The sequence below is a fragment of the Peromyscus maniculatus genome, chromosome 9 (genome assembly GCF_049852395.1).
Source record: "Peromyscus maniculatus bairdii isolate BWxNUB_F1_BW_parent chromosome 9, HU_Pman_BW_mat_3.1, whole genome shotgun sequence".
Lineage (NCBI taxonomy): Eukaryota > Metazoa > Chordata > Mammalia > Rodentia > Cricetidae > Peromyscus > Peromyscus maniculatus.
The window spans coordinates 76,582,252-76,643,199 of NC_134860.1; the positions used below are offsets into that span (position 1 = coordinate 76,582,252).

The 60,948-nt window shown below is 39.5% G+C and overlaps 1 protein-coding gene across 10 annotated transcripts; it reads right to left on the reverse strand.

The window, feature by feature from the left end:
- Positions 1–4,033: 4,033 nt before the first annotated feature.
- Positions 4,034–58,698, reverse strand: Akap11 (A-kinase anchoring protein 11). Of its 10 annotated transcripts, XM_076545419.1 has the most exons (14): positions 58,554–58,668; positions 56,550–56,836; positions 53,904–53,984; positions 46,168–46,277; positions 42,724–42,840; positions 30,717–30,764; positions 29,146–29,280; positions 27,576–27,843; positions 22,563–27,048; positions 19,810–19,965; positions 15,321–15,407; positions 14,565–14,611; positions 11,165–11,325; positions 4,034–7,728 (listed from the first exon to the last, which is right to left on the reverse strand). In XM_076545419.1, the coding sequence occupies exons 4-14, from the start codon at positions 46,225–46,227 to the stop codon at positions 7,588–7,590; spliced, it is 5,706 nt and encodes a 1,901-aa protein (XP_076401534.1). In that variant the 5' UTR covers positions 46,228–46,277; positions 53,904–53,984; positions 56,550–56,836; positions 58,554–58,668; the 3' UTR covers positions 4,034–7,587. The 10 variants fall into 10 exon arrangements, with proteins under 10 accessions (XP_076401534.1, XP_042141180.1, XP_042141178.1 ...); XM_042285246.2 differs by lacking the exons at positions 27,576–27,843; positions 53,904–53,984; positions 56,550–56,836 and adding an exon at positions 27,900–27,983 and having other exon boundaries at positions 58,554–58,698; XM_042285244.2 differs by lacking the exons at positions 53,904–53,984; positions 56,550–56,836 and having other exon boundaries at positions 15,321–15,404; positions 58,554–58,697.
- Positions 58,699–60,948: the final 2,250 nt, after the last annotated feature.

Below are 60,948 nucleotides of genomic sequence, written 5' to 3' on the forward strand. Positions count from 1 at the left end.
TTCCATTATTTAGGATTTTTTTTCTGTTAGATTCTTCTCCCTTAACACTTTTACACCACCCTCTTTTGTATATCCACCCCATCACTGACTTTGAGAAACAGTCTGCATAGTTTTTTCCAATTCACCAGTTCTCTCAGCTATATCAGTGAGTCTCAGTTATTCTGGCTTACATTTAAAAGACATTCTTGCTTCTAAAAACCATTTTTTCTTGTTCCTTGTAAGATTTGTTGGGCATGGCCTACGTTATAAAATTCATTGTTTTAAAATACACAATTCAGTGGGTTTTTAGTATATTCAAAGAACTGGGTTAACATCATCAGATCTAGTTTTAGAACTATTTCATCATTCTCAATGAAACCCTGTAGGACGAAACAGTCACTCCTCATCACCTTCTTCCCCCAGCAACTAGCAAACACTAACCTACAATCTGCTGAAACTTGCTTATTGTACACAATATATATACATATATGGTGTGCATATGATATATACTATATATATATGTATATGGAATCATACAATAGTTGATTTCTTGTACCTGACTTCTTATAATTAACATACTGTTTTCAAGGCTCAACCACACTGTTGCACAGATCTCTACTTCATTTTTTAAAGGTTAAATAATATTGTACAAATAAACCACAATCTCTTTATGCATTCTTCAACTGGTTACCATTTGGGTTGCTTGTACTCTGGAACTATTAAGAATAATACTGTATTTATTTACAAGTTTTTGTGGAGACATTTTCTCTTCTCATGGGCATATCTATAGGAAAGAGGTTGCTAGGGTACATGGCATACTACATAGAAGCTGAACTGACAAAGAATTTTTGAAGTGGTTGCATTATTTTAAATTCCTGTCAACAGCAGCAGTGTCTATAGATTTCACTTTCTTTATAAACTTGGCAACACTTGGTATTATCTATGTTGTTATTTTAGCCATCTTAGTAGATGTGAAGTAGCTTTCTACTCAATATTTACGCTTTCCTGTCTTTCTTATTGTTGTTTTTAAAATAGGGTTTCTCTGTGTAGCCCTGGCTGTCCTGGAACTCGCTCTGTAGACCAAGCTGGCCTTGAACTCAGAGATCCACCTGCCTCTACCTCTGTGCTGGGATTAAAGGTGTGCACCACCACCACCTGGATCCTGTGTCTTAAAAGTGACAGCCTCTTCATATTCTTACACCAGTCTGTGAGCTGGTTCTAATTCCATCACTTTCACTCATGGTTTAAAATTCTTTTTTTCCTAAAAAACTAAACTTTATTTCTCATTTTCCTGTCTTTTTATGGTTTGGACTTTAGAGCCTTTAGAAGTAACTGAAGTCTGGGGTAAAGATGGCTCCTCAAGATCTTTTTTTCACTTTGACAGGCATGGAGACCTAACAGAAGAATGTTAAAGCAGTTCCTTGCTTTGAAGACTTTAAACCACCCACTAGGGTCAGCTGAGGCCACAAGCTCACATAGGAGCTTAGCTCATGAACTGTGGGGTAGGTTTTCTCCACCTTTATTCACTTCTAAAGATCCAACAGAAACTTGTGGAATTTTTTTTCCTGTTTGCCCCTAACTTTACCCTTCTCCTGTACATATAGTCTTCTAAACTTAACTTATTTGGGCTTCTTAAGATAAGATATTGATTGCTATGTAGCCTAGGCTGGCCTGGAACTCACAAATGACCCTCCCTTCTCTCAGACTCAGAGGCTAAGGCAAGGAAACATCTAGTTAAGAGACCAGCCTGGGTTACCCAAGGGAGTTCCTGTCTCAGAACAAAACACATCATGCACAGGCCCCAAGAAACAGGAGCAAGACAGAGAGTATGACCTTCCAGAAGTAATGAAAACTTGCTCTGGAACAAGGGACAATCGTCACTTATCTCCTACTGGATTATTATTATAATGCTGCTCCTGAGCATTCAAATTAAGCTGATTAATTCAAAGCATATTTAAATGCAACTTCTCCTTTAGTGTTTGTACTTACTTTAAAAAGATCTTCTATCAAGCCAAACATATCAGAACTCTATAATAAAGTCCAGCCTTGGTCTAACAAAGCTGGCTCAGTGGGCACAAGTACTTGCTGCCAAGCCTGATGACCTGAGCTTGATCCCCAGAACCTAAAAGGTAGAACAGAACCAACTCCCACAAATTGTCCTTTGATTTCAACATGAATGCTGTGACGTGTGACTCCACCAAAAATTAAAAAAAAAATTTTTAAAGTCCAATCTCAATCACTTACTATAAAACATGAAATCCATTATGGTATTTATTTAAAGGGGGGTGGTACATAGGGAAGAGCTAAAGACAAACTTGGGGCTTAATGCCCTTTTCAGTTTTATTTTTAATTAAACTTTTTATTAGTGTTAGTTAAGTGTTTGTGTGTGTGTATGTACACATTTGTGTATTTGGACAATTATGTGGATCAGTTCTCTTCTCCACCTTTACAAGGGTCCTGGGGATTGAACTCAGGCTTTGTTCCATAAGCATTTTAACCCTGCTGAGTCATCTCACTGACCCTTGAATTCCCTCTCAAATCTCTGTCACTCCTTTCAATCTGCATACTTCCATCCTTGGCCTACAGAACACAAGTGTGACAACTGCAGACCAAAGGATGAGAGAGAGATATGACGTCTGCTCTCCATTGCGAGTCTGCCCTCCTCCTTTTCACCGTGCAGGACATCCTGTAGTACTCATCTCTGCACACACCAACGAGCTCTCCATCTTTCACGCAGGAAACTGTGTGGATGCTTCACGCCCTGTGCCTCATTCTCCATGCTGTACTCAGAACGAAGCACAAATAATCTCCTGCCTTAACTCACTCAAGAAACCCTGCTACATGTCTTATTCTTTGGGACCTTTCTTGTTGGAATCTTCCTCAGTTTGTGTCAGCATTTAATAGTCTTCTTTATGAGCATAATGTACTTAATACCCAAGGTTTACATATCTGCTATTAGTTCCAAGCATTTTGAAGCATTAATGAGTTTTCTAGTTTCTGGGCATCAAATGCTTACCAGACAATGGATGTACATCCTACAATGGTGTATTATGTGTATGTCCAAACTCAGGATATGTAATACTAAATCTTAACATAAACCATGGGCTTGTAGGTTCACAGATGGTCTCATTCTGAGATATAATATTGACAATGAAGAAAGTTTAAAGTGTGAGGTATGAATAAATTAACAACTGTACTTTTAGTTCATTTCCCCCATACTCAATATTTCTAAAAATAAAAAACATTTAAATTCTACTAGTAAAACCCCACTATAAATTTAACTCATACCTTCACATCTACCAATACTATTTTTTTCTGTTTTCCTATTGCAATTTATGTAAGTGTGGAGTTCCACTACTAATGTTATCACAAATGTTAATACCTAAAACCAGGAGCTAACTTTCCCATGTGTTTTCTCACATACCTGATGTGTCAGGGGTATGATCACTGTACATTACCAAAGAATGCACAAACTAGACCAAAAGAATTTTAGAATCATGCTCATGTTTGAGGCAACATCCTTCAACTTCGCATCAAATCAAAAATGGGCAGCCTGGCTTCTAAATCTCTACAGTACTCTTAAAGGCCTCTCTGAAATAGTTAGAATCTAGTGTTCAAATATTAAATATTATTTGAGTTTGAGGGCAGCTCGGTCTACAGAGCAAGTTCCTAGACAGCCAAGGCTACACAGAAAAACCCTGCCTCAAAATACAAAACAAAACAAAGCCATGACATAAGCATTTAGCTCCTCTTGTGTCTTCTAACATAGCAGTCTTGAATGCCTTTGTTTTAGTCCAACACAGAATGAACAGGATGCTATAGAATGAAAACCACAGCTTGACAGTTCTTAAATTTATTTTTTTTTTTTTTTTTTTTTTTTTTTTTTTTTTTTTTTTTTTTTTTTTTTGGTTTTTCGAGACAGGGTTTCTCTGCGTAGCTTTGCGCCTTTCCTGGAGCTCACTTGGTAGCCCAGGCTGGCCTCGAACTCACAGAGATCCGCCTGGCTCTGCCTCCCGAGTGCTGGGATTAAAGGCGTGCGCCACCACCGCCCGGCGACAGTTCTTAAATTTATTGAATAATTCTTAGCTGGGAGAGGAAAGATCACAGGCTTGAATGAGAGTAAAGAGAAAAGAACAATTAATTGCAAATTATTACAAAAGTAACTTCTGAAATGTTTTTTGAGCCACTGCTAAAACAAAACTTAAGTGCATCTCGAAGTTCCTATTTTAGTAAATGAAGATTAAATTACTCAAGAGCAAAAAGAGGAGTTACTATTACACATTCTAAGACTTAATGCACTAATTGAGCAAACTCAAATAGATGGCCACAATTATTCTAAGTCACTTCTACTAAATATTCAGTAACTGAACAAGAATGCAGATTACTTTGAACACGACACAAGTAACCAAAGGCAGCAAGAATCCAGCAACATATAAACCTGGCATTAAATAGTATTCAAACCGTACAACAAATTGAAATAAGAACTTGTAGAACAACAGCTCTAACTACATGAAAGGAATGTACAGATGGTCAAAATAAATAAATAAAGTGACAGGAGTGACCAGCACCGTGCCTGCTTGTGCAGAGCAGGCACACAGTAAACACAGGATGCCTACAGGGCTTGTGCTGAAAATGAGAAAAGCGCACCTCACTTGAGTACGGCCCTTCCAATTCCCACAGACATTCTCAACTTCGTGTGTGCTGGTGACAGGCAGACAGGGTTTTAAATAGAAAGCATTTTCCCTATCCATGTGCGGACTCAGCATATTTAAACTCTGTGTAAAGATTTCTCTGAAAAATTACAAAATAATACACTGATTAGAAACTGGTGATAGGAGTTGTGGAGAAACAGCAGGCAGTCACGTGGCTCTGGAACCGATGATGGAGAACATGCACCACCATTGTCAAAGCTGCCAGCTGTCAAAGGGGTCAATTATCATTACTTTCTACACAGTGCATTTAATACATAGAGCTTCTTCCTACCAGTAATATAAATCCTTTGCTAAGCAGAATTATAGTAGTATGAATTAAACTAATTCACATTAAATATCTTCAGGGATAAATGAAGCATTTCTCAAAGTACAAAGACACTACATGTGTTCACGAAGGCTGTTATAATGTTAGCTTTACATCGCAAGGAGCCAGCCCATCTCTACTGCAATTTCTTCTGTGGTTTTTGTTTTTTGTTTTTTTGTTTTTTTTGGTGAAACATTCCTCTTGAATGAATGAGGAAATAATTTTCAAAATCAACATTAATAACCCATAAATTACAAATGTCATTTAAATTCAACTTAGGAAAAGATGGACACAAACAAATGCACTATTTTGCTGTGAGATAGGTCCAGAAGCTCCTCTGCAGAGGTCTCTCACTTTCTTTCTGTCTATCACAAAATGCCTTTAAAATTGGCAAATCAGCTCACTTGCATATCACAATTTTAACAGTTTCTAGTAAAATGTATTTCATTAGAAGCAAAAATATACATAATGGCAGTATACAATGTTCCAATATAAATATGTCAAGAGATCTGTAAGATGGAGCTACCTCAGCAGAGGAGCTCCGAAGACTGAACACACAAACAGATGGAGCGACTCTGGGAAAACCACAGAATACTTCAGAACAGCTTGCTTTACACTGCACCTGGCCCATAGCCTCGCTCTACATGCCAACACTTTCTACAGGGAAACGACCCATACTTCTGCTCACCCTGCCAATACCTGTAACTTTCTCTGTGTTCCTGCACACAGAACTGACACAGGTGTGAGTCCTGCTATTAGTGTTACCACTCAGACCAATGCCTCTGACTGCTGTCACCAGGTAGCACTTAAATAAAGAACACTGGGCATAACGCAGCTTCACCAAAATGCCAAAGAAACAGGAGCAGAATGGGAAGCTTGCCTCAAATGACTATACCATTAACATAAATAAGCCTAAGCAGTTTCCATTTTATAAATCCAATATATAGTCATTTCCACTTCAGAGAAATTTAGAACTCAGCTTTCCTGTTAATCTAACCAAGACATACACCCAAATTACAGAAGTGCAGTGTGATAGTTCCTTGTACAAGTATAGTATAAGCCCACAACTTCACGAAAGCACACCTGGGTATAATTCCCTGCATTTCCCCATATTGAAAAATACTTGAATAAACTTTAGAAAAATGTATGTTTAAGGCTGGCCCTGCGTCTCTATGTTAAATTGAGAAAAACTAAAGTTCATAATGTGGTTTCAAAATACTTAAATTGTTTCTGGAGTTAAAGCAAAGGTGAGGCTTTCTCTGTAAAATACATTTCTCTACCATAATTACTAAGCAAATTAATGCAAGTGTCCTGGTAGGTGCTATGCCTTCTATTCACTGCAGCTTCTAGAAAAGTCAGAGCTTGGGGGGAAAGAAAATAATAGAGCAAAATCAACAACCCCACACACACAAAAAATGATTTACCCTTGATTCCAGAATCCATTAGTGGAAGAAATGTATACAACATTTGCATACCTCATAGACATAACTGAGACAGAGCCTGGTTCGTCTCACTCACGTCAACATGCAGTTTCTAAAAGCACAGTAGGGAATGTGGAGCCAAAGAGGATGTGAGGAAACATCACAGTCACATCCATTTTATTGAGGGAGGGGTACCTACTGTGCTAAGAGTATTATTCTTAGGGAAGTGGGTCTTTTATTTTTTTTCTTCAAAAATCCAACCCTGAAAATCATTATTAGGCTCCTCTGAGTGTATTTCCACATTAATTTTTAAAATTTCAATGTGTTTTACAACCTGAATTTTTATTTGTGGAATAAATCAAAGACAAAATTCTTACTGCACAATAAATATCTAGACATTTGATTTAATGTTAACGGTGGGTTTCTAACTAAGAAACTACTAAAGTAAAAGAAAATAAACTAGTGGGAAAGTTCCAGTTTATTCTTGCACACACACTCTCTCACAACACCTCTCCCCACCCCCTTTTCTTTTTCACTCCAGAATGATTGGCAGCATTAACAAATAACATCATTGATGGAAGCCTAGGGAAACTCACTTATGGTGTTCACAGAATCCTCAATCACTAAGGAGTATGCTAACAAATTAAATATCTGGGGAAATCTACAAATACCAATAGCTGAACTGTGGAAGCTGATCTGAAAGAATAGTACATAAAGATTACAAACTTATCAGAAATAAATAAACAACAAAATATCTTTCTTGATGTCAGATGACTTATCATCAGATGCCACTTGTTTTCAAAGGAACAAGATCATCACATGGGCCAGGCCAGCCGCCTCAACCCTGTTTGCAGCAGCAGCACTATGTGGATCCAAACAAACGCTGTCAGATAATGCCCCAGCCTCAGGGTTAGATCCTCCTTCACAGACATTTCTCAGCCTCACGGCACAAACACACGTACAGAAGAGTAAGTAAAGAGAATACTTTGACAAAGATTACAAAAGTATGAACCATATACAGTATGACAGAAAGCACTGAAAAGGCTTCTTACTTTCCTCTCAATTCAATTAAAATGTTAATATTCTGTATTTGAATTTCACCCTAAACCTAAGTCATCAGTTTCTTTACTTCCTAAAACAAACATTCCAATACACTGGTCTGGAGGTTGTTCTAGGCGTTTTCCAAAAGCCAGTCGAAGAGTGACTTGCATCTTTCCTCCCTTGAAGATTTTTCCAGCACTTCGTAGTATTTCAACACAGCCTGCAGGACATCTCCCACTCTCCATCCTTTCTCTTGTAACTGTTTTGAAAGCTAAGAAAGAAGGATTAACAGACATTAACACACATCAACAGAAAACAATGCCGTACCAATGAGTTTTCATTTTTATCTTCAGACAAAACTGGGAACCTGCTGTTGACAATGAAATATTCTTTCCCAGTTATGAGATTTCCCCTCAAACACCACCCCTTTACCCAGATTAAACATTTTCCTTTCTCGCCCTTTATAAACACTTCTCCACAGAATGACACTTCAGGATTGCTAGAAACAGGACACAAACCGTGGCAGTGCACAGTCTGTGCGGGAGTGCAGAGTCAAACCGCCTACAGGAAATTCTTCACCTAACTAAATACATCTGCCACACCCTCAATTAGGAACATAAAATAATAACGACAATGTCAAGCTTAATAAAGGATGTGGATTTTCTTTCCACACCATATAGTGTGGTTTGTATTCTGAAAAACATTCCAGCCCCAACGGAAACATGGCTTTCTAAGTTAAGAAATGTAATGCTTCAACAAAAAAGCAAGCAAAAGAGTAAACAGGGGTTTAAACAAAGTCTACCACATCAAAACAGAATGGCCTCACTCACTTTTCTGTCTACTCAACTCTGTAAGAATTCTTAAGTTTGAAAATATCTGTAAAATAAATTCTGAAAAACTATTTTACTGCAAATGTTCTTTTCTTTAAACAGCTGTGGGATATAATTCATATGCAATGGGTTTTTGGTATACCAATGAACTGAAGACAACTACCACACAATTTATACTGGAATGTTCTCTCCTCGCACCAGAAGGAAGCCCTCTACATCAGAAGCTCCTCTTCATCTTCTCTAACACCTTCAGATAAAGCACTCATCTACTTTGTATCTTATAGATTTGCGTATTTTGGGGCATTTCATAGAAATGTAAATGTAAATTGTGTGTGTGGTCTTCTGCTCAGTAGTTATCTTGAGGGTTTACCATGGTACAGCATAGCTCAATGCCCTACTACTTTGTACTAACCACCAAAGCCCCTTCTCTATTCATTAGCTGATGGACAGGTGGAGAATTCTCTTTTTGTTTCCTCCTGGTTTGTTTCTTTGAGACAGAATCTTACTATGTATCCCTACCTTTGCCAGAACTCTCTATTTAGCCTAGGGAGGCCTCAAATATACACTCATCCTCCTGCCTCTGCCTCCAGTGCTGGGATTATAGGCCTATAATACATTCTTACTTTGTTCCTACCATGAATAATGTTGCCATGGACATTTCTGCACAGGTTTTTATGCAGATATGTTTTCTGCACATATGTTTTCATGTCCCTCAAGTGCACACCACTGATCAGTGGAATGCTGGGTAACATGGTAATATTGTACTTTGCATTTTGGAGATCTGTCAGATGTTTTCCACAGCAGCTTCACCATTTTAGATTCTCACCAAGAACTGTATTAAGGATGCAGTATCTCCACATCCTCCCACACTTGGTATTACCCACCTTGATAGTTACCCTACAGGGTGTGAAGAGTGCAGTGCTTTTGATTTGCATTTTCCTAATGACTAGTAAAACACCCTTTCATGTTTTTCTTTTCCAAAGACATGCAGTGTACTGGCTGGCTCTGTTTCAATTTGACACAAACTAGAGCCATCACTGAAGAAGGAGCCTTACTTGAGAAAATGCCTCCATGAGATCCAGCTGTAAGGCATTTTCTCAATTAGTTATCAATGGGGGAAGGCCCGGCTGATGGTGGATGGGTTCTAGGGGAGACCTTGCCTTGGAGGAGGTGGGAATGGGGGGTGGATTGGGGTGGGGAAGGCTGGGGGATGGGAGAAGGGAGGACAGGGGAATCCATGGCTGATATGTAAATTTAAAATTATAAAATTAAAATATTTATTAAATAAATAAATAAGAAAGCAGGCTGAGCAAGCCAGGAGAAGCAAGCCAGGAAGCCCCATGCCTCCATGGCCTCTGCATCAGCTCCTGCCTCCAGGTTCCTGCCCTGTTTAGAGTTCCTGTCCTGGATTTCTTCAATAGTGAACAACAGCAATATGGAAGGGTAAGCCAAATAAACCCTTTCCTCCCCAACTTGCTTTGGGTCATGGTGTTTCACCACAGCAATAAAAACCCTAAGACATGTAGTAATAACTCTTAGTCCATTTTTAAGTTAGACTGTGTGCCTTTTTATTTTTAAGATGGAGTTCTTTGTATGTGCTAGGTCTAAGAACTTTACCAGATAGACAATTTCAAGTATTTCCTTCCATATGTACATTGTCTTCTCACGTTGTTGACAGTGTCTTTCAGGGTAAGTCTTTAATCTAGCTTCTCTTTTGCCACTTATATAAGTTTGTTTGTTTGTTTATCGAGACAGGGTTTTTCTGTGTAGTTTTGGTGCCTGTCCTGGAACTCACTCTGAAGACCAGGCTGGCTTCGAACTCACAGAGATCCACCTGCCTCTGCCTCCCAAGGGCTGGGATTAAAGGCGTGCGCCACCACTGCCTGGTGACATATAAGTATGTTTATATCTTCCTGACATACAATTGTATGTCATCTCCCATTTATCCTTAAGGCAATAAAGTCTAAGTAAAAGCCAGTGTCAGAGTGTCCATATCTTTCAGACATCTTCCAACAATACTGTCATCAATTCTGAACCAGAAACTAAGAGTAACTTGGGTTTTCCTTTTCCGTCTTTATTGATAGATCTATATTGGTTATTCACTGGACTGTTTTATATCCTATGATAAGATTATACAAATTTTCATAAGGAAAACCAGGGGAGAAACCCTTTTAAAACTATAAACTAAAAATCTCTATTAATACAATGCTTGGTACATACTAAAAAGTACTCAAGAAATTATCTAATCTTTTATTGGTTTTTCACTATACTAGTTTCTCATTTGCATGAAGATGAGAAAGACTTAATTAGTTAGGTACAATTAGGAATCAGTAAAATAGAATAGCTAGATCTTTTCTTAAGAATACATTAGCTGCTTATTACTGACATCTAAATTTTAGGGTTAGAGCATTAGATCAAGCATTTGCTTTTTATAGTATTTTAATTAATCCTCACAAACCAGAAGGTAAATTCTATATCCTCTAATCCCACAATGTATTGATGGACATTTTTCTGTTAAAGTATACAAGGAACCCTAAACCACTACAAATCATTTTTAGAATTTGTGTTGGCCCTTTATTTTTAATGTAAAAATCTGATCCATGGTATTCTCAGGAATTTATCTTTTCTCTCCCTTTGTGCCAGTTAGTCTCATTCAAAAGTAGGTCTAAGAAAACTGAGGCATTCACTGACTCATCTGTCCCAGGTTACACCTACTAGAAAGTGGAAGGGTTGACATCTGAACCCCAACTGTGAGACTCCATGGCCTATGTATTAATATTGTACAATCAGCAAGCATTCTGCTAAACCAACAATGTGGTAACATCATTACACAGTGTTACTATTTCCTCACAACCGCTCTAGAAGGGAGGTACTTACTAATACAAACTCCTTCTTTGAAGAGTCATGGAAATAAAGTTCTGCAACGTCAGCCTCAGAGGCAACGAGCCACTGAAGAATAATCCTTAGTTGAGGGTCTACTGCTCCCAGCTCCATGTCAATGTTTGTAATTAGTAGAGTCCTTCCATTTTGCTGTAAATCTAACAGTAAATTTAAACAATATGAAGTGAAAGTCATCAACTCAACTTTCAAAACTCTGGTTTCAATTTAAAGATTCCAGTGAATGTTTTCCTTAACTTTTATATTATTAATATCATAATACCAAATAAAGCATTTCTTAACGACAAAATAATGCTAAAACAAAGGAGTAACTTTGATTATTTACTGATGGGACAAATGTAAAATACTGTTTGAAGTGAATTTAAATATAATATAGAAAGTCACTGCTCTCCAGTTTATTTTCTTGTTAAGGAGAATGATGCTTTGAATACAAAGGTGATATCCTAGCTGGCTGATGGAACCAATATCATGTTGAATACTCCTGATGACTGAGTACAAGAAGTACCTAAGGCATGCTAACAGTCGCAAGCCAGTATGTACTAATAATGGAAATGCTGATGGATTTCTTTGTTGTTGATCAACATCTTTCAGTCCATAAGCCAATATGTACTAATGGAAATGTTGATGGATTTCTTTGTTGTTGATGGACATTTTTCTGTTAAAGTATATAAGGAACCCTAAACCACTACAAATCATTTTTAGAATTTGTGTTGGCCCTTTATTTTTAATGTAAAAATTCTGATCCATGATATTCTCAGGAATTTATCTTTTCTCTCCCTTTGTGCCAGTTAGTCTCATTCAAAGGTAGGTCTAGTGTATGTTTTCTTTCATATGCAGAATCAACATTTAAAATTACACATGTACATACATACATACATACATACATGTATGTATGTTTGTGTGGGTCATGAAAGTAGAAGGAAGACCCCTGAGAAGAAAGGAAAACATCCCAAGGGGGAGGGCAGCAAGGGTAGTGGGAGTCATGTGACATGAGCAGAAGAAAGGTTCTGTGGTACGGAGAAGGACCAACAAGAGAGAAGCACAGGACATGAAGGACAATGAGAGACAGGGATGAATAAGAGGAAACTACAAAGACACACATTCAGAGAACAACATGGACCCCATCCATTGCTTTGTATGCTAAACATAAAATTCATTTAAAATTAATTTAGGAAATGGTTTGTATGTCTGTCTGTCTTAAAGATCTGATATACTATGGAACAAAATAGTGTCTAAGGCCCCTGTAAGCCCTGCAGTGTTTCTAGATTTGGAAACTAAGTCACTTAGTGCTTCTCCACATTGCTTGGGTTTCCTTGGTTAGGGCCTGCTGGTTGCCTGGCCTGATGGGAAATTCAACAGAAGTTAGGGCTGAAGCCTTCTAACCAAAATGAATAAAAAGGAAGGAAGGAAGGAAGGTTTAAAAAGCAGGTTTTCTCTAATTCCCTAATTTTGAGGCTTTCTGTAAATCTAAAGCAATCAATCTTCTAATGGAACAAAGAGCTGAGGAAGACACAACCGCATACAGTTAACTCCTGGTTTCCATATAACAGAAAAGGTTCTCAGGCCCACTGATTAATTCTTTTAACGAATTATTTTATTCATATTAACTTGTACCACGTCTCTTAATTATTCCTCAGCGAAATTAATTGAGTAATAACTAAGAATAATAGTAACTAAGTAATAACATGACATGCATAACCATGCTCATGAAATAATTATGTTCATGACGAGTTATTAGGGAAAGGTATATGACTTTTAAAGACCAACACATTAATGAGCAAAAGTAAAGCAAACATTACGTAGACTATCTCTGACTCTAAAAATTATAACAAGAGCTGGAGAGACTTAGTAGTTAAGAGCACTGGCTGCTCTTGCAGAGGAGACCTATTTGACACCCAGCACCTACATGGTAGCTCTTAACTGTCTGTAACTCCAGTTCCGGGGAAATCTGATTCTCTCCTCTGGCCTTCTTGGGTACTACACAGACAGATGTAGGCAAAACATCCATTTGCATAAAATAAAGACAAATCTTTATATATATAAATAATCTGGGTTAGTGGGATGACTCGGCTGGTAAAGGCACTTGCTGCCAAGCCAGATGACCTGAGTTCGACCTGTAGGTCCCACATGGTAGAAAGAGAGAACTGACTCCATGTGAGATGCATCAATAGAGGCATTCATGTGTTCACAGCTATGCACACACATACATGTGCACTTATACAAAACAAATAAATGTAATTTAAAAATTCTTAAATAGCAGTAATCTTAAATCTGACAATGTCAGCTGAAAAAGAACACTGTGGATAAACTGGCTGCAAACTCAGGGGTTGTACTCTATATCTCAAGAAATTCTCTTTAACATTTTGTCAGTGTCTGAGTGTGCCTACATTTTGGCACAAGGGTACAGGGCTGCATTCTCAACACAGAACACACTAAGCCATCCCTAGCCCTCAGTTTTCCTACTTCTAATGAAACAACAAAATTTCACTAGTTCAATTCAAATGTGCTATTTTATAGAGAGTATTATCATTTTCATACTTTAAAAAAGGAAGATATGAGGAAGACACAGTTCAAAAACTATCTGAATACACTGAAAACTGGTTTGCCGTGAGTGAAGTCTCGAGGCTCACTTGGGTATTTTAGTATATGAGTTAAGATCACAAACCATTTTCAAAGCTCTGCAGCCAATGATATCGTGTTGGCATAAGAAGAACTCTGTTCACTAAAGGAAGGCCTGTTTCCTTCAAATATGTGCGTGTGTGAGCACAGAAGTACAAGTAGAAGAGGGAGAGGGTAGGGACATTTAAAGTGCCTTTCCATGCTTACTTTTCAGCTCATGTAAGTTTGACAAAAATACCAATTCTGTAAGTTACCAATCTGAAGAAAACATAGGAGTTATAGTTTGACTGAACTCCTGGTCCCAGCTAAGTAGCACTGTTTTTGAGACATTGTGAAATCATTATTACTTGGAGCCTGACAGAGACAGGTCACTAGGTAGGTCTCTGAGGATTGCAGACCCTCTGCTCCTGCTGGGTTCTTGTCTGCCCCTCCTCCAGATACCAGTTCCCACTGCCATGCCTGCCGGAAACTCCTTCCCTTTCTGCAAGCACTTTGCCACAGCCAGAGTAACTAACACACAGAGTAATACATATGCTGCACTTACAATAAATTAATTCTGTAACGTCAGTAAGGATTTTAGACTTAAATTTTGAAAAGAAAAAAAAATGTATCCTAAGCTTCTTCCTCAAACTTTCTGTCTCTGAGACAGGGTGATTTGTTGTGTTTCATACTAACAATCCCAATCTATCTATAAGGAGCATAAATACAAACCGTAAGGACTTACACAAACAAAGGCTTAGAGAAACAAACTGTGACTAACCTTCCACATCATCCTCCTGATCTTCATCTCTATCATCTGGTCCATCACTTTTCAAAGAAAACAACAGAAGTAGTTTAAAAAAAAAAAAGAAGAAGCAGCTTAATTAGTAATAGATTAAAACCACTTCTCAGAAAAGTAGTAAGGAATGAAATGTTACAGTATGACATATGACATTTAGAAAGGAGGAAATGACAATCAAAAGGAAGCTTTGCTTCTCACATTATTTCATGTTAAAATCTGGATTGCACACAGTGCCTACAGAAGCCCTTCCTTATGACATTTAAAACCAAGCAACTTCAAATGAAGGTGAAATATTCTAATTTGGTTTTAAGTAATATACTATTTGAAGATCATAGATGCCATGAATAGTGAAATATTACTGCTTCTACTAATGCCATTTAACATGTTTTAAAACAATTTTTCTACTCTTATTATATATGAAATTAAACTTATTAAAATTATAGAAAACAAAACAACAGAAATCCTGTAGGAAGCAAGCTCTTTTTTAATGAAATCATTGGTAGAATGAAAAACAGCAAGCAGAGCAACCCATGCAAACAGTCACACATTTTGCAATTAGATGTCAGTCATAATTTCAGCTAGTTGAAATTTTCATTAGATGTAAATGTGTCGAGCAGAATCATGTCAAAATTCAGGAGAAAAGCAGGTTGATACATATTGGCTCTCTTAAGAACATGACATCATGCATTAGTGGTGAAAGACTCATCAGTTTTTAAATGTCTAAACTGGACCAACCTGTCTGATGTTGGAAAGGATAAATTGTCCTCATACAAATCTCCTTCTAAACCAAGACTGCTCCAGCTACTGCTGTTACCATTACTGCTGGAGGGAGAAAAGAACAGAGCTGAACTAGAAAATGAAGAGTGAGACCACCTGCGTTTCTTTGGGACAGCTTCTGTCCTAAAGTTGCCACAATGGAGTGGAGCATCATTAGAGGGGACAAGAGACTGTCACTGCTATTTCATAAAGGGTAATTGGCAGGGAGGCAGACTAGGGTTTTGTTTTTTCCCAAGATAGCATTTCTCTGTGTAGCCTGTCCTGGAATTTGCTCTGTAGACCAGGCCAGCCTTGAACTCACAGAGATCCACCAGCCTCCACTTCTCAAGCGCTGGGATTGAAGGCGTATGCCACCACTGCCGCTTAGAGATTCTTTTCATTGTCCTCAAAACATCATGGAATTATTCTAAATTTACATTTGTTTTGCAGATTAGGACAACAGAATTTTTAGAATCACAAATGACTGCATGATAAAATTAATATCTCATGGCAAATCTTAACATGTAATTTATAAAAAAAAGAACAAAAAAAAACCAATACACTTTCCTACTCCTCAGTTTGGACAAAATTTAAAAAGGAAAAGAGACAAGTTGAGGTCCTCTGGGATTCTGAATAGTACAAAACAATGATAAGGTGTGGGGGAGACTGTCTCACACATTCCTTGCCTTCTGATGTTAAAGAGCCCATTACAGTAACATGTCAATTGTCTTTATTTCTTACATTACACACAGTAAGCAGGTGGCAAACAGCACAACATACTTTCTTCAGAAGAAAGCTAGAATAAGCAGGGCTTATTTAAGCCATATGCTTGGCTAGTTCGCTGTCACCAAAGCCACGCACAGCTCGAACTTCTTATATTACCTAGCCAAAAGAAGGAGGACACCACTGTATCTACAACTGCAGCAAAGCATTGTTTGTAGAGGGGGAAAAGCAACCATATTCAAAAACAAAATTATAGTCTATTTCTCCGATTAAAATTTTCAAGATGCAACTTAAAAATTCTAATCATTCCTAATTATTAAAATAATTAGTAAGCACATTAGTTTGCAGTGATAAGCAGCTTTACTTCCTCCTCTCAGCTAGTCAATCCTAAGTTATCATCTATACAACCTAAATTTTGGTTAACATGAACTCATTTTTTCTGCATCAGTAAGTGTTGTCAAAGTAACCAAAGTCATGATTACCTAAAATTCTAAGTAGTTTCTAAGTATTCTCAAGTAATTTACTTACCCATTTTCACTTTAACAATATCAAACTTTGACAAATAACACAATGCATTTAAGAATAAAAGTAAAACTATGCCATCTTTTCAACATATATTCAAACGAATACAATTCCATTATAAAACCATAAAAATAACCAAAGTGTTACCATCAGTCTGTCATTAGGCAAACTAAAACACAGAAAATACAGTAGCACAGAACAGACAACATTAAACAAAAAAAAAAGAGAGAATTAATGATTTCAAACCTTATCTACTTTAAGAAAATGGTTTTCTAAACAAAGAAAAACATAAAATTCTTACCCATATTCTATTAACAATGATTTTTCAATCTATACAGTAATAAAAATCCATCATTTAAGTATTAGGTAAATATAAGAAGTAACATCTAAGTAACAGAAAGAATAGAATGCAAAATCTCTCTAGCCTCATCTTGCTCCTATTTTTCAAAGTGGTTCAGATATGAAGTCAGTTATCTATAGAATACATAGCTTTAGCTAATAGAGTTCCCTCTAAGACTGTGATATTTCATCTAAGTAGAATACTTCCAATGGAAGGGGTTACTGTTGAAGGAGTATACCACACACAAGCAAACCAGAAAGTATGAGCGATCACCCTACTTTGAGCCAACATAAAAGTAAAGCAAAGCCTGTTGTTCTCTTCTTAGTGGACTTCCTATGCTATTCCTGATTCACTTTTTTCTTTTTGTCTTTTCATAGCCTATTTCTAGAGCAGGTGTACGCTCAAGGCAGTGATAGTTAAATACTGAGATCCTTCATTGTGGCTTTGACTCCTATATGACTACTATATATTCTGATATAAAAATTATCTCAAGAGCTGTCCAATTCTGGCCTCCTCTCTTATCTAAATATAAATTGTGCATGTGTGATGTGCTGGGAACTGAACCTAAACCTTGCAAATGTAGTAAAGTGCTCTACCACTGAGCTCTTAACTTCACAACTCTAAATTCGGTTTCGTTTGTTGAGATGGGGTCTTGCTAAATTGCCCAGGCTAGCCTTGAACTTATAATCCTCCTGCCTCAGCCTTCAGAGGGTTACAGACATAAAACAACATATTTGCCTCTACTATAACTTTTTAAAAAGGTCACAAGCTATTAAAAAAAATCACAAGAAAATCACATACAGGGGCCAGCTTCTCTTTGTGACTGGTTAGTTAATTACACATACTTTCAAAACGTTTGTTAAAAATCAAATTTTTAAAATTGTTGCTCTTTACTGAACTTCCTATTTGGAGTGAAAGTTCACCTTGATATATGTACTTGAATGAACAGGAGCCACAACAAAGATCGCTAAAAGATGTAACCTGTAAAGCTACCTCTTTTAAATGTGGTCTCCAAACACTGAAATCACTGAGGTGCTTATCAAGGACAAATTTTCAGAACCCTGCCTGGCCAGATGAGTCAATCTCTGGCAGAGAGGCTCTGGAAACCTGTGTTCAACAAGCACACTATCAACCCAGGATGAGGCCTAGGAGCTGCTTCATGCCCAAATCTTAAAACTATGTAGCATCATTAGTTGATGCTGACAGTGGACAAGTGAAGCACAGATCTTTTTCTGACCAAATTCTCTCAAGCCAGATGTGCTCCCTACCTGAGTTCACATAATTAATTTCTGAACCTAAATGCTTCTGCTCATATTAGGTATAAATTATTTCAGCTTCAACCCGATTTGGTATTGGTTCTATTATGAGACTGTCATTTCAGCCTTTTTTCTGAGTCATCCATACTATACATAAACTACAGGCAGAGTGAAGGCTAGAGCCCAGTAAATGCTTCCCCTCACATCACAACAGTGAAGCCTCTCTGAGTTACTCGGCTTTCTACAAATCCTCCTAAGGCCACTGGCTTCTCCCCAGTTTAACTAAAGACCAAGATTTCCCAGGCACAATGTCATGCTCTGCTGAGGTCTCAGAAGTTTGTTTTTCTTAAAGAAGAGAGGGAATTTAAATGTTAATATAGTATTCCAGATAGGGCAAATCATGATTTGTGACCCTGTACCCACTTTAAAAACTACTTTTTGCATCTAAATTGTAAGAAATATCAATGATTCCCATAGCATAGGAAACATAGCAACTAAGAAAAAGAAAAAAAACAATGTGTATCCAAGTTCCAAACCCAGCCTCTAAGTCTTAGGCTAAGGTGGTGTGCTCTAACAGGCTGGAGGGTATCTCTTTTCCTTCGGCCAGCCACCTTAACCTCTCCTCCAACTTCAAGCCATCTTCCTGCCTCTCCAGCAAGCACATTTCAAGGGTTTGTCAACAGGAACCTCACACGGTCCTTTCTACTCATACCTCCTGGTAGAAGTATGCTGAGAATCTCTCCCTCCCTAGGGTTCAACATGGATGTAACTTACTATTTCAATTATCAGTTAGTGTGAATAAATACTTTATAGGAATTCATAAGCTAACCAAGAATGCCTTTAGGCAGAGGTGGGAATATAAGGAACAATTATATCATAATAAAATATTTCAAAGATTACTGTTACAAAGTTAACTAAGAAAATTTACGTATGAAGTAAATGTCTTCAGGTATACAAAACTTACTTTATCAGATTCAATTTTTGTATTTTCAATCTAAGATGTTACATAAATGATCAGCATTTTGTTCCTAGCAGAACAAGTCTAAGGACCCTTTCTTCCTGCCCCTAAAGATAATATTTATTTTAGTTTGCATCAAGAAAACTATAGGGCTATCTTGATGCCTTTTACAGCTACCTAACTGTCCTTTTCTTCACTCACTAATGAAAAAAAAGTATGCTCTTTAAAGTGATAAATTATACTCCTAAAACATCCATGAAAGCTTAAAATGTAAATAAAATCCAGTATCCACAATAATTTTTCAAGTCAGCATTTAGCACACCCAAAGAACATCAGCTCTGCTCCCTATTGTACTTAATATGTGACAAAACCACTCAGAAGCCAGGCACAGCAATATAGTCCTCCTTAAGCCTATAATCCAGCTCCTGAGAGGCTGAGGGAGAAACTTAACTTCAAGACCAGCCTAAGCACATTAAGAGAGCCATCCCCTCAAAAAGAATTAAAATAAAATCAAATTAAAAAGGCAAACTGGTAGTAATAAAATAATGTTAGAAGTATGAACAGATTGTCAAATTGAGAATTTTCAAATATTAATAATGTAAACCCATTGTTCACTTTGCTGAAGTCTGCAGACCTTTACCCCATAATTAACTATAAAATCAGAGTTACCTTTCACTGAGATGATGAAAACTGCTGCTTTCATCTGGATGGTCATCCTCGAAACTTAAGTTGGACCAGCTACCAGTACTGTCCTCACCAACACTGAGATTCAGCTGCTGGCTGCCAAATGACTCAGTGGACTGAAAATCTTCTACTTCTTTTGAACTAAGAACAGAACATATGGTAATAATTTTAAAAATAATTGAAGCAACGCAGATTCTGATGAGGAAGTAAAATGATAAAGATGACTCTAAGAAATTATATTTCAAGTCATACCAACATCCTCTGAACACTTCACTGCATCTGAAAATAATGAGACTAAGTCTGCTACCTGAGAGACATCCTTATGTATCTAATCTACATTCTGGGTTCACATTTTCAACAGGACACATATCAGAAGCACACCTTACTACAAGGTCTAAGTGCATCATCTGCCCTGTAAAAACAGCACTTTCATTTGCATTTGAAGGAGCCTCCTTCTGGCTTTTAGAACAAGAAAAGTAGCTTGAAATTCTAGTTGTCTCAACCAAGCCTATATTCAAACTAGACAAATCTCTTCAGGAAATGAATCATAACATCCTTCTTAGCACGAAGGGATGGCACAGGCCTTTAATCCCAGCACTTGGAAGGTAAAGACAACAGATCTCTGTGAGTTCAAGGCCAGTCTGGTCTACATAGTTCTAGGCCAGCCAAGGCTATATTGTAAGAGCCTATCTTTAAAAAAGTCTTTCACTTTTTTAAATGAAGGGCCATTCATATTTTTATGACACAGTCACAAAAGGCTTCTTTAGAGCAACTCTACTAACTGCCCCATCTGTGTACGTATATATTCTTCACAGTTCTAAACAGTGATGCTTTCAGCAGGAAGAGAAAAACTACCAGAAAATTTCTCATCAGACCCTTCCTGTGGCTTCAAAGCAATCAAGATGTATGATCCCCTCATAATGTCCACTTGCTCACCTATAATCCCAAATCACTTATAGCAACACAAGCTCTCTGTTGCATCCCACACATGCACTCTCACCTCTTTGCCTAGATCCCAGCACCCCTAGATTCCCAATCATTTATTCTATCTTCACTTTTGGTTCTTGGCTTAAGTGTTACTCCATTAGTTTTGCTTCTCTGCTACCTAATTCAAAAATGCAAGCCAGCCCCAACAGTTCTTGCTCATCTCTGCTAACAACACTCCCTTTCTTGAGTAAGGAACTTACAACATGTATTTTTAAAATTATAATACAATTACATAATTCCCCCTTCCCCTTTCCTCCCTCCAACCCCTCCCATATACCCCTCCTTGTTCTCTTTCAAATGCATGACCTTCTTTTGTTACATACATATATGGAGATGGATAGACATACATATTCCTAATACAGAAATTCAGCCTGCTTGGTCTATATATGGTCCTTGTATGTTTCAGAGCTAACCATTTGGGACTGGATAACCAGTTGGTGAGCTCTTACCTGGGGAAGACTATGTCCCACTCTCAGCATTCCCGTAGCTTTTTGGGTAGGGTTGAGGCCTCGTGGGCTTTTGCCTGTCCACATTAGCATGTCCATTGTCCTTATTCAGCTCATTTATCTGCTGTTTGTCTTACTCTACTATAATATAAGCTCTCGGGGAACACAATTTCTTTTATATCCCTAAAACCTAAAATAAGCCCTGAACTGTCCCTGCCTTCCCCACTTTTTAGGCAATTCTCACTTTGTATTTAGGATATAACAATTCAGTTAAGTTCAGTATTCCAAACATAGCCAGCCTATACCACAACTTTATTTTATTTAACACATTTTCCTCTTATCTACCACTTTTTTTTTTTTTTTAAGAAAATGATCCACAGGAGGAAGTTAAATGGAGGGTGCGTAATGACTGCTAGGTAACTGGGCTCATAGTAACTGAAAATGAAGTCTAGATATATTATTGTTCTAAAACTCCTCTCTAGTATGCTTTCCTATTTGATACTCATATGGCACCCTGGTGAGCATTATGGGTTTGTGGCATTCAACTATATATTCTACTATTATGATTGCTTTCATTAATTAAATATTTATGAGGAAAGGGACATTAGTGAAACCATTCAGTTAATATCTTAGCAAATAATCTATTTGAATCAATCATTCTTCAACCTTAAATCATTTTAACTTTACAAAATGTGAAGCAGAACTCTAAACAACTGCATGGACTTTGAACAGTCCTTAGAAAAGCCTGGCACAAATGACAAAAGAGACACTGGAACTGAAGTCAAAAGAAGAATCTGTACAAATATGAGCCTTGATAAAAACAAACTTACAGGAAGAACTCAAGGTATAGTAGTAGCCAGGTCTAAAGAAGAAAATGAATCTTCTGAAGAAGGAATGGCAAAGTTATTTGCTAGGTCCCGGAGTGAGGGCTTAGGAACTTCACCTAGCTTCCCCTTATGAAGCTGCTATGATAGGGGAGAACGAATAACAGCAGTCCAAGGCCATGTGTACAAAGCTGCTTCAAGCACAGAACAGACTTTAATCTCAAGAGTAGTGAATATACTAGTCTAAATTCATGAATAAAATTCACCCATTCATTTAATTTGACCTGCTTCTTAGTTCTGTGTCCTCTAACTCTCTCATCTTTCAGCCCTGTAAATGGATGATCATGTCCCTCAAAAGAGACTGGGAAACAAATACTTCCTGTGAAAACCATGCCCAGGATATGAAGCCATACACAAATGAACAGAGGAAAGGTTAACTTTTCATTTTATCACAAGACCTCGAAGACAATTTGAAACCTACCTGCTAACAACATGCTCAGCATTTGTCATAGCTGATGTCATGATTTCCGTGGTAAGGCTCTCAGCAAAGCTAATGCCATCTTGTCCGATTCCACTATCAGCTGCCAGACTGGTATTGCTCAGCTCTCTCTCTGCTTTTTCAATAGCTTCAGCAACTATCTTCTCTGCAAGCACTGCCCTTTTATCAAGATTAACATGAATCTGAGGCACATCAAGATGAAAAATTCTCGATTTCTGATGAATGCTACTAAGTTTTGAATGTGAGCCTGGCTTAGCACTTACACACACACTCTGCTTTAAAAGGGGCTGAGAGGGACTTCTGCCACAACCATGGAGTTCCTTAAGGTCACAGTATCTACAAGCTCCATTCATGAGTGGTGACAATTTTTCTGCATAAGTGAGTCTATCTGCTGATGTTGTGGTCTCTGGAATGTGGGAAACTGTAGGTCCTAAACTTAGCTCTAAAGTGTCATCCACTACTTTTCTAGCATACTGTTCTACAGCTTGAGCATTCTCTCCATGACCATGTCCACTTAAGATGCCTGTATTCTGGCAGAATGCATGGTTTTGCAAAGGTTGATGAGACTTCAAAAATTCTGGTTCAGTAATATCCTCACCCCTGTCAATACATGTAGCTTTTTCAAAAAGATAAGAATCTGTTGAGGATTGTGGCAAGTCAACTGTAGGTGCTGTCAGCTGTTTCTTAACATCTCTTGTTATGATGCTAGCAAGAGAGGCTGAAAAACTGTACAGTCCAGAAAGTTCGTTTCTACATGGATCCTGTGTCCTTTCACATGGTTGGTATTTGCAAATATGGCCGCCACTTCTTTTTCTTTGTCTTTTTTTATCTACTTCCTGGTGATGCTCTTTATTTGAGGACATCAACAGTTCTTTGTTTATTTTCACAGAAGACTTGTGCAAAGGGAACATTTTTGAACTGCACTTCAGTTTTACAGTCTTAGCTGCTTCTTGCACTCCGGACTTCACAGATCGATAGGCCAGTCTACTGGCATACTGATCCATGATTAGCTCACCATTGCCCCCTTCCTGTTTCAGCACTTGGATAACATGACCTGCATATTCATCTGTCACACTTTCACAACTGGGATACCTGCATGTCAGACCTGGCGTACAACTTGGTAATGAAAGAACAAACTGATCTACTTCTCTTGGATGTGCGACATTCTCCACACCCAGCTTCTCTTCTGCTTTATCTCGGCCAGCATCAACATGACAACTGTTCCTCTCCTGCCTGAAAAGCATACAACATGTAGCTTTTGCAATGTTCTCAGCTTCTGCAATGACATCAGCTGCCATGTCACTTGCAAAGCTGCATGTCTGCATGTTTTCCTCTGAGTGGTTTAAAGAAGCAGGCAGCACACTTCTTTGACTCCGCACATTTAAGTGAGGGGTTTGAACCTTGGCTTCTCGAGTCACTTCATGATCTAAATGGGAGGCCGCCATTTCAGTTGCAAGAGAAATGATGTGTGTAGCTAATGCTTCTGCAAACTGAACCTTCTTCCCCGAGTACTCTGACTTCACATCCATTTCGGGGTGCTCTTCACCTTCACTGCTTTCAACTTCTTCTGACAGAGATCGCATGAGTTTCAACATGAACTCTTCCTTTTCTATAGTATTTTGTTCGTTCTCTGACAAACTACCAACAGAGGAGTTGTGAGGTGTAGAAGGGGGTGTTGCAGGTGCAAATTCTTTGGCTAACTCCCCCTTGAGCTTTTTAGTTAACTTTTTGATGTCCCATTCAGAACTAGTCTGGGAGGGTACTAAAGGAGTTGATGGAGGAGTATCAGGTATTACATTTTTGTCTCTGATTTTCTGTTTATCTTCCACATGTAAACCATCTGCACAGGTAAGCACTGCAGATGATAACGCATGTGAGTGACGGAAAGAGCTTTCCTGCCCAAAAGACAAGGGCTCAAGTGCAGTATTAGTCAAAGTATGTCTTTTCACTGGTTTATCCTTCACAAGTTCTTTCAAGTCAGATTTCTGACTTGTCATCACTGGACAAGGTGGCAGTGTCTCTGAAGAAAATCCCAAACCCACAGAAGCTTTACATTCTGGAACACAATGCTTTCCGACCAAGAGTGAACAGTGAGGTAAGTGATCTGCAAAGTCAAGGAATTTGGGAGATTCCTCCAAGATCAATTGTGATTCTTCCCCAAGAACAGGCACACATTCCTTACTACCTGTTTTGTTATCTATATTTGGAAGCATTGATTTGCTTTTATCCAAGGAATGTTTAATAATAGACTTTGATAACTGCTCAGCAAACATGTCCTTACTGCTAGCTTTGCTCTGCTGGGGTGCTGCGTGGTCACAAAGGGAAAGAGGACAGGCTTTTCCCTTTGTTTTAATTAAATAATCTCCCTGTGCATCAACAGTTTTTGTCGCTTTGAAGGTTGTCATGGACTCTAAGGTTTCATTGACTATTGTATGTACCATTGCTGCAGAGAAGTTGCTAATAATCACAGGGCCACTAGTTAATTCTGAAGGACTCTGTATGTCAGTTTCACCGTTGGTTGGTTTGAAGTCATACTGGTTACATGGACTGAGTACTGAAGGTAGAAGGCTATTGCTGAGACAATCCACTTCCTCTTCCCTGCTCTCCGTGGTGATGTGCTCTGGGGTAGAACCACCATTTGCTTTACAATGCTCAGATGACGGATGAGACTTGGACTGATACAAAGTCGATGAAATATGATAGGGGAGAAGGGCGCTGCCTGCCAAAGGTACTGGTATGGAAGTGACAATTCCCGAAGTACAAAACAAGGCCTGTTGCACTGTGTACTCCTTCTTATGCTCCTGCACTGGTTTTGTCATCATAATTGCTTGGCTGCTAAGGGATGAGGAAAATGTGCAGGTCTGTGTAGGTGGCACTACACTTTCTGCACTCACATACTTGACATTACCCATAGAAATATTAGCTGCTGCCTCCGTTGTGAAGGTCACATCACTCTGTGACAGCTCTATGAATGCTTCTTGTATTACAGATTCAGACAAATCTTTGGCATAGGACTTTACGACCTTGTCTTCAAAGTCAAAGGACGGACAGTGCTGGGATGCAGGTGTTGGAGGACATGAAAACTGACACACTTCCATGATGCCTTCAAAAACAAGCTCTTCTGCAAGGTCCGCAGCAAATCTAGCGACTGTGTTTGTAAACATCTGCTTTTTCACATACTGTAAATCTTTCAAGGCATTTGATAAGGCTTCACTCACCAAAAGACTAGCCAGGCTACCGATGGCTCGTTCTTTCAGTGAAAATGCACACTGCCTTCTAAGTTCATTAAATGCCATCTGAAAAACAGACGATGTCAATTTGACAGCTAAGTGGCACAATGCATTGGTACACGAAGAAACTCCTTTCTGTAAGTCTTTAAACGCACTGCCAAAACTTTTTCCTACAAGATCTGCTGCAAACTTCTGAACGCTGTCTGTAATCATTGAAGATTTATTTTTACATTTATTTTTTTGATCAGAATTTCCATGTTTAAAAGCTACAGTATAATTTTCTCCCCTTTTAATACTATTAATATCTGACATTGCATTTGCACACTGAGTATGAAGAACTGAGCCTAGTACTTCACATGAAAGATTATTTGCATAATCTTCATAAGTGCAATAAATAGGATCCTGATTTTCATTAATCCTATTTCTACCAATATCTGTTTGGCAAAAACATTCAGCAGGAGTACAGCTTCCAGGGGGACTAAAAGCAGAGGCTCGAATAGGGCTGAACAAGCCACTGTCTTCTGACGCCATCACTGGACGAGGGGAATCTGGAGCATCACACAGGTGACCATATGGAGATTCAGGTTTTAGTGGAGTTGGCTTTCGAACATTAGCTGGAAGAGCTGGACGCTCAAACTTGAATTTTTGAGGATTCATGCAAGATTTTTCATGTTTGTGCCCTATCTTCTGAGATGACTTCCCTATGCCAGGATCTTTCACAAATGAACAAGAAGTCTCTAAAGTTTGTTCTAGTTCATCAAACTGTTCATCAAACTGATCAAAGCTATCAAAAAACTCACTCACTTCCGAGTCTGAATCCTCTACATCATCTTTTGTCACAGGGATTTCAGGCAGCTCAAGTTTTGCTTTTAAACTTTTTTGGTATCCCTCTTCATCCAAAAAAATTACAGGACTTGGGCTTGAGCACTCAGACTCTGAGGAGTGGGCAGGAGAAGAAGGAAAGAGTATCTCCTGTGTGTCCCTGCCTTTATCTGAAGCACTGGGTGACCTGTAGAGACTCCTTTGGGTCCAGGGCTCTGAAACTGATGTTGTAACCGATGTTTTCACGGAAGATGTTTCTTTGCATCCCAGAACATGTACTGAAGATGAAGGCTTAGCCAATGATTTCTGTGGTCCATAACTGACCAGCACTTTAAAATCATGGGTTTCTAAATGGTGACCAGAAGTAGTCTGAGAGGCAGCATCACACCGGCTCCTTAATGTAGCAATATTTATTTCTAAGGGAAAACAATAAAATTCTTACATTATTCTAGAAAACTTGTTTTAAAAAACTGACATTAAATACAAAATATTTATATCATGTTTCCTATACTATGGTATTTAACAGAAATTTCATTCCCAGTAACACCCAGAAGCAAATGCACCTTTTACTAAAACAATCCCATTTTGCCCTGTATCTTCAAGAATATGACCTTTGGAATGCTCAGTGAGTTGCCATTTATGTTAGAAAAATTACTAGTGACTACCAGCTAACTGTTTTGACATTTGAACACAAGAAAGTTCCAGATACTAGGTTAAGAGCTAAACAAGGCTTAAACAATAATAAGAAGAGAAACAGTAAATTAAAATATAGCTAATAATGAACCTAAATATCACAGGAAAATTATTCCTCTGTAATAAGAAAAATTATTAAAATGTTTAAACTGGATCAAATTTCAAAATAAATTTCAACTGTTAAGTCTCCTTTAAATCTTCAAAACTGAACTTTCATCTTTTAGGACAAAGTCTAGTAAAGGGCACACACCATCATTATACAGCTTTGTACTCTCCTCCTCCTCTAACTGCTCGAAAGCAGTGACAAAGTCATCCTCTATGGAAGACACAGACTGGTTCGTATCATCATCATCATCTTCATCAGTGGTCTCAAGGCGATGCTTCTGATGCAAGTGGGTGTCCAGGGTGTGTCTTATACCAGCAGCATATTTACTTAGGAGACTAAAGATAAAATCAATTCTGAGTCCTGGTAATGTAGGTGACACTCTCATGACACAAAGCATTCCAGAATGATGACTCTTGGGAGAGATGAAAGAAAATAAAATCAGTTTTAAGTGTAAATATAAAACATTACCTGGAAGTGAAGCCAAGAAATAAGCCGGTGGGCAGGAGGTGGGGGGAAGCAAGAAACGCATGCATCCTGAAAGGTTCCTTCATTCTGTAATGTTTAATGATTTTAAGTTTTTAATTTTCCTGAAGTTATCAAAAGAATATTTATTTTTATTTAAATATCACTTTAACCTTTTTTCCTTACCAATCTTTTTTTCTCCCTCAAATTCTTCCCAATTTATCTCCTTAAATCTATCAATCTAGTCTCTTGGGCAATTATTGTTTTCTATATTACTGTATATGTTTGTAATGTGTCATTCTCAATCATTTACCAAACTCACCCACTACATTGTGAATGCCTGAGAGCAGGAGCCAGATCTATTTTACTTGTTATTCCATTGTCCTATAGGTCCCAGCCATATCACCTTCCCTCCTACCAAAAAGGAACTATCCTTATCTTTTAACATTATTTCTCTGGTATCAAAACTTCCAATCATGCTTCTAGCTTGGATTAAGAACACAAGTCATTAGTTTTCCCTATGCACACTGTATTTTTAAATGCAAACATTGAGAAGTGATTTGTTTTCAAAAAGGGGAAACCAAATGTAACAGTTAATCACCCTTTATGTTCCAGCAAATAAAGCAAGTTATATCTGAGTGAACCACATGATCCAGGAAACAAGGTGTAATTCTAATCACTAGACCTCAAGATGAACAAAGAGCATTTTATAGCTGGAGTAAGTTCTCCAAATTATAAACCTATTCATACAATTTTAAATGTCATACTTCCTAAGATGCAAAGCATTTTTCTTTCTCACTATATCAAAAATACTTCTAATGAACTAAAGACTGTCTTAGGAAAACAACATCATTGTCCATTTTGCATGGAAAATCTTTAACTAGAAAGTTAATTTTAAGTCCATTTGCTAGAACATGCAACATGAAACCCATGTAAATATGGGATAGCCATGAAGCAGGAGCAGTCACTCCAGCTATACAAAGAAATCTGAACAGTAACATTTCACTAAAAAATTAGTGTGTGCTTGCATAACACTGATAGAACTTAACAGGTGGGAAGTCAGTTTATAAGCCATGATCAAAATGATTCTATGCTTCAAGGCTGACAAAGCGCTGTTACACTTCTGATCAATATCATTTTCTTGAGACTGAATTAAAATAACAAGAAAAGCGTCAACACTTACAAGTTTACTATTACTGAGCAAATATAGTAAAAACCTGAAAAAACTGATTAGAAATGATCCATCAGTTACCTGATTTAGAGGACTATTGCTTACATCTGGCGATTTACTGATATCCTTCATACAAATGATTTCATTTTCACTTAGACTGCAGAAATGGAGCGAATTCAGAAGGTCTGGAAGTTCCAGTGAAACTGAAGCTAGATCCTAATTTTAAATAGTAACAGTGACAGCAATGAGTAGTATTATAGAGTAACACTGTCGAGGTGTTCACAATGTTGTCCATATCAAAAAAAAAACAAAAAAACAAAAAAACATAAAACTGGTCAATAAACCGATTCCCAATAGCTCACATATACAGTTTATCCACAGATAGTCTCCTCAGGCTGGTCTGGATTCTAACTCACCGTGACACTCGTGCACCAGCCTTGCACAATCTGTTATACACTGTATGTTGTTCTGAAGAGTGTGCCCTGTCTGTTCCTTTTGTCCAAGCTATTGCCTTCCAGCTAAGAAAATCCAGACAGACTAGAGTTTGCAGGCATACTCGCCAGAAGCACTAATGGAGAGTTACCAGTTTTCTTACAGCAGCACAAGGAAAAACTGTATTTACAGTGACCTGCGCAATTGTCAAGCTCCCCTTCGTTGACCCCAACCTCAAATACCAACCTCTCTATAAACGCCTAAATGAAACAGGCTATCAGCATGTACACAAGTTTATAAATGTGCAAAAACTGAGACTTTAGAAATTCGATCTTTTATTTTTATTTTTTTTTTTTTTTTTTTGGTTTTTCGAGACAGGGTTTCTCTTGTGTAGCTTTGCGCCTTTCCTGGAACTCACTTGGTAGCCCAGGCTGGCCTCGAACTCACAGAGATCCGCCTGCCTCTGCCTCCCGAGTGCTGGGATTAAAGGCGTGCGCCACCACCGCCCGGCCGAAATTCGATCTTTTAAATTTAATTCTATTTCAATAAAAATACAAGAACTTTTACTGCTAAAGTCAAATTATGAAAATTATCAAAATATACAAATGGTACATGTAAGATAATGGACAGAATCAAGAAAACAGCCTGTGGTTTAAAGCTTTCAGACAAATGATTTTTATAGTCGAACCTAAAGCACCTTTTCATAGCAAGAATTATTATCAAAAGCCAGGCACGACAGCACACAGTTGTTATCCCAGCTTGTGGGAAGTTGAAGTAGAAGGATTTCTACAAGTTCAAGGCCAGATCAAGGATATATGACAAGACCTTATCTCAAAAATAACAAAAGAATCCTTAATAAAAATGTTGAAAGTGAAAATGTACAGATCACACTGAAAACATTGATCTCAAATGTCATTTTTGTTTTGGGGGAGATGGAGTGTGGGATAAAAGGGAGGCATTCACTATGTAGCCCTGGCTGGCCTGGAACACACTATACAGACCAGCCTGGTCCTAGGCTAGCCCTGAACTCAAAGATCAGCCTGCCTTTGCCTTCTGAGTTCTGGAAATAAAGGCATGCACCACCACGCCTAGCTTCAAATGTCATCTTTTAACTTTAAAAGACACCTTAAAATTATTGTAAATTGTAAGCATTAAATTTTTCAGTCTCCAAAATTTTTTAGTCTCCCACAGTCTTTGTGAATTCAATAAATTGACCACACCTGTATATGAGCAGCATCTGTTTCTTCATTAAAGCCCAGAAATGTGACCTGAATCAAAAAAAGAAAGAATGAAAGAAAGAAAAAGAAATCTCCGGTAATTTACTTTTTAAAGTCTTATCTCAGAATGCTGAGGAAGCATGCTGAGTACATTAGGCAGGCAGTGTTTCCAGTGAGCAAGGTTTCCACCACACTACAGCTCTTGAACTTCATCTAGCCCTCATGCACCTTTCCCTCTAGCAAACTAAAGCAACTGTACCCTCAAAGCATCGCTCAGTATCCCCACTGCCATGCCTTCTTCCCTCCACCACCACAGTGCTTGTCCACTGTCAGGCCGCGTGTCCACGCTTCCCAGGGTTAGGAGATGTCTGCAGCCTGCCCTCATTTTCATTCAAACCCAGGGCCCCGTTCTAGGTCTAGCACATGCCCTGTCCATGACTGCTTCAGGCTCCCGCAGCTGTATCCCCTTGAAGGGACTCTTCCTCGGACTTCTAGGCCTGGCTCCTCTTTACTCCTGCTGCAGCAGCCTTCTCAGGGACCTTCCTTGTGTAGATCCCCCAGGCTCCTTCCTCATTGGGTGTGAGTCTACCAACATTCTCAACACCCTCCTTCTACTCCCTACCCAAGTTCACAGATTTCAAATGTCTATGGCCTCTGTAATGGCAGGAGGAAATACATTATTGAGTAAAAAGTACAAATTACAAAAAAAAAAAAAATGTAATATGCCCATAACTTCTTCCTTATTCTTAAATTATTGAATACTGAATTGAAAGGCACTGCACCAAACTAGTCATCAGTGATTAACTGGAAGTTTCTTTCATATGACCTTATTTTCCTTACTTCTGTCCTCTGTACTCTTCTTCCTAAATCACAGGATAAACAACAGTCACTTTCTTTTTAAAATTTCCAGTACTCGAATTTTTCTACAAAGAATATAAACTGAAAAGTTCTTTTTTAAAGTTATATTTATTCCCTTGTCATCATACTAGCACCTTTCCTTTTGGAAAAAAAAAATAGTGAATTATCTAGAAACACAAAATATTTAGATAATAGCAATTAACAAACTGGGGGAAAGTGGGATGGTTACAATATAAGACTAAACTGAAGACCCTGATTCCTTTCTGATAACTCAGAAGCTAATCAGAATCTAAAATTATCCTGGCACTTTAATTAATTATGGCTACTAATTCAATGGAGTGTTAGGCACCCTCTAGGGATCTGGCAAACTGTTAACCTGTAGAAGCCTATCTTTCATAACATTTCCAGGCAATATAGCTTCCCTCACTAAAACATGGGCATTTATTTCTTTCCTTTTTTCAAACAGATATTTATGTTCCTATATTTTATACAATCACATAAAAGCATGTATTTCTCTATTAAATGGAAGAAGTAAAGTTGTCTAGAGGAATGGGATTAACAGAAAAAAAGGGATGTAAAGAGAGAAGGTGTGAGTATTAGGGTATAGGGGAACAGATGTGATATATAATATATACCTGTAAGAAAACAACAACAAAATTATAAGTCAGCCACTGCCAAGCTGCAGCAGTACTTGGGACTCAGAAATACTTGGTTTAAAATAAACCAGTACACTGGGAAAAGCAAAAAAAAAAAAAAAAAAAGGATATTTGAGATATCCATACCCTAAAGTGGGACAGAAATCTTTTCTTTCAAGTTTCCTTGCTGAACAAAAAGAGAAAAACAGCTGTCACTGAGTTCTGGAGATACCAAGGGAGTCAGTCTGCTTCTTCTGGGTGACAAGAAAGACCTCATGAAGGAACAGGCTGGGAACGTGGGCATGGGAACAACCAGGGAATATGGGCTTCAAAACTGAGGGTGGGAGGGCACTGGAAATTTCTCACACATGGTAACAACTGAGTGGATAAGAGGGCTCTGACCTACTTAGATAAAGTGAAAGAGCGAGGCAAGGAAGATAAATAAAGTGCCACAATTAGTCAGTCCATAAGTGGGGAGAGTCAGGTGACAGAACACTCCTCACCTAACAGGTTCATTCCTCTTTCTAGGGAATGACATCAGGTAAAGAATCCCTCAGGAATAGGAACCTCCCACTACCAAGTAAGAAAACAAAACTTATTTCAGCCAGGCGGTAGTGGTGCACACCTTTAATCCCAGCACTCCAGATCTCTGTGAGCTCAAGGCCAGCCTGGTCTACAAAGTAAGTTCCAGGACTCTTACACAAAGAAACCCTATCTTGAAAACAAAAACAAAAAACAAACATAAAAACAAACAAAAAAAACTCATTTCAAAAGTCTGAGCACCAATTTTAGGCTGTGAATTAGATTGCAAATGGATCCATATCTGTCGCTATACACAAAACTCATGTCCAAGTGGATCAAAGACCTCAACATAAATCCAGTTACACTGAACTTGATAGAAGAGAAAGTAGGAACTAGTCTGGAACAAATTGGCACAGGAGACTTCCTAAATATAACATCAGTAGCACAGACACTGAGAGCGACAATTAATAAATGGGACCTCCTGAAACTGAAAAGCTTTTGTAGAGCAAAGGACACAGTCAATAAGACCAAAGAACAGCCTACAGAATGGGAAAAGATCTTTACCAACCCCACATCCGACAGAGGACTGATCTCCAAAATATATAAAGAACTCAAAAAGCTAGCCATCAAAATACTGAACAATCCAATTAAAAAATGGGCTACAGAGCTTAAAAGACAATTCTCAACAGAAGAATCTCAAATGGCTGAAAGGCATTTAAGGAATTGCTCAACATCCTTAGTCATCAGGGAAATGCAAATCAAAACAACTCTGAGATACCATCTTACACCTGTCAGAATAGCTAAGATCAAAAACACTGAAGACAGCTTATGTTGGAGAGGATGTGGAACAAGGGGAACACTCCTCCACTGTTGGTGAAAATGCAAACTTGTACAGCCACTCTGGAAATCAGTATGGCAGTTTCTCAGAAAATTGGGAATAAGTCGTCCTCAAGACCCAGTTATACCACTCTTGGGCATATACCCAAGGAATTCTCAATCTTACCACTAGGACACATGCTCAACTATGTTCATATCAGCATTATCCGTAATAGCAAGAACCTGGAGACAACCTAGATGCCCCTCAACTAAAGAATGGATAAAGAAAATATGGCACATATACACAATGGAGTACAACTCAACACTAAAAAACAATGATATCATGAAATTTGCAGGCAAATGGATAGAACTAGAAAATATCATCTTGAGTGAGGTAACCCAGACTCAGAAGGACAAACAGTATGTACTCACTTGCTGTGGGATGGTCTGTATGTTAAATTGCTCTGATTGGTCAATAAATAAAACACTGATTGGACAGTGTCCAGGCAGGAAGTATAGGTGGGACTAACAGAGAGGAGAATTGGAACAGGAAAGCAGGGAGAGACACTGCCAGCCGCCACCATGACAAGCAGCATGTGAAGACGCCGGTAAGCCACGAGCCACGTGGCAAGGTATAGATTTATGGAAATGGATTAATTTAAGCTATAAGAACAGTTAGCAAGAAGCCTGCCACGGCCATACAGTTTGTAAGCAATATAAGTCTCTGTGTTTACTTGGTTGCGTCTGAGCGGCTGTGGGACTGGCAGGTGAGAGAGATTTGTCCAGACTGTGGGCAAGGCAGGAAAACTCTAGCTACACTCACTCATAAATGGATACTGAATGTGAGGGAAGGGATGGCCAGACTGCAACCCACAACTCCAGAGAGGCTAGCTAACAGGGAAAGACCCTAGGAGGGAAACATGGATGGCCCTGTGAAGGAGAAGTAGATGAGAGCTATATGAGTAGACTGGATGTGGGGGCATGCTAAGAGGGTGAGGAGTGGGGGATGAGAACATAGGGAAATGGGAGGGTCAAGCTGGAACAGGGACAGAGTGGGAGGGCAGTGTGGGAGCCCGTTCCGGGGTTCCTCGTGGCTTTACCCAGCAGGTCCGAATAGAGGATGATCAGGACCACGGGCCTGAGTGCAGGTGTCTGAGATGGTCTGCACTTGGCTGTGCTGGGGGAGGAGGTCTTTTGCTCCACCCCTTGGCGTCTCTATAAAAACCCTGGACCAGAGACAGTCGGGGCCCGTTGGAATAGGTTCCAGGCCCTCTCGAGGCTATCCTTTATTTTCTATCTGTTTATCTCCGCATATTCTCCGCTATAAATCCTTCTATCTAATATTTCCTGCTGCTCGCACTCAAGAAAACTCTGGGAAGCTGTGGGGGTGGTGGGTAAACGCCCCACAGAATGGCGCCGTGAACAGGGACTAAAGAAAAAAAGGGACTAAAGAAAAAAAGGGACTAAAGAAAAAAAAGGGACAAAAAAAGGGGGGACTAAAGACAAATGAACAGGGACTTAAGACAAAGTAATAGGGACTAAAGATAAAGGAAAATAATAGTTTTATTACAGAGTTTTTGGTGAAAGTGCTGAGTTAGCCCTGCCAGTGGAAAGGCATGCCGGTGTTATGGAATATATATATATTTTTATATATATTTTTTGGGAAGGCAGGCGTTTTATCCTCGAGAGAAAAGGAAAGCGGACTGGAAGGATGTCCGATGCTGCAGCGAAATTCTCTTCTGTCAATTTTCTATCTTCTATCCCTTTCTCAATTTCTATCTGTGAAAAATAAGTATAAGGTATAGGGTAGTAATATAGTTTAGGAAAAACTTAAAGTATAACATTGTGTAGGAAAAAATAAGTAAGGCAACTAGACAGAAAAACTCAATTTTCTAACTTTGGGGGCTTTGAAAGCAAACTGGGGAAAAAATCTTTCTTTGGGCTTTTCGGGTAGTAAAAAAGCTCTTCTTGGAGCTTATGGGGAAGGAAAAGTTTCCTATGGAAGCTTTTTGACCTGGGGACAGCTGAAATGCTAAATCCAAGCGGCAGGAGAAAGTAATTTCTCCCTGAGGCAAAAATGGGGGTGTAAGAAGTCAAAGTTTAAAGTTGGGAAGTTTTGGGAAAAGTTGGTCTTTCTCCTGGGAGGAAAGAAATCTTTCTCTTAAGCTATTAAGCTTTTCTTGGAAAATTTGGGGGGGAAAAAACTCTCTAAAAAGCCTTAATCTTTCTCAAAAGCTCTTAAAAAACTTAAAAACTAAAGCCTTTCAGAACTTTCAGAAGGACAAAAATTAGAATCACCTGAAGATAATAGTATGGGGACCACCTGTGATTAGCTCTAAGGGAAAACAACAAACTTAAGACAGCAAAACCTAAGTTCTTTCAAGCTTTAACAATCCTCCCTGCAATGCAGGAGGCAAGGACAAGTTTCTAAAAACCCCTTCTAAGCTCTCTTCAAGCTAGTAAAAGACAGTGGGTCAGAGTACCCTGAGGGAAACGCTTGGGAGAGTGTGGGTGAAGAGCTACAGAGAGCCCAAAAAGGGCAGGAAACTTTACCTGAGAAAAGCAAAATAGTCAAGCTTTCCAGTTACAGCCGAGCTGAGGCAGCAAAGGTTTTGAGTGAGCATTTCAGAACCGTCTTAATGCAAAGATCCCCTGTAGCAACGCAAACTGTTAGCATTGTATCCTCGCTTCTGACCAAAAACCCAGAGGCGACTGGCCAGCATCTCTGAGTTGGAGTGCATTTCGGGGATACTAGGGTTCCTGCAGTTGTAAACTTCCTGGAGCACAGAGCTCAGGCAGGAAGGTGCAGCACCCAGGGGAAGATTGCTAATGAACAAACAAAGCTAAAGCCGGTGGGAACAGCACAGTTGTCCACTTTCCTACAAGTCCCGGGTTGATAGGTCCACAACTGCAAAAAGAAATCTGAGAAAAAAGCTTTCCTATCAGAGAAAGGACCTTTCTGGGAAAACAGTAAAGCAGAACTGTGTCTGAAGCAGTCGTGCTGCCGAGTCAGAACGCTGTCTGGGGAAAGAGCCCAGCCAGGGCAGAACAGAACTATCCAGGAGTAAAGCTTTCTTTTCTGTCAGAGAAAGCATCTCTTTGAGAAAGCTTTGTTTCAACTGACTCCCGATGAGATGAGGGAGTGTAGCCCTAAGGGGTGATTGCCTCTGGCATAAGCTCTGTCCTTGAGCACCCAGACAAGCAAACACAACCCACTGGGGGACTGGGCCAGGTGAAGGCCTGATGAGGCAAAGCACCTGTCCTAATGGGAGTTTAGAAATGGCAAAAACCTCCCTTGTTAAATTTTTCAGTCTGTACGCAAACCACACAGACCCCGAAAACAAACGGACAAAAAGCCCCTACCTTCAGTAGCAGGGAAAGCCGCCGCTCTAGTGTCGGAAACCGTTTCTGGGGTAGAGGGGATAAATTGAGACCAAACTGGGAACTGTCTGGGAGAAAGACTCTGAAGAAACAGAGAAGGGACATAATCCTCCCCAGAAAATATGTGACCTGAAAAAGCTGCTAGAATTTGAGGCAGATTCGGGGGGAGAAAAAAAGCCCCTTCTTCCAAAGGCAGCTAGCGGAGGAACAGAGCTGCAGACAGATAGCTGAAGCTCTACATCTGGGGGGGAAGGAACAAGCAAAATGAGAATAAGATCAGTGGAAGAAAATCTCTCTGAAAGAGCTATGAAAAAGCTGTTGTAAATGATCTTGTTTTTCACTGACTGGCTAAAACAAACACAAGCCCCGAGGAAAGTTGCTATCAGAAATGCCAGCCCCAATGCGTGCTAACGAGGCAGGTGCGGTTCTGATTCGGGGGCCAGTGTCTGATGAAGTTGAAACACCTGTTAAAGCCAGCTGAGGAGAATAGAAACCTCCCAATGTGCCATAGCTGAAAATGTAAAATGCTTGTTCAAATCTCCCATTGCAAAAGCCAAAAAACTTTGTTCAAACCTCCCGGGCAAGAATTTGTAAGCAAGTCTGGTAAAAGAGAACCAGTTGACTCTCAAACCCGATAAGAACTATGGGAAATGATATATGGGACTGATATTATTATGGACTGATATAAGGGAAATGCATTCTGGGAAAGGTAGTTTTTCTGCTAAAGATGGAGACATTGCCCTGAAACACTTTTGTCAGCTCGAAAATACGTTCATGGTAAACTTAAAATACAACTTTTAAAAGAATAAGGAGGAAAATCGTCTAAGGGTTTAAGTGTCAGTTCCAATGAAAAATTGAAAGGATACGGAACTAGGTGCTTCGCGGTTTGGGGCTCCGTTGGTAAAAATGCCTTATTTACCCTAATAGCTGTGCAAAGTTTTTACGGTAGTTGGATGACAAAAAGCTACCTTTAAGAGCAAACAAGTCACTTTAAAATCCTTAAAACAAGGGAAAGCAGTTTATAAACTGAATGTTGTCTTAGATATGAAGAAACTTATGTTGAAATTGAAAAGTTATTTGCCTTTTGAACAAACTGCCTGCAATGAGTAATTCCTTTGCAAATCTAATAAGGAGACAAGGAAACAGGCATTCAAAAAAGAAATGACTGCTTTCTAGATGGGAAACAAACTTCAGAAAATCTAGCTGTCTTACAAAAGAGTTGCTTTACCTGAAAGTTCCTTATAAGAAATCAATGCTAAATATCACCGCTGCTAATAACATCAGGAGTTAAAGCTAATGAAATGAAAATACTAAATCCTGAAACTCAAATGAAATGGAAAGATCCCTGCTCGGGATTATGGAAGGGTCCCGATCCTGTGTTAATATGGGGTCAAGGACATGTTTGTTTTTTCACAAGAGGAGAATGAAGCTCGGTGGTTACCGGAGCGTTTGGTAAGGAGCGTGGAACCTAAGGAAAGTCAGCTCCAATGACGTTCCTATAAGGAACCAGAATGAAAATGGCTCGATTAGTATTTCTGAGGTTTTGTCACTGGTTAATGCAAACAGTGAGGAAATAAGAATTCGGAGCTGTGCCGCTTTTGGCTTTACTAGCTTCTTTGGAAAAATACTTTATATCACCTAATAGCTATGCAGTATTTGGCGAAGAGCTTTACAGAAGCTAAATACAGTGATTTCACCCTCAGCGTAAAGTTTTTCAGTAGAACGAACCAAAAATACTGCTGTAATAGAAACGTTTGTCTGAATTGAGGCATTTAGGGGAGCTATTATGAATTTGGGTGAAGGGACAGCCTCTAGTTAAAAAACCGTTTACCGCTGACAGTGCATCTCTGCCTGTCCGGAACTGCTGAGAGATCTAGCAACTTTGGAGTGTGGTTTCGTCCCGAGAATGTTACAATCCCCTAGCAACAAGTATCACAACTCGATAATGACAACACTCACTAAATCCTAGTGCTTTATAACAAAGCTGACTATGAACTCTAAACTTTAGAAATGATGTACGTACTTCCTGTCTAGTTAAGAGAATCTTTCTAATAGAGATGGTGATAATAATTAAGAGTAAGAAATAGAAAAATGAATATAAGATATGTGAGTTTGTAAAATTCTGTCTTGTTAGATCTGTGTTAAGAAATCTTTAGGTGTTTGCTAAGTTAGATATATGCTAATGGTAGCCTATATAAGTTTGTAAAATAGATCTATAGAGTTCCTTTAAGAATATAAGCTTGTAAGAAGTATCTAAGGTAGTCTTAAGACATGTAGTAATAAACTTGTAAGATGCTAGTTGTAAATGTAAGTTTAAATAAGAAATAAGATGGAATGAATTTAAGTATATAAGAATTAAGAAATATATTTGCTAAAGTAGTTCTATAGTTTCCTTAAAGTATAAATAAGTAGATGTTAATATGTTGTATGTGAGTTTGTAAAAACGTGTAAATGTTGAATATGAGTGTAAATGCTTTGCAAGGCAAAAAATGTTATATGTGAGTTTGTGAAAAAGTGTAAATGTTAAGTGTGAGTCTATTAATGTATATGGTGAAAACACCTGAGACACAGGAGATAGTGTCCCAGTAGACTGCAAAGTAGGCAGTCTGAATGGTTTCAAAAGCTCCAGAAGCCGCTAAGAAGCTAAGAATGGCGGACGCCAGAACCAGCACATGGCATCTGCGGCTGAGATCCATGGAATATCAGCGCAGCACAGAAAAACCTGAGCTAACAGCAAAAACAGTGCGGTTTAGAATACTACTGTACCTAAAAAGGTCTGTCTGTGAGAACAAAAGTTGCAGAGACGCTTGTTTGAACAAAAATTAACTGCAAAAAGTTTTGGTTGAAAAAACGTCTCTTCATATTTGGAAGTGAAAGCCTGATACCAGAATTTTTCTTGTTTGAACTTTTTGAACTTAAAATGAGATAAAATTACAAAAACATTTTGGTTATGGATTTCTTCATACTTGGAAGGCTAGTACCAATATTTATCATTTGAATTTTGGTACTTTAATGAAATGAACAATAGAGATTTCATTGCAATGGGACAATTTTGAGCTTACTTATAGTAATGACCTAGGAACAGTTTTCTGGAATTGGGTTAAAAATGGAACTGTTTACATGAAGAAATGTATTTCTACTTAGAATCAAGATGCAATTTTGTGTATGCATATATGCTTTATTAATTGGAGATTTATGAATTGTTTTGTGGAACTGTTTATGTAAAAATGGAATTACTTATGGAACTGGTTTTGTGTTACAAATGGAACTGTTTAAACAGAAAAGTTTGGGTTTTCTAACTAGGCTTGAGATTTTGCTTAAAAATTATAAAGAAAAGGAGGAGCTATGAGATTGAATTATGTTCGCAGAAACCTATTGATATTAATGCACCCTGGCTTTGTGGAATTGAGGAAATGTTTAAGTTTGATGTGAATACATCGAAGTTTTTCCTATGTTCTGTTAACAAGAAAATTCAAATGACTAAGTTAAAGTTGTAAGACGGAGAAAATTGTTAACTATATATAGCACCATATATGCTAATTCTAATGGTTCTGTTAAGAGTTTGCTTTGAGTTGTAAGATTGAGAGAATTGTGATTATGTATAGCAATATTTGTTAACCTGTTAATGGTAATGATGAAGCTAAGGGATTCTTTAAGTTTGTAGTCGCCTTAAGAGTTTTGGTTTAGAAAGGGCTTGAGGCAGCTAAGACTGCTGTGGTCACCTTGGACCTAATTCAAAAGAGAAATGCCATCTATATCATCCTCTACTCCCATACTGGGAGGTGTAACAGCTATGGAGATTGCTGTAAGCCATTAATAGTTATTTTTTTATATATTAAGAAGGGGGGACCTGTGGGAGCCCGTTCCGGGGTTCCTCGTGGCTTTACCCAGCAGGTCCGAATAGAGGATGATCAGGACCACGGGCCTGAGTGCAGGTGTCTGAGATGGTCTGCACTTGGCTGTGCTGGGGGAGGAGGTCTTTTGCTCCACCCCTTGGCGTCTCTATAAAAACCCTGGACCAGAGACAGTCGGGGCCCGTTGGAATAGGTTCCAGGCCCTCTCGAGGCTATCCTTTATTTTCTATCTGTTTATCTCCGCATATTCTCCGCTATAAATCCTTCTATCTAATATTTCCTGCTGCTCGCACTCAAGAAAACTCTGGGAAGCTGTGGGGGTGGTGGGTAAACGCCCCACAGGGCAGGAAGGAAGATACCATGATAGATGAGGACATCATGGGAATAGGGAGAGGCAGGGTGCTGAGGAGGTTCTCAGGAATCCACAAGGTTGACCCTATCTTGGTCTGCTGGCAGTGGTCCAGAGGGTGTGACCAGCCTAGCAAATAACCTAACTGTCATCATAGAGCCTTTGTCCAGTGACAGATGGAGACAGATACAGAGATCCACGGCCAGGCACCAGGCTGAGCTCCAGGAATCCAATTGATGAGAGAGAGGAGAGATACTGCAGGCGAGGGTCGTCAAGATCATGATGGGAGGACGTGCAGAGATGACCAGTCATACTAGTAGAAGCCCATTAACTGTGGAATGGTGGCTGTGGAGCCCCTATGGGACTGGACTAAGCCCTCTGGATATGGAAGATGGTTGTGTGTCTCAAACTGTTTGGGGGGCACCCAGGCAGGGGGATTGGGATCTGTCCCTGGTCTACGGGCAGGCTTCTGGAACCCGGTGCCTGTGGTGTGACACCTTGCATAGCCTTGGTGCAGTGGGAAGGGGCTTAGATCTGTCTAGGCTCAGTGTGCTGAGCTCTGCTGACTCCCCATGGGAGACCTCGATTTGGAGGCTGTAGGGCGGCTTGGGAAAGAGGGATAGGGGGTGGGAGGAGGGGCGATCTGTGGATAATATGTGGAGTGAGTAGAAAATTTCTTAATTAAAAAAAAAACATTTCAAAAGTCTGAGTACCAATTTTAGGTTGTGAAGACCTAATATCACTTTTTTTTTCTGATCTGGGGTACTAAATCTAAGCTTTGCACAAGCTAGGCAAATGATCTATCTACCCCTAAGCTATACTCTTAGCCTCAATACCACATTTCTTAATTTGTAATATGCATGTGATGATGGTACACAGATGCTTTAAAGAATATCACTCCTTTAAATAAAGTAAATTCAACAGAGATGAAAACATTGGCTATTGCAGATATATATGTGAGATCTCACACACACACACACACACACACACACTACATTCCCAAGGAGTAAGTATCTTAATCCCAAAGACAAACTTACCACCACTTTAAACTTTAAATCAAACAGTCAAGAAAAGAACTTAAAAAGGGACCACATGAAATAAGTATCTTTTTTCATGTTTCAGGATAAACAAAACTTAGTATTAAAGTAGCAGCCATTGAATTAGCTCTACCTGGCCAATGAGAGGCCAGTAACACTTGAGCACTTACAAATAGGCTGATAATAGTCAGCCAATGATGTTAGCTACAATTTAAAACATGCATTTCTTTTTAAATAACATTTTTACTAATTATTTAAGAATTTCACACAATGTATTTTGATCTTATTCACTCTCCCCAACTTATCCCAGATTCACCACAACTCCCCTACCCACCCAACCTTGTGTTCTCTTTAAAAAAAAAAAAAAAATCATACTCTCCGGTATGAGGCTTGTACCAGAGCATGGTCAACCTATCAGGTCACACCCCCAGAGAAACCAAGTGTCTCCTAATACCTATATTAGTACTATGTACAGATGTTTTAAATCTGTAGTCCAACGAAGGTGCATGAGAACACAGTGTTCTTGACTAGGAAAGGGTCAAAAGTCACATGTCAAACCTCAGTTAAATGGGAGTGTTCATCCTGGTTTAAACACTCTCCTCCTGATACACTGCATAGCTCCTTCTCACTCTGTAATAAAGACTTGACAGACTGGAACACATCTTCACTGAAGCTCTGGGGAATAAACAAACAAGACACATGAATTCTAAGATATGTAAGAGAGTTTACAGATACTGAGTTTTACATAGCTACTCATTCTCCAATTAATTCACTTGGCACTTTTTTATATTATTTGCTGGACTTCGTTCAGCTAAGAAAAAAGTCAAATTACTCAAAGACCATACAGGCCTTATGCTCCAGATTTACTTACACTTACCTTACACTAAAATTAACAAATTGCCTATCTTATTTCCAAGTCACTAGCAGAACAAAACAATTCATATAATGAGTGAGATGATATAGGAGATAGAAAATAGCACATTAGCATCCATGATTCTTCCCTTGAGAGACAAAGGAAAAAGACAGTAGCTAAAAATAAGATTTTTCCAGAGGTCTTAAGGCAGCTGTATGATGAAAATAAGGGAAGAGATTCCAGGTCTTGGAAAGGCAGTTGTCACAAATGCAGAGGACCTGAGGAAGGAAGAGGACGTGGAGGAAATAATGAACACTACAGTCAGACCGAAAGGCAACACTCACTTCCCTCTGGCACCGTTATTCCTCTGCTGGTATGTAACCTGCTCCTCTAATCTGTGGGAACGCCTTACTCAGCAGTCCTGTCCACAGAAATCCTATCCATGCCAAGACTGAAGATTTTCCCATCCCTTAGTCTAATCTTCTCCTGTACTGTTTGCAGATTAAGGTCATTTGACCTATGTCATAGCATATTATGATTACAATATTCATATGTTTATCTTTTCTACCCACTGAACCAAATCATGGAAACTACATTCCATTCACTTTCCTCACATTTTACATGAAGTCAACAAACAGTTGTTAACTATAAAAAATTCATTGAATACAAATCTATAATCTAAAGGATAATACTATTCAAGAATTCAAGAAAAAAGTACATAATGTTAAATTTCAATCTCACCTATCAAGAAGAGCCCATATTTCTTTAAATATATATACATATACTACCTTTTCCACTGAAGGGGCTTGGAAGCAATGACCCCCAAGTAGCAATGAGCAAATCCCATACCCAGATTTTGGTTTCTAAATACCAATCATCAATTAAAATACCCAGAGCTCCTCAAAAAAAAAAAAAATGTCTGATTCCAGATCCTAGACAGAAAACATACAAAAGAGGCTATACCATTTAACTGTGCCAGACTACAGGGAGTACTCACAGACTAATTGGGCAATTTCAAAGGAACACAGAGTTCAGTGTATTGACCAGGAATCCCCACTGGCTAAATCTGGAATAATCAGGGCATCAAAAAGAACAGAAATGGTAATGTACTGTAACTCCTTCATTCAATAATACAGCATTCTTCTTTACCTATGATTACTATTTGACAAATATGGACAAACTGATTCCATTAGAAAATCCTCTTTGTAACTCTCAACATAATTACTGATTTGGAAAGAATTATTAATGTATCCTAAATCTACTAGGTTAAAAGCTTTTGGGAGACAGACTACTCACATTTCTCAAACTATCACCACATAGCTTCCTTGCTAAGCATATAATCAAATTTATTCTGCATTTACATTGGCAACAACAGATGGTTACAATTCTGACCACTTCCTCAAAAACATCAACAATATGCTTCTCCTGACCTGAGAGAGAGCAATGAAAAAACAAAGCCTTTGAGGTATTTCTGATGAAGAAAACTACACTAAAAACCGACTTGGGATGTTCTACTGGACAACTATCTCAGATCTTTCCAAAAATGTGGTATATCTAAACCAACGAAATGGTCTAGAACGGTGGTAATCAAAATACTCAAATGCATTATGTGAAAAACCTTGAGTAGACTCTAGGTAAGAAACAAGAAGAAGTTACAAGGGTATTTGAGACACCTGGGGGGAATTTAGCAGACTAAATATCAGATGAAGTTACAGACAAATGGTTTTCTTAGGAGTGGTAATCACATTAACATATAAAACAAGCTCCAAAAGGCATTTCCACACAATTATAAAGAGCAATGTGAGGTGTACACAGAGAAGAGAATGGGTATGGCAAGATGCTAACAGAAGGTGAATCCAAGTAGAAAATATATGAGTTGCTTATTGTTCTGACGTTTTTTCAGTAGGCCTTAAAACAACCAATATTTAGTTTTGTTTTCATTAATAAATAGAGGTTTTCACACTGATTTGTGAACACACACACAAAAAAAAGAATACAAATATGAGCTTGAACTATCAATATAAACTCAAGAGTTTATAAGAAAAAAACCCTGTGAATCCAGAGGAATATAAATAATAAATGAGTGAGGGTAAATAATGTACTTGCAACCATAGGAAACGAGTATTATACAAGTCATAAAGATCATAAAGCTGACAATTGGTAATTAAAAGGCTTTTACCCATCCTCATCTACCTTAAATGAGTTATCTTCTCGCTTTATAAAAATTATCAAGAGAGAGAAGAGTTATCAAAATAAAAAAGGAAAACACCTTCCTGAACTCAAAGATGGTCTTCACAGGCAAGGTCAACAGTGTCATGAAAAGAGGCTAAAGTCCAGGCACACTGTTAACAGACAACATCCTCTAGTCCCCTTTCTTCTTCCTCTAGTGATGGATGACCCAAAGTTATAGCAAAGACAAAAAAAATCAAAGTCAAGATACAGACTAACCAAACTGCTTTAGGAGGAGTATGTCGTTCTCCCTCAGATGAGAAATAATGGCCAAGTCTGCTGTAATGCAGGGTTGTATCCTAGCTACTTAGGAGGACAAGGCAGGACCAGCAACAAGCTCAAGTCCTGTCTGGCATATAAAGCTACTTCAAAGCAAGCCTAACTAATGTACTGAGACCTTCTAGCAAAATAAAAAGCCAAAAGGTAGGAAGAGAATGTGAAGCCGGGCTAGGAACACAGCTCAGTGATAGAGCAATTTATTTAGCATGTACAAGGTCTTGGGTTCAATCCCCAGCACCATACACACAGAAAAGTAATTTTTCATTTGCTCACTAATTATTCAACATCTAGCAGAGCCCTGACATACAATAAGCACTCAAATTCATTATGCTGAATAAATGAGTGATTAATATTTCTTATATACCTTTAAGGTATATAAGAAATGTATGTAAGATAGTTAACTAAAAAAAAGACCAGATGGAAAATGTCTGTGAAGAAATGGGAAGGAGGCATTGTGCTCTGAGAAATAAGATTTCAGAGATTGACATTATAATCATGACTTCACATCACTACTTTCATATACATTCATCTTCACAGTATATTAATGCTATAAGTTAAATACTAAGATTCACTTAAAAACTATGAAAGAACCCACTATTTTTTTAATTACCACTGAAAGGAACCTAATACTATGGACTTACTTTTCGGACAGATGCTTTATTCTTTATGTAACTGTTCCTGAAAGGCTGGAAAGCCGCCATAATGGTATTACTGTAGTATGTAATCGCTGAAGAGTAAATCCACAAAACACCTAAAGGAGACATATTAAAAGAAAACAACTTATTTACTAATCAGTGATTCAAGCAAGCATTTTATTCTAAATAATTTCTTTAAATGTATGCATTTAAAGAAAAATATGAACAAAAATACTGAGACTATTATAGCAAATATATATATATATATATATATATAATGTGGGGGGAGGAGTATAAAAAGAGGTGAAAATGGATACCTTAGTGAGATATAAAAGTATTACAAAATCCTTTTAGGCTCACAATTATAGTTTGCTATTACGTTCAATCTCACTGCCCCTCTTAACTGCAAAATCTCAACAAAGATTGCTGGGAATCTTTAGAAACCTGGACCCTGTCACAAAGAATCCATTCTCATAGCCCAAGCCACTCATCTATCCCTGCAGCAACACTAAACGCTGTAGGCATTATTATCCCTTCAACAGGAGGTTTGAAAACTACACAAATGCAAACGTGAAATTTGTACTTATACTACAGATGGACAAAACAAAAATCCTTATCTGGAAGTTTAAGAGTATACCAATGACTGGAGCTCAGAAAAGGATTAGAAGGATTACACACCTCACACACAAATCTCTAAACCTAATACTGAACTTTTTAATGATGCTTTCATAAAAACTTTTGGGGACTTCAGCCAACTAAGAACATCAAGCAGCCAGTCAATGCTGCATCTGAGTGTAGAATACTGTCCAGTCATTTAAGGTCTACTTGTGTCACACACTAAGGACAGTGAGAAAACAATGGTCCTATAGGATTCAAAGACTCATGGGGAAATGCTGGATTACAGTAAAGGGTAGAAGCTAAGAACTGAATTGTAAATAACAAAAAACAAAAAATTAAAGCAATAAACGTTTAAGAAAAGCTTACTTAAGTTTCAGTATCTTCATTTAATCAAGCCCATCTCTTCAAGGCATGCCTATTTGAGGTTTCTAAGTCATTCACTTCAGCATAACTTCATTCTAGTTCCCTCCCCAGATTCTAAAAAGACTAAATTTTAATAAAGTTGTAACTTCATCTTCTATTTCTATACTTTTACTACAGAGATAAAACTGAGGTGTGAGTGTATGTCACACATCATCTCTCTTAGACACTGTCTTATTGCTGTGAAGAGACACCATGACCACTGTTATAAAAGAAAGCATTCCATTGAGGGCTTGCTTACAGTTTCAGAGATTTAGTCCATTACCATCATGACAGGGAGCACAGAAACATGTCACTTTGTATTTAACTTAATTTACATACCTACCAAAAGACTACCTGTGCAATGTAAAAGAGAATCAGTATGGAATTACATGGCACTGTTCTGAGGAAAACAAACAAACAAACAAACAAAAGACCTTTGGAAATGCAAAGACAGGTGGAAGACAAAGAAAAACAGCAAGGGAGGGTTACTCTAGTTTACTAGCTGCACAAGACCAAACATAAAAACTGTCATAACAATCTTCACACCTGCTATGCCCTCTTCTGGATGAAGAGAGAAGAATTCTAAGCAAGGAATCAGAGGATAGTAAAAAAATCAGAGGGAACTTAGTTGATATGATAGAGACGTGATGAGAGACAAGCCAAGCAGAAAGCAAATAGCTGGAAGTGGAGTGGCTAGAGCTCAGCAGAGAAACAGGAAAAAAAAAAAAAAGCACTGCTAATAAAGTAAATCTCGTGAAGAACAGCACAAAAGGAGTGTGCATCAGGAAAAACAGATTTAATAAACAACTGTACATACATATTTAGAAGAAAAAAATCACAAAATTCATAAAGAGACATAAAAACAATCAGAGAAACAACTATAAAACACGGAACAGAGATAGATGCAGGGTGCTGAATAAATATATACACCTCTGACTCTGTGACTTCACCTCTCAAAACCTCCCTGCAATACCTGCTTCCGCAAAATTCACAAAATAGTGCAAGACTAGTCAGTGAACCAAAGATAAAAACTAAAAGTAATCTACAAGTTCCTTCATTTAAAGAAAAGTCACTTATTACCCAGATGTGGGAAATGGTGGGGTTGAATAATACACATGAGTGAAGAAGCAGATTTCAGAATGCTGCAAATGACTTGAAATTAAAAGGCAGTTGCACAAGCCTAGGAAAGGTCTTGAAAAGAGGATTTTTTTTAATGTTACAAAATGCCATCTATCTGATTTTATGGAGAGATAATAAATTATCAAGAAAAATAAGGCCAGTTCCAACATATATGCATTATCTCATTCAATATAAAATCTGTAACTGTGTATGCATAAATGTAAATATACACACAGTAGATACATTACAGATAGTGGTTTTATCATAGATAATAATCTTATATTTTTCTAGATGCACATAAATTCTTAATGATTAAAAAAAAACACAACTTCCCAAGCCTTCTTACCTCACCTCTAGCTTAAGAACTGTTCAACTCGACACCATCTATAACTTGACCTTTTTTATAATCAGAGGACTCAGGCATAAAACACCTTCCCAACAGTAATTGCAACCATGACTCACCCTCCGCACTAGCTCTCAAATCACAACCTATAAATCAGATTATTTCTAAAGCCACATACTTAGAAGATCCAGTTTCATCAATACTATTTTTTCCTTAATCCTTGTTTGTCCTCACGTTTTCTTCCTATTTAGTTTTCCGAAGGTACATTACCTGTGGTTTGAACCACACAATGAAGTTCCTAATGTAGAGTTTCACTTCAGTCCTATGCTTTAGTTTCAATTCCTCTTATCTAAATGCTCTATTAGACATTTACAATTAAGCATCTCTGCTAGGGTTTGGATATGGCCTGCCCCTGAGGCTTACATCCTAGAGAGTTGGTCATCAGTATGGCAGAGACAGTGGCACACTGAAGAGGTGTGACTCTGGGGATCTCTAGGCCCTGGAGGCACAGCCTTCACAAATAAATTACTGTTGCTCCATGGCAGTTCTAGCTCCCATGCGACTAGATTAAGCACTCCATGAGCTGGTCTAAAGCAGCTCCTTCCAGCTCTCTGGCTTCCAGTCCCACAATTCAATCTCTTCTTCTACACACACTCGGGCCACGGTGTTATCTACTATGTTGTGATTTATCTAGAAAGCCCAGACTAGAGGCTGAAAAGTTGGAGCTGCTCAATCTGGGACTTTGAGTCTGTAAATCTTCAAGCTAAATAAATCTATTCTCTCTAGAAAATAGCTCACCTCAAGTATTTTGTTACAGCAACACAAAACAGACTAAGCCAAGTATAGTTACTATAAAAATAAGTATGTTTAAGCCAGGTGTGGAGGTGCACACCTTTGATCCCAGCACTCCAATACAGAGAAGCAGGCGCACCTGAGTTTGAAGCCACCCTGGTCTATAGAAGGAGCTCTGGGACAGACAGGACTACACAGAGAAATCCTGTTTCTAAGGACAAAAAGTATGCTTAAAACTTGAATAAAACTTCTCTAAACACTCTCCATTCTATTTCATTAAAAGCCAATAAATCAACACCACATAGTGAACCACAAATTCCCTCAAAACATACTGGTGATCACAGCTCCTAAATTACCAATTCCTGGTGTTATGCTCTAAAACTACTCATTTAGCTAACCTACACTCACTCTTCATGCATCTTCAAGGATCACTGAGGAAAACTTGACTCCTCTCTCATCTTTCCCTGTCCCCTTTCCCAACATTTAACATCTCCTTTATGCTTTCCAAGTGGTTTGTCCCTTAATTTTCAGATGCTACTGTTTGCACACATCTCTTTTGTGAGCTTGAGGAGCTCAAATTTGTATTTGAGCATGGCAGGATTCAAACACTTGCTAAATAAAAAGTAAGCTTATGATTGCACACACATGTAATCTTAGGTTCAGGGCTGAGACAGGACTAAGAGGTCAACGCTGGTCTAGGCAAGATTCTCAAAATATATTTTAACACATACCAAATGGCCAAGTGTTAAAAATTAACTTTCCATTGGACTACAACAAAACAGTACAACATACATAGGAAACACTGGTTTTCAAACATCAGGCAACAGCAATGCAGGGTGTGACTGATACCTCAGAAAGGAAACATTGCCTGCCAGCTACTTCCAGGTCACAACACAGGACAGCAAAGCCAGGCAGTCTGGCAGTCACAGTGAGTTTTGGAGACAAAGCTCATTCATACAATAGGTCAGAGTATTAAAGGAGAATGCAATGACAGGGTTTGGAACAGTTCACACTCTAACTACGCAGAGGAGGGAAAAGAAGTCCTTATTGTGACCCATTAGGAACAGATAGTTCCCACCTAGGGAATCCAATTATCACCACTAACAAAACAACCCCACGGAGTCCAAATAATCTAACTGTACTCCAACCACAGCCAGCTCTCTGGAAAAGTGCACACCAAGCAGGCAATAACAAAAAACTCAACTATGGGCAGCAATAAAAGATGAGCATGCAAAGGAGGAAAATCTGTCCCTAACTGGGAGGGGAAAAAAGGCAACAAGTCAAGTGCAGACCTAGAAGTGATACACTGAAAAAGCTAACAGAGCTGAGTATTCAAGCAGAAAGACATTGTGAAACCACAGTGTAATGGTGTGTGATGGCTGATCTTAGTTGTCATCTGGAATCAATGCAAACCCAAGCAGCTGGCCACATCTGTGAGGGGTTCTCTTGTTTGGATCATTTGAGGCGAGAAGACTCACCTTAAATCCAGATCATGTGAGGTCAGAAGACCCACCCTAAATCTGGGCCACACCTTCTAATCGCAGCCTACATAAAAGGACACGGAAGAAGAAACTTTCTGTCTGCTTGACTGCACTCTCACTCCCAAGTTCGTCCATCCTGCTGCTGAGGCATTTCCTCACTGGTGTTAAGAACATAACTCTTGAGGATTCCAGCATAGACAGAAGACTAGCCAAGACACTGGGCATCATGGACTGAACAACTACCAGATTTTGAGCCTTTCTGTTAGGACAGCCACTGTTGGACTAGCTAGTCCACAGCATGTAAGTTACTCTAATAAAGTCCCTTTAATATACATAAATACATCCAATCAGTTCTGCTCCTCTACTGACCAATACACTGTTCCATACATCTAAGGGTGACTAATACACTCTGCTCCATACACCTACTGTTGAAGAAAACAGGATGGTGATAAAGGAAGAAACACAAGCTCCGAAGACTAAAACAGAACTTCTAAGAATGCAAGAAGGGGAATCCTGCAGGTGGGTAGATTAAGCAGGTAGGAGGGGGAGGTGGAGAGAGTAAGAGGTGAAGGATCAACAAAAACCAAGAATTATGAAAAGCCATACACATGCCTAATCACCACTTGGTGAGCTAACTTACAAAACAACAAACAACTAAGTATGAAGAGGCAGCCTGCACAGGTTATTAAAAGTCCAGTGCCAGGGGTGGGATCCCTCCTTATGGGCTGTTAGTCAGGGAGGTCCCTAAGGCCCCCAAAACAATACAGGCAATTGCCACCTCCAGTGGCTGTCCACCAGAACTAGACAGAAGACCCTATTACTGAAGACACCACATGGTCTGATCACAGGAACTGACATAGACGCTTCCTGTTGGGGAATATTATTTTAAGGTGTGTTACTTTTGTTTATGTTGCATTTGTTTAACTTTGTGAAGCTGTGTTACTGTGCCTGTCTAAAACACCTGATGGGCTAATAAAGAGCTGAACAGCCAATAGTAAGAAAGAATGTATAGAAGGAGAAATCTAAGAGGAGAAAAAAAAGAGATGGAGGAGTGAAAAAAAAATTGAGGAGCCAGAGGAGGAGGATATCAGGGACCAGCCACCCAGCTCCACAGCAAGCCACAGAGTAATAGTAAAATTTACAGAAGTTAGAGAACCAGAAAAGCCCAGAGGCAAAAGGTAGATGGGATAATTTAAGTTAAGAAAAGCTGGCTAGAAACTAAGCCAAGCTAAGGCTACACGTTCATAATTAAGAATAAGGCTCCATGTGTGATTTATTTGGGAGCTGGGTGCAGGCCCCCCAAAAAGAGCAAAAACAAACAACCACAGCTTCCTCCCTGCTGGGTAGCCCTCATAGTGCTGGAAAGTGCTATGCAGGTTGCTGGGGGTAGACTGTCATCAACAGGCTTATTCATCTGTACATTACTAACTTGCCAGGTAAGATGTGCCCACTGATGGAAATAGGGGCAAACTATGGGAGTAACCAATGGCTTTCTAATTAGAACAAGAGGGCGTTCACATCTAGTACTGCAAACTGGTAAGAGGCCCCCATGGCTGGGAGGTCACAGGCCCTAGTGAGGTAACTACAGCTGTAGCTTTACTGAATGACGAATGCCCACCAAATTATCTTCTAAATTACTGTTTAGCTCCATAGATCAATGCTGCTGACAACTTTGATTAGACCAGTTCTTTTTGCAATGGGCAGTGGTAAATACAGACTAAAACACAGCCAGTGATGAGAATAACTGACCAGTGAAGGCTCAGGAGACCTGCATTATCCATCTAATTCAGGGAACATCACAGAATGAGGATAGGGCGGAATGCTGTGTTCCCTGCATGACTTGGCATGGCACACCTGAACTCAAAATAGCTGTAATCACCTAAATACAAGACCCATACAAGACTGGGCCTATTAACATCTGTCTGGATTTAAAGGTAGTTGAAAGTAAGTGTGGAGTACAGCCCCATGAAATGTCCCACCACCACTACCAACCATCTACAAACAGTTAATGGGTACTAAGGGAAAGAGATTTCCTTTAGTGGTATAGCCACTAGTGAGGTGCTATGCTCCTGAAAATAACCCCTCACCTACATTATTTAAGCAATCCTACTGAGACTCACTGGGTCACCAAAAAAAAAAAAAAAAAATCAAAGTAGAAAGAGACTAGTTAGAAAGAGGAAAGGAGCTGCCAACAGGAGGAAGACACAATAAGGTAATGGGGGTGAATATGATTAACACATTATATTCATGAACAAAACTGTTCTGATACTATGTATAAGTCCTGTATTAATAAAAACAAAGGAAGTATTTTTAAAATGAAAAACATGCTAGATGTGGTAACAGCAGATTGAACACTGAAGTGAAATTGTAGATAATATAATACAAATTATCAAGGCAAAACACAGGAATTTAAAAATAGGCAATCCCACAACATCAGAACTTATTAAATATATATATATATATATATATATATATATATATATATATATATATGTACTTGGCAACTCAAAAGTCAGTTAGGGGACAGAACCAAAAAAAAAGGAAGGCAAAATGATCCAGAACTGGTCCAGAATGTACCAAATTTGATGAAATCAGTGATAGGTCAAAAAAAAAATCCAATAAATATTAAGAAAAACATTTAAAAAAAAAAAAAAAAAACACTAAAGTGAAACACGACCAAATTGCTAGAAACAAAAAAAAATCTTGCCTGCCATCAGGAAGGGTGAGCCCCAGTGCAGAGTGAGGACAGCAGACCTGACACAGAGGCAGCCTGAAGCCGGGCCGTGATCATCAGCACTGACAACTCAGAGGGAGAAGTGTTAACAGCCACACATGATAAAAAATATCTTTCGAAAATTAAGACAAAATCAAGTTCTTGTCACTAATCAGAGCTGTGGGGATCCATCCCAAGCTGATCATATGAGAATAACTATGAAAAGAAATTCTTCAGGCAAACAAAAACAGTAACAGACGGAACCTGGACCTACCGAAGTAACAATGAATGCGTGAAACGGTAACACACTGCTGATAGAAGAATATTTCCTCAGTTCGTAGCCGCTTTTAAAAAACTTTAAAAACAGCAATTGATTAGACACAGAAGTGAAATGCACGACAAAGAGAACAAAAGATTTGGTGGGTAAGCAGTGAAAAATCAGTCATTAGATGTCTACATCACGTATGAAATGGTATTGTGAGAAGGCTGTGCTGAGCAGCAAAAGCTAAAAGCCCCACAGTGACCACTAGGACACAAACAGAATTAACACTAATAATGAGCAGTGGGATACCGGTTGATGCCATCCTCTCATGGTGGAGACAGAGGCTAAGGCTCACCCTCACAGTGAACTGTGACAATAGTATGTACGGCAAGGCAGGATGAAAATGTTGGCTTTTCCCTCGGGTACAGACCTGCAGCTTGACTTACTAAATCTAAAAATACCACAGCTATCCTAACTGCCTTCCAAAACAATAGCCAGTTATATTAAGAAGAATGAGCATTCCTCACAATGACTAAGACACTTGCTTTCTGACAGTTTCTGGCTTTTTACATTGTATTCCTAAGTCAACCCATTCTTCCATTGTACAAGATACATTTCGTTCTTGCCTCCAAAAGGTTCTCATTCCCAGCACTTTGGTCAGGCCAGTCTTTGTTTAAGGGTGCATCTATTGTCCCTTGGATGCTAGCAGTATCTACCTCACTGTGAAAATCAACTCTCCAAAAGTCATCACTCGGACCTGGTAGAGCAAAGCTAACTATAGCACTAACTTGGTACTCGGTATTACAATTAAATGCACACAAGTCTAGGCCCTGGGTTAACTCTAAGTACCAGCAACATTCAACTGCCATTCCTGAAGTGGCTAAGTAACAGTGGCTAAGATACAACAGCAGAAAACCTTGCGCTCAAGAGTTCACTTACAATCCAAGGCCCGGCCTTGGTTATCTCTCCACATCCCTCAAAGGCCTTATCAAAAACAAAACCTTTCTGTACTGAACTGAACAAACTGTAAGGTGAAGGGAAATTTCAAGCACATGAGATTGAGGGACATGTGCTAACAAGTGACATCATCCAGTAAAGAGCAGAGTCACCTAGGCAAGAACTGTCAGAAGTTCACTCCTATTTGTTTTCTTAAACAGCCATAGAAAAATGTCACTGGTCTTTCAACCACATTCCAGGTTTGGCCTCTCTTCTAAAGTATGTCTGAGCCCAGCCAGTCATTGGTATTTCAAGTATCAACATGGGCCTCATTGACAGATCCTAAGTATGAACTGTTTGATAATGATTTCAAACTCCCTCTACAGCAACTGTAAATACAACTTCAAAAAGAAATATACAAACTAAAACCTTAAATGTTGCTGTCAATGTGACCATATTGTCAGGACCATAAAGTCACGTTCTTAATATTATATATAACCTTCTCAAGATTATTTCTACACAAAAGCATGTTAGATTTTTAACCTGGAGAACATACTGTCATGACCATAAAGTCATGTTCTTAGTGTTATGCATAACACTCTACAAGATTATTTCTAAACAAAAGCATGTTAGAATTTTAACCTGGAGAACAAATTTCTCTTTATCGGGGTACCTGCAACTCCTGGACTCTTAACAGTATGTTACTGAAAAGCACTGATAAAGTAAGACTCTGCCCCAGGCTGCCAGGAGCAAAAATATGTGAATAGATGTGTTCTGCAAAAGGTGTGGTGTTGGCTCATAGAAACCCCATAAGCCTGCACAGAGGCTATTCACTGATAGGATGTATAAGGAATAACTAAGAATAGAGAGTGTGAAACACAAAGTTAAGGTTTCCAGCTTAGAAAAGCAGAACATGGTGCTTTCCAACAGTATGGCACTATCCAAAAAGCAACTAATAACACAGGTTTAGTTAAAATCAAACCTGGAAACATTACGCTAAGAGTCATCCATATATCCGGAGTTTAAAGCTCATCAAGAGATTAGGAGAGAATATAAGATTAACCAAGAATGTAAAGGAATAATCACCATCAATGGTTCTGGGCAGGTAAAAAGGAGGGGGGGGAGGGGGGAACCACAACTGTGTGGAATCTAAAACACAGACTATTTCTTAAAAACCATTTTAAAAAATAGTTCTAAATGTGTTCTAAGACTGAGGAGGAAAATGATGACTCTCATATCTGAATACTCCAGAAGCCCAATCCAGTCAGCAACAGACACTAGCCTTCATACTTCTGCAACATACCTACCATTTGCCATCTAGAAAGAAATTAATAGGTTTATACACATGAATCCACGATTCTCATATTATCATTACGCCCATCATGCAAAGTGTTAACCTGTCAAACCTTACAAACTAGCACAATCTGTCCTGAAAAAAGGACCACTGAATCTCTACCTAGCTGAGACCAAGCGCCATGCAGTGCTTGGGGAAGAACTCAAGATGCTACAGTACACCAAGGGACCTACCATTTCCTCCTGGTCTATAGGCCTTCCCTGTCTTAAAGACCTTGCTGTAGCAGTCTGAAAAGTTGGAAGTGGGTGTGCTATGGACACTCTGGCAAAGCAAGAGGCTTCAAGAGAAGGACCGTAGGTATTTAAACGGAATAGAACACGCAACTAGCAGTAAGCAGAGAACTAAGAGAAAACTCGGTGAGTTTCAACCTGAAGACTTTCTGGTCCCCGGGCCACTGAACTGGAATCACAAGCTGGGCCCTAGAGGCAATGCTCCAACAGTATGACAAGTGCCTTTTACAAGTAAGCTAATTCAAATGGCTTTTTGATTCTTGCAGCCAAACAGTCCTCAAGCCATTAAGGAAGGTCAAAGGAAAAATGCCGAGTAAGCAGTGGCTAGTACAAAATTGCTCAGTTTCCTCCTTCTGTCAAGTCCGTCAATAATCCAGATATTCCAAATGCTTAATTCCAGGAAGTTCTTTTCAATTAATTTCTTTCTGTAAAGATGAGCAGAAAAAAGAAATATATGGATCTGCCCCATTTGCTTTTAAAATTGTAAAGCACGTTTCCCCCTGTGCCAACAGTGCCAGTCTGGATGCCCTCAACTAACACTCACGCTAGTGTCTTAACCTGTCTCAACGCTGTCTCTCAGAGTGCTTGCATTTTCTTTACTACTGGGGCCACTTCATAAAAAGAAAACAACAACAACAAAAAAACAGTCTACATAAGTAATTACTCCATCCAAAGTTACTCCAACTGCTTTCAAACACAAGACAAAGCAACCACTGCCCTAAAAGTTTGAAACCCTGGCCACAAAGTTAGAAAGACTAGCAACAAATAATTTTTCTCTTTGCCAAGATGAGTGGGAGAGAACTTTTGTTATCACCTTTGCCCATTCACCTAAGTTTTTCAAATCTTTGTGTATGGCTAAAATTTCCCTAGTTGTAACTGGAAATTTCCCTTTAAACAACTGGCTACATTATGATTTGAATTGGTGGAGTTCCTTTCCCAGACACTCAATCTTTGGAATTAAAATAAAATTAAAAAAGTACCATCATCTCTCCCAGAGGACTTCTTCTGCTTCTAGACTTAGCCCTGGAATGCAGAGGCTAGAAAAGGCTAGAAAATCTCTCACTGTAGTTCTGAGGCTTTGACTACAGTATATGCATATACAACAACTCAGAAAAACCACTGGCCATGGAGTATACTGCCAATTCCTTTTCAGATCAACTGAGCAGATCAGTTGAGCAGTACTGTAGCTATCTACATCAGTCACAGCTCAGCTTGCGAACCCACTTCTTCCCCAAGTCCCCAACATCTCTTTCTCTCTCCTAAGTCAGTTACTGACAGCAGAACTAACTGTTCAAGTCACTGTCAGCCCATGGTTCACAGTTCTTCCTGAAGAACACATTAAGTATGAATAACCAGAATATTCCTTGGAAAGTGTTCATGTATTTTGAAAGATTAGGTGGCACTATTTGAAATGACATCAGTCATAGCAGGCACTGGGCTGCCATTTACAAAAAAAAAAAAAGCGTAGACATTTAAACAAAATCATCTTTGCATAAATAAATACTCCATCTTTCCAGAATACTCTATGTTCTAAGTATTTTCATACGGAGCAAATGTGAGTATCAACATCAATAACACTGCTAACAAGGTGGGAAGACGGAAAGGAAACAAGCGTTTTAGAAGCAACTGAATAATCACAGAGCTAAAGAGAACTGCGAATATTAATTCCAGTATGCGCCAAGGCCATCAACGATGTGTCTCAGCAGTATTGCTCACCACGAAATGCCTTAATTGCCTAAAGCCTAAGCCACCTCCAACGAATAGGTTTTTTTTTTTTTTCAAGAGGGTAGGCAGAGTGAAGGGACTGTCACCAAGCCAGACCAGGGGGTTAGACTGTCACTGTGGCTTCTTCTTAGCCACAGACCATTTTCTATCCTGATAACGCAGGTCGGTGGCTCGGCCAGCCTGGGGGGGCGACGTTGACAGCGATGCAAACAGCGGCGCCTGAGGTCTGGGGCAGCGCCGGGGAGCCAGGCTCAGGCGCTGGACAGGGAAGGATGCTGCGGCTGCGGACAAAGTGCACCGTCCTCCTCCCGCCCGCGCCCCCCAACGCAGCAGCGAGGCCACAGCGCCCGGCCATTCGGCCGGCCCCCCGCCGTCGGGACCCGGCCCGCGGACTCCCCAGCTCCCCGCCCCGCTCACCCGGAGGCGCAGCCGCTCAGCTCCGGGGCATGTCACCCGCCCGTCACGGCCCGCAACGCCCGGTGGCGCGAGCCGCAGCGCAGCGCAGCCCAGCGGCGCCTCCCTCGCCCGCCCCGGCCGGAGACGCCACCGCCGCCGCCTCCTCCCCACGCCGCCCACTCACTCTCGCGAGAGCGGTCGCACCTCTCGCGAGAACGGCCCCGCGGACGAGCCCGCGCAAAAGGAACCAGGCGGAGCGCAGGGGGCGGGGGAGAGTGGTGGTAAAAAGCCTCCCCACGTGCTCTGGAGGGCAAAGCGGCCGGGCGCCTCTCACGTGACCCCGAGGCGCCCTTGCCATTGGCCAGCTGCCCCCCCCACCCCCGGCCCGTGGGAGCTTTCAACGCGACGCTGACCTACGAACTCTCCGCTGACGTCCTGCGCGCTTCCTGGTCCGTTGCCTAGGGAACGGCTTAACCCTTTCCTCCTCCTGCAAAGCACCCCAGCCTGTCTCCCTGGCCGCAGACTGTCCGCCTTGGGCCGCCCCGCCTCCCCGGGGTGGGTTCCCCACATCCGCAGCCCACTAGATCGAGGGTCCTCGCACGGTCCATCCTCCAGAATGGCCCCGCTCGGTGCCCAGCGTCTTCAGGGAAAAACCCACGTCATGCACCAGGCTCCGGCCCTAGCTGAACCTCCAGTCGGTCCGAGGGGGAGCGCTCACCCCCATGTGGCATCGAAATTGGGAAATCAGGCTTGGCTCACCAAGAAGCCCGGCCTCAGGTGACAAGCTATATGGGGGACTCCGGTCGAACTCGGAAGGACCAGTGCAGTCAAGTTGCGTGGTCTCCTCAAGGACATCCGTTCCTCAAAATGGCTGAGATGAGAAAGACATTTTGAAGTGTGTCCTCCTCCTTTGTTATTTGTTTTGTCTTCTTCAGGGCAGAGGGATGAGAAAGAATGCATTCCTGTGTTCTTCTCTTCAACAGCTTTTGGCCGTTCCCAACCACACACACACACACACACACACACACGTTGTAGGCACTATTCCAGGTTGTCTACTGAACTATGATGAAAACAAAATAGTCTCGGTTGTGGAGATCTGTGGGGAGAGGGGGAACGTCTGTAGGTGTGAAGCAACCCAAATGATCGCAATCTGATGGTGGTTACCATTGAGCCACTAGCTGGGCGAGGAAAGATTCAAGCAGTGCTTTGGATAACGGCCCTGCAAAAAATGGGAGAGAAGAGCAGCTCTGGAGAAATACGGCTGCTTCGCAGGATGGAATCTAGCGTATTTGAATGACAGGCAGGAAACCCGGGAAGATAATAGAGACGAGATTCCCTATAGCTTTATTAACCAAGCAAGGAACTGGGAATCTAGTCTACAGTGAAAAGCGTTGAACACTTACAAAAGGGGGAAATACCAACAATTAAAAAAAAAAAAAAAAAACAGTAAGTGCTTCCCTGTAGCTAGTGAATTTTAAGGAAGTCAAAGCAGAAGCAGGAGGTTTTGTCCCGGTGAGAGACAATTGTGTTAAGACCCAATTTCCAGTGACCTTGACATTCTCCAAAGCCTATTAAGTCAGAGGCCTAAAGATGTCTCCTCCCTTCTGTTAAAATATGTCGATATCTCCTACCCGAAAGGAATAAATGGAGGGGTTTGCTGTCTTGTTTTTTGTTTTGTTTGTTTGCTTTGTTTTTTGTCTTTCATCTTTTTCTGTTTGGTTTTGTTTTAACTACTTGAGAAAAACGAATGGCCAGGAAGGGCTCCCACCTTTGGTTTCCTTCCCTCCATTTCCACCACACAGGTTCCTGCATCTTTAAGTTCTAAGCAAAATGGAATATAAAATAATGTTTGTCGTACATATTTATTAGAGTAAGATTTGAAAAGATAGAGGTAGAGGCTGAAAAAAAAGGTAGAGTTTAATTAAAAGAAATCAGAAAGTCTTCCAGTGTGAAACCCCCAACCAACTGTAGACCTAATCAAATCACAGCTCTTTATGATCCCGAGTTTCAACTTCCTGGTACATAAAACAAGGCAATTTGCTCTGCACACAGGGTGGTTAAGGCAGAATTCCATCTTGGCATGCGTGGACTGGCAGAGGAAGCTGCAAAGGGAAATGAACTCTTAGGAAAGATGTAAGAGTCAACAAGCAGCGCAAGCCAAATGGAATTGGACCCTCACACCCCAACTGAGAAACTGTAACGGACTGAGACAGATACCAGGAATGCTTTCCTAAGAAACGCTGGCCTCGGGGTGTGAAAGCGGAAACGCTACCACCTGCTCAGCCTCATATTCCCTTTCTCTGGAGCCACTGTGAGTCTAGGTAGCCTCCAAAACATCCAGTGTGCCTGACCGGAGTAAGAACTAAATGGCCAGTAGCATTCTAAAGGTCTGGGGCAACAGCTGCAAATTAATGCC

Bases quoted from the DNA above. Each gene is read 5' to 3' on its own strand.
- Akap11 (XM_042285243.2), bottom strand. From the start codon at position 46,227: ATGGCGGCTTTCCAGCCTTTCAGGAACAGTTACATAAAGAATAAAGCA. The intron at 14,612-15,320 runs GTTGGTCCAGTT...TTCTTTGAAAAG, and splicing joins TCCTTTCCAACATCAGACAG to TGATGGACCAGATGATAGAG. The intron at 7,729-11,164 runs GTAAGTACCTCC...CTTCTTTCTTAG, and splicing joins CAAAGAAGGAGTTTGTATTA to CTTTCAAAACAGTTACAAGA.